The 72,089-nt window shown below is 44.3% G+C and overlaps 1 protein-coding gene across 1 annotated transcript; it reads left to right on the top strand.

Moving 5' to 3' along the window:
- Positions 1-46,580: 46,580 nt before the first annotated feature.
- LOC132506948 (small ribosomal subunit protein eS21-like) lies at positions 46,581-57,051 on the top strand. Its single transcript, XM_060125772.1, is given in 3 exon segments — positions 46,581-46,693; positions 55,653-55,942; positions 57,014-57,051. Coding segments are annotated over 3 exon segments (441 nt in total).
- The last annotated feature ends 15,038 nt before the right edge of the window (positions 57,052-72,089 follow it).

The raw sequence follows: 72,089 nt of genomic DNA, 5'->3' as shown, positions 1-72,089 counted from the left end.
TAAATGAAGCAAATAAACAACTATCACCAAATTATATTTCCCTCCCAGGGAATTTTTCCCTTATGTCTCTATTTCCTGGGAAGTGAAACAAGAAATAAGAATCTGAAATGCCCTCTAGGGGACATCTCTGTTTCATTTTTTTTAAAAACCCACAGAAGGCATCTGCTTAAAATTGCTCTAACACAATACTTCTGGACTAAAATCTGGGTTGCAGGGTTCTATGGCTTCAGCTCACCTTCCAAAGCTGTCTGCATCTATGTGACTAACTGGTCATTGATCTCTCCATTGCATCACACTTGTCTCATGTCTCATTAAGCAGCTCCTGCCACCGCTGACTCAGAGTGCAAATCAGCACAGCAGGGCAGGGCTCCATGATAAATGCCACCTGGGTCTAGATTACACTTATTCTGAACTTAGTGGGCCTTAAATCAGAATTCAGGGCTCACCTTTCCCCCAAAGCATTGCCTTATTAACCTCATCTCATCCCCAATCCATATCGTACATTAAGATCTGTACTTTCTTCCTCATCCTTCCATCCCATACACATCGAGGATGACAGTAAAAGTGAGGTGAACAGTTCCACAAGCGGGCAGATATGGTCACGTGTCTTCTTTTTACAATTAATAATTTAATCCTCCACCTGTATTATTAGTAGGAAATGTGGTGTGTGCGTCTTCCTCCTTTAAGATGTTTCCCCTTGGAATTTGCGTAGTCCAAAAGTGATCTTTCCAGTCTGTATCTAAAGTTGGACCTGAGTCACCACTGGTATAGCTTCTTCTTGCCATGGGTTGTTACTGTTGGAAACCAGACCCATGCAGTGCAGTGCTTGCCCATTGGTGCTAAGATTCCTTGCTGTGGTAGACGTTCCCACACAGGCTGCTATGGTTCTTTGAGGGAAGAGAAATCCCTCCTTCGCTGCTAAACCTGCTCAAGGTTCCCATGCTTCGACTCCAAGGTTGCAGCTCTTACTGTTCAGTTCTGTCAATACCCACACAGAGAATCAACCAGTCCAAAGTGAGGTCAGGACTAAGCCAAGATTATTGTCCCACACCCACTGCAGTTCCCTGGGGAAAATCATGAATACAGGAAGGGATAAAGCATTAGGGCCAAATGATACAGTCTACCACAGCATGAGAAAAAACTATCACACATCGTCACGTGTGACCATGTAGAAAAGGGAACTCTAGATATCCACATGGGAATCCTTGTGTTTAATCAATCCAGCCCTGTGTATTAATATGAATTTGCATGAGACTTTAAATATTACAAATAAGACATTCATAACATTTTCTGTTTTTCAATTTTTATATTCTACTTATTTCTAAAAATGATTTGAAACCATCCACAGGGGGTGGGGGGAATCCCAAACACAATAAAAATTAAAACAAGAACCAAGTAACAGTGCCAAGGAAGGGAATAATTGCTTGAAAAATCCTAGGCTAAGGAAGGTCCTACAACTGAGCTCCCAATTAGCTTCAAGCTGCCTGGCAGCCAAGGCAAAGAGAGAAATCCAATGGCTTATGTATTTACCATTGTCTCATAAAAGGACAAATGCCATTTCATCATGACAGACAAATATCTTCCTACCTCTAAGAATTGAGAATATGAATGTGGTAATGATAATTTGGTCCATAAAAATAAAAAGCTGAAACATTTTAAAGGTAGATAGACCATGAGGATTTAGACAGTGTGACCATATAATTTGTTACCTAAATCAGCCCACTTTTAAAAATGAAATGAGTGCTATTAATAATGTTGTTGGGGCAATTATGTTCATTAGGTCTGTTCTATGCAAACTGGGATATATGTTTGTCTTAGCTCTAGGACTTGTGATAGTACATTAATTTGGAGTTAATGCAGTTGGGTTCAGCACAATATGCTATGTCTTTAAAGAGACATTCTCAAAAATTAGGCCTAAACCCCAAAGCAAATTCTATACTCCCCATAAAAATCTGCTAGGCACTTAACTCAGAAGATAGGGAAGTTTCATTTGCTCTTAAATAGTCATCTTAAGAATATGGATAACACAACATTGTAAATCAACTATACTCTAATGAAAATTAATTTTAAAAAAAGAATATGGACATTTATCCAACATCATGACTAATTCAGATGACTTTGATAATTATCCAAAATCCTATAAATATCCCTCTCTATTTTGATTTAAAGTAGAAAATGACCAGGGCTTCCCTATGACCATTTCTTCTTAACAAAATGTGGACGAACTTTTCTCCGTGTTCAAAGTCCAACATTAGGACAACTGTCTTCAGTTTCTCAGTATAAATGACCTGCTAATACAAACATTTCTGAAAGTTACATTACTGCTCACTCTGGAAAAGTAGAGGTTGCCTTAAGATTTAAGAATTACATTAAAAATCCAGGCTGATTCTTCTGCCCCATGACAGCATACAAACCTCCCTAGATAAATTAAATTGTATCTAATTAAATTATATACATTAAATACTGCAATAATAATGGATAACATTTATTGGACACTTAGTATGTTCCAGGCACAGTGCCAAATACTTTACTTACATTTTCTCATTTAATTTCACTACAATCCTAGGAGGTATTATTATCTCCATTTTACAAATGAGGACACTGGGGATCAAGGAAGTTAAGTGAGTTGCCTATTGTTATGTGGATGATAAATGGCAAGGTTAGTAGTCAAACTCAAGTCTGTCTAAATCCAGAGCTTAAACCCTGTAACACAACATTAGTTCCCAATCATCTTTCATCCCTTCTAATCCAGTGGGAAATGGCTTAGGAAACGTGTTTAATGACAAAGGCTCATAAAGGGAAAAATAAAACATCCCACTAGACCATTTTCCTCTGTCTTCTAGAGAAAAAGGCTTCCAAAGGCCAACCCAAGAGGAGATCCCAGTATCACCTCCCCTACATGGGAGCTCTTGGTGACCCTGTTCCAAGAAACAGGGACACTTTCCAAGGTCAAGCCGAACACCTTGTGCTTAGAAATAGTTACTGTTTATGAGTTGGACCAAGACACGCTTTGACAAGGTAATATGGTTAGAGAATTAAATCATAGAATACTGAAAAGGTCAAATTCTTGGGGAGAGGTTTGCTAAGATAATTGGATAATGACATTTTACCTAAAACAAAAGAAGTCTGAAGATGAAAAGGTATATGTGGTAAGTTAACTGCAGAAAATGATCATCCTCTCCTCTGTTGGTTATTAAAGACTGCAGTTTGCTTTTCATTTCTGGAGCACAGGATTACAAGGTCTTAAAATCTACAGTCTCAAAAGACCACCAACCCATTTATCCTGAAAAGATGACCCCAGAGGAGGGAGGGGCTGGAATTGATTTGCTGAGAGCTCTTTGAGATCAAGTCTGGCTTGTTCATTGCTATAAGTAGTTAATCCAAACTGGCAACAAGGTTATAGATTCTGTCGTACTGTTGACACAGATGCTACCAGAGCTTCTCCAGGTCCAAACTTTAAGATCGTTGTTGAGGAGAGATGAAGGAACCTGCGTGTGTACGCTCGCTTGTTCTTCGGATGGTGCCATTCTAAAGTTTATCTCTCGCCAGAATGCTGCTTGCTGGGAGCTCACGGTCACTTTAATCCTCAGAATAAGAGTGAATATTACTCTTATCCAATTTAAAGGGTTCATAATATATAGGTAGGAGGAAAATGGAATCCCCAAGATGCTATGACACGCGATGTTATTTTCCCACTTGAAAAAAAAATGTTGATTCATTGTTGATTGTTGTTCCATAATAAGCAGACCAGTTATGTGCTTAAAAAAAAAAAAAGAGTGAATAATGGTGGCAAGGAAGTTGCCAGCCAATTCAGTTTTGAGCTGGTGGAGGATGGAGTGTGGAAAGGGAGGGCTGCTGTGCCCATGTACATAATTAATTTAAAACTCATAGATCTCTACTCTCCATCGTTTCATCCTTTTTCCAGGGGAAGCAAGTGAAGGGAAAGGAATAAGTATTATTCAGCTGGTCTTCCGGAGAACGCATGACAAAAACCCAACTTAAACTAGATTAGGAGAGAGAGGAAGAGGATTAATTTGCTCATGTGATCCAAACGGCAAGAACGGGCATAAAGCAGTCTTAAAGGCTCTGATCTTTTCAGAGCCCTCCAGCTCTTGTTTCTGCTTCTCTCCAGAAGTCAGTTTCATTCTCAACTACTTCACGCTAATTCCTTCCCAAGGCTGGAACAAAGGCTGCCAGTGAGTCTTGGCCCCAAGTTTTTCCAGCTTTAATAATGTGGTAGATGATTTGCAAATATTATTGCAGTGATTCCTTCCATCCCTATACACAAAAACCCCTGCAATAGGATTTTGTCGTTCCCTCCATTAAGAGGTGAAGTATATTTCCTTTTGTCTTAAATCTAAGCTAGCCCTGTGATTTACTCTGTCCAACATACAGTAGAAGTAATGTTGTTTGGTGTCCAACTTTTGGCATCAAGCGGCCATGAGCTTCCATTTTTGTCCTCATAGAGTGCTCCCACTGCCATGAAAGGAAACCCAGGATGGAGAGATTGGCCCAGAAACTGGCCAACACCAAGCCCTTAAATATATGGTGAATCCGTCATGGAGCCTTTATCCCCAGTCAAGCCATCAGCTGACTTTAGCAACATGAGAGAATGTATTTGAGACCAGCACAAGACCCACCCGGGTAACCCACTGCATCGTGAAAATAATGTCACTGTTATATCAAATCACTAAGTTTGGGGGTGGTTTGCTATGCAGCCATAGGTAATTGATAGAGGAGAAATGCCTATCTTTAGACCAATCCCTGTGCCCAGAGAAAAGGATTTATCTTCCAAGATGTCAGGTCCTTTTGGACCACATGTCAGAGTGAAAGATAAGGAAAAGCAATTCCCCCAAGAGAAGGATGATGCTTTTCCCAAGGCAGAGAGGTTGGTCTGGGAAGACAGATAAATGCCTACTACCGCACTATAGCACTTTACAGTTAGTAAATATCTTGGTTGAATTTCACAATTATCCAATGATGTGACAAGATCAAGTATTCAACTATTACTAATGAGGAAACGAAGGCTCAGAGAGGTTCCAAGTCTTTCTCAAGGTCAGAGAGCTGTTATATAGCAAAGCCAGAACTCAAATCTAACACTTCTGATCTATGTCTAGTACTCTTTCCTTAAAAGCAGTCCTGGGATAAGGAGGCAGTTATACAGTCCAATAACAGCTATTCTATCCAAAGTGGAAGACGGGTGGCCAGTCGAGCCTCTTAGCCAATGTCCAAGGCACACGACCAGCATCACACTCTCCTCCATTCCAGGGCCTCCATGTGAATGCATGGAATCCATCGGCCCAATGAATTAATAGATCCATCCCCAGTGACCAACCTGGGGAATAAGCGAACAGGAGGAAGGAAGAATAATAAATCACAGAAATAGGGAGCCCCATTAGATTAAGGTACAAGACTGCTGCTGCATTTCCAAGGAAAATTATTTCAATTCAGAATGAAAACAGAAGCCCCTTCAGTGGGAGCCACAGAGGAAGAATCCTTTCCATGGTATCACCTAGTGCTGGGCCCGCCCTCCAAGATGACCAGAAGCAGAGTGAACGTCCACATGCCCAACATGTGGATGCAACAAGCCCCTTCTATTTTTTTTCTCCATGAACACTAGGCTTTGAGAGTTTAGACTTCCAAATATACTGTGATTATTAATTAACAATTTATTTCCTGGGTTTTTCTATATCAAAGACATGTCTGACTGCAAATTAAACAACCTAATCAGCATGAGCTGTTACCACACTGAGCTGCTGTAATTTCAGCCAAAAGCAAAGAAAAATTTTAGTTTGCATACTTATCCACAGTTAGATTTCATGGGTTATTTCGGTTAAACTTCTTTTAAATATTGAGGAGAGTTGAAGAACTCTCATTAATACCTTCTGTGATTTATGAGGGTCCATGCTACTAAAAAGAAATAAGAAAAAGAAAAGCATAGTAAAAAGAAAAATAGTCAACACTGTTTGATTGTCAATGAGTCGTAAGTATTCAAAGAATTATATACATACATATATATATGTCTATGTGTCGAGAGATTGAAAGTTTTACTTAACATTTCCCTCACTGCTTCAAAACTGTGGAAGAGAAGATTGACTTATTCTTTATTGAAATGGCCACTCTGGCCACTTCTCAAGAGAATTTGAGATAGTTTTAAATAAAATAGTTCTATATAAGAAATGGAAAAATAAAATTAAGATCATAAAATGTACATTTTAAAACTGGAAGACAGGAGGGGAGCAAAAAATTAATCAAAAACCATGGCTAATTTAATTACATCGATCAAACAATAAATTAACCTCTGAGCTTCCTTGCAGCCAAGGCAAAAGTTAAGAATAGGAAGTATATTTCTAGGGTACAGAGCATATCACCATATTAGGGAAAAAAAACTATCAAAAAGAGAGCCTTTTGAGGAATCCTTCTGCACTCTTGGTGGGAATGTAAATTGGTGTAGCCACTATGGAAACAATACGGAGGTTCCTTAAAAAACTAAAAATAGGGTTACCATATGATCCAGCAATTCCCACTCCTGGGCATATATCTGCAGAAAACTCTAATTCAAAAAGATACATGCACCCCAGTATTCATAGCTGCACTATTTAAAGTAGCCAAGACGTGGAAGCAATCTAAATGTCCATTGACAGATGACATGGATAAAGTTGTGGTACATATATACAGTGGAATATCGCTCAGTCATAAAAAAAGAATGAAATCACGCCATTTGCAGCAACATGGATGGACCTAGAGATTATCCTACTAAGTGAAGTAAATCACATAGAGAAAGACAAATATCATATGATATCACTTATATGTGGCATCTGAAAAAAAATACAATACAAACGAACCCATCTACAAAACAGAAACAGACTCACAGACAGAAAACAAACCTATGGTTACCAAACGGGAAAAGTGTTGGGGGAGAGGGATAAATTAGAAGCTTGAGATTAACAGATACATACCACTTTATATAAAATAGATAAACAACCAGGTCCTACTGCATAGCACAGGGAACTAACCACAGTCATTTTCCACAGACCCAGAGGTCAACACAGAGACCTTTGCTCTACACACCTGCAAGGGAGGAACAGAGACTGGAGAGCTGAGGGCTGCTCTCACATTTCTCTCAGATCACCCAGAACATTACAAACGAAGTGAAAATAACTGAACAATATGGAGACCATTTTTCTTAGCATCTCTATGCGAAACTGAATTTCGACAAACTACCCAAATTTGAAATCTAGTTTCTCAGTGCACCATTGGATATGGAAGCTTCAAAACATCAAAAACATGCCACATGATATCAAAGAATTGAGGAAAGATAGCATTAATTTTTTAGAAGAAAACAAAACTTATTTTACTTCAATGTTTCCAAAATCAGATGCACCCTTTTACTTGCATTTAACTTGATGGTATGCTTTGTAACTGAGAGCACCTTGGAAGTGAAAAAAGACTGGATATCATTTCTCTTTAAATGCCAACATAAAGTCACCACGTCTCTTTTCTGAAGAGAAAATATCCTTTGTTCTGAATCTTTCATCTTTCTAAACTTTTTGAAGCTAAAGTGCCCTTCCTTTTAAGAAATGTTGGTGATGGTACACAGTTGCTTTGTAGAAATATGTATATGTGTATATATTCTTTCTAACAAAATTTAAACTTGTCAACTCAATCAGCCCCAAACATTCTTTTGACTGGCCTGTGAAATCAAAACATCTGGGAACCACTGAAGTAGATGATCTCCCCTATCTATTCCAGACCTACTGGTATATTACGTTCTTTCTGCAATCAGATGATTTATTTGATGACCCCTCTCAAATTTTCAATTCATCTGCTTCACTAAAGCATTTCCCTTTTTTAACCAAAGTGGTTAATCTCAGAGGGTTCACCGTGATTTATAGTTTACTTACTAAATACAGTGACTCAATAAAGTTTCTCCAGAACCTCAGCACTCCCAGGACCACAGACGGTGTGACACGCCTCTTTCTGTTCCACTCACTCCCCATCTTGGCTACGTGGGAACATCCTAAGAGTCTTCACAACTTAATACCTCTTTCAAGCTCAGCCTGAGGCTTTGAGATGCCATAAATATATTGGTTCCAGTCTCAGTGAAGCTATTTACAAAACCTGTCATCTAAGACAAAGCGCTCAGCCTTTGTCTCTCTGTAGAACTGAGAGTAACATTAGACTCTACCTCATAAGAAAAGAAGGATTAACTAAGCAATTGTGGCCGAAATGCTTAGAAGAGTGCTTGGCACATAGTAAATTCTCAAACGTTCTACAGAAACTTCTGAGACTATTCCTGGTAAACTTCAAATACTCATGACTAATGAAGCCATTGACTATGTACTTCAAAGGAACCATAAATGCTTATCGTTTGCCATTATCTCCTAGGAAGGCTGACTGACACCACTGGTCACAGCTCTGCATCTGCTCAACAAGCACAAAAACTTGATCAGGTGGCATCTGGTGAAAGTTCAACTTAAATGACCCCTTTGGAGGAAGGAGGAGAGAGATGATAGTTCTTTGCAGCCCATTCTTTCTTCAGCCCTAAATGGCATGCATTCATTTCTCCTTCCCATTCAATCACTCAGTCAATCCACAAATAGGGAGTGAGTGCTTACCAAGCTCCAGGCACTGTGCTGGATCCCGAGGACATAAAGAATTAGACACAGCCACTTTTCTAAAGAAAGAAGCATCGTCAAAGCCAACTCCTGTGGGAGGGCTTGGATGCCATAGGTTCGTTCAGGTCCTGGTGGCCAGACACCCAGAAGGAAAGGACAATTTCAGTAGAAACTTTCACAGTCTCTCCTTTAAGGAAACATGGACATGGTGTCCTTTGCCAATTTTCCCTCCCTGCAACTCAGAAAGTGATACACTGTTGGAAGGAAGCCCTTCTCTCCTGGGGGAGCATTAATAACAGGGTAGCACAGGGCTGCCTCTTCTTGACAGTATCCATTACAGCTACGACTCTGTCAGTGTGCAAACTTTTAAGGTTTTATTTATTCTTCTTCCAGTCACATTGAGAGGACCAGATCACTTGCTATCCTGCTTCTTCCATAGGCTCTTTTTTTTTTGCAGATACAAGGCAAAGTGTATAAATCATTATGTAATGGCAGGTTCATGCAGCTTGCAAAACTTGAAGAGGGAACAAAGGAACAAGGCTGCAGAGTGGCCGTTTAAAGCAGAAATTACGGCAACAAGGGAACCATTGACTAAGACAGCAAGAACACAGCAGCCTGGTGGAATGGCCATGAAAAGGTCATCGTTTCTCAAGCCAGATCTGGGCAACAGGAGCTGATCCCTTCTCTGCTGACTCTCGCAGCTCAGCATGTATTTCCAGCAGCCTCTAACGGACCTGCCATGGTTGATAGCCAAAAAAAATATGGGAGCACCCACTTGTCTGCCATTTCAGCTTTGTGACAGCTCCGTGATCCTTAAAAACCTCATTTTGGAGATACGAGGTTTGCCTTTGCTGTTTCTTCTGCTATATACACGACCAGTGAGCAGAACATAATGCAGACACCAGCCCCACGGACTTCTCAGCCTCCTTCTAAGTTTCTGAACACATAGAAATTGCCACTTGTCATGGTCTTGAAGAGGAAAGAGAAGCCTAAGCCATATGTATTTGTTTTTTGGTTTGCAGCTCTCAGAGTGTTGAAAATGAAGAAATATTGTACCATAGTTACAAAATTATAACATATTTTAAATGCTTATGTTTCACAAGTTGTCAACAGATCAAGGGGTATAATTTTAATATTATATGATGAATGTCTTCTTATAGTCTTACCAGAGTAGCTCAAGGATTATGTGTGGAAACATGTAGCAATGACATCAGAGTCTAACCCTGATGCCCTGGATGAATGTAAGACCCTCCTGGCTTCCTCTGCAGAGTTGTTAGCCATGACTGCAAGGCGCCCTCCAGAGTCTGCACTATTAACTCACTTGAGACGTGTGTCTACCTCCTCACTCAGATGTCTTCACTTCTTTTTGTGCCTGGAGCTGAGCCCAGAGGAGGTACTCAACGAGACCATGGGGTGGGTGTCTCCGTGTCTTTGGGGAAAGACAGGAGTGGCTGTTACAGCTGCACTTAAATGACACCAAATCTCTCTTGATTGGACTCATTGTTCCTCACAGTTTTATTTCTCAGATTTCCAAGAGGAGCCAGAGGAAGGCAGACTGGAGAGCTGTTTCCTACAAGAAATGCATTTACATTGGGGCCTGACTCCCCCATGCAGAAGGTGGTGGGCAGAGAGAGGTTATGGGGCCAGAGTGAGAAGGAAGGAGCTGTAGCCAAGTACCCAGCACCGTGTGCTGCCCCTCAGAGCATCCGAGCCTGTGAAGCCGACACCTTCACTGGAGAGGTGCGATCTGTCTGTGGCTGAATTTTTTATTGGAAACAGTGCACCAGGTGGAGTCTGCGTCCTGGGGCATAGACACTCCACAGCAGAGAGAAGCCTGCACAAGCAGGGTGTGGGGCTCTCCGATACCCAGGGGAAAGTTTTCAGACATCTCGGGATTCAAAGCACGTTTATCCAGATCTCTGAGAGGCAGAAGGCAGTAGCCAACATCTAGATTACCTGAATCGCACATTTCCTGGAGAAAACCTTCCTCTTTCCCTTTTCTTTTTCCAACATTTGTTCCCTTTCTTTTCATCTCCTCCACTTTCTCTCCTTGGCTCCCTCCCCCTACCAACTACCCTCCAATCCAGTGAATCTGGGACTGGCAAGGAGTGAATGGGTTGGTCATCTCAGTAAGGGAAACCTGACAATCTCCATTTTCCTGGAGGTTGGCACAAGCCTGACCCAGCGGTGTGACAACCAAAGAACCAGCAAGGCCAGCATAGCAGGGAGGGAAGGTGGAAGAACCATGGGCTATCATCACCCCTAGGGGTCCTTTCCTATGTCCACTCACTGGCTTAAGGAAGCAGAACCTCCCAAAATGAATATCCCAACCCCACACCTCTACTCACCCTGCCTTGCTATGGGGGTCATCTCATCCCACAGAGAGAGCCATGGTCCCCAGGCATCCCACTTGCCTCAGCTCTGCAACAGCAGCAAGGGAATCTCACACCAGCCTCTGCTCCAGCTGGACTGAAGGCTATGCAGCCAAATCTTACAGGTAAATACTAACAGCTATCACTCTTGCATATATTCATCCATTTAGCAAAAGTAGATTGAGCTTCTGCTCTGTGCTAAGTACTAGGAGGGCATGCAGTAAAAGTTTGTTGAATTAATAAACTTGTTGATTAACAAACATTAACAAACAAAAAAAAGTTTGTTGATTGAATAAGATACCATCTTCTCCTGATGAGTTAAGGAATGTACAAGTATTTTATAAATCTTATTCCATTTATTCTTCTTTGATTTCAATTGATCTTTACAAGAAACTTGTAAAAGGGGTATTATTATAAGCAAGAGAGCAAACCAAGCTTAGAGGACTTAAATTTTTTCATCATGCAACTAATGGTTTAACCAGGGTTCAGACCACTTCTTTTTTTGTTAAGGCAGAGCCTGGAGCAATGCTTGGCACAGAATAAAATCTTCTCAGTTAATATCGACCAAGTCATTTAAGTAGAGCCAACGTCACCACGTGCCTTTGTCAAATCAAGTGTCTGCTCAAAGACAAACTATCTCATCAGATAAGTCAAGGACCAACCCCTGCTCTGAAAACCAGAAAGAGTGTATTTTTTTCCACAGGATTTCTAGACCCTACAGCAATAGGAACAAGCCCAGCCTACCCAGATCTCCTGCAGGGATGACTGCTTGTTATCAAGCCTAATATGCTGAGATGCTCCCATTTCATGTACCAAAGAATTCAAAAGAGGACAGTTTTATATCTGAGAACTTTAGACTTTCAATGGTGGTACTAAAAGTCATTACTCTTAAGAAAGATATTGAAGCCAAAGTAAAAAATAAAATAAAATAAAAATTAAAGATATACAACATGAAGGGTCATAAAAGCAAATGTCCCAGATTCCTGATAAGGAAGGTCTTGGGTTATTGTCCCCATGAACTTCCTTTCTGTTATGGATCAAAGCTTTTTTCTGCACCGCTTAACGCCCCAGCAAAATCTTCAGGCCATGCTTCCTACCGTAAACTAGCTTTCTCACCCTTACAGCGAAGGATTTTCTTCTAAGGCCACCATTCACCCAAAGACACATACTCCTCCCCAGCACCTCACTAAATCTGGAGTAGAAGGCAGCCTTGGGCATTTCCTTGTCTTTGTCCATAATTGGGAGACTCTATTCTCCTTTGATACTTGGCAAGTCCCTCTAGATGCCCAAGTCTCTTCATCCATCCATGAGCCAAGCAAAAGGCTCGCCCTAGTTTCCTCCAAGGAATCCCTTTGGTCCAGACCTCTTCTCTCCAAGTACAACCCTTAGGCTCTTATACCACCTGACATGTTTGGAAATTAAGAGCAAGAAATTAAATGATACAGCCTTGTGCCAGTTATCTGTTGCTGCATAGTAAACGGCATCAAGGTTTAATGACATACAATAATAATCATGAGTCAGGAATTTGAAAAGAGCACAGAAGGAAAAGTTATTTTCGCTCCACGGTGTTTGAGCCTTCAGCTTTGCTGGCTCCAATGGCCAGAGGAGTCTAGAACAGCTGGGGCTAGAACAGTTGAAACAGAAATCCTCCTCTATGATTGCTTCTTCATTCACATGTCTGTAACCTGAGTGGAGATGGTGAAAGGACCAGATAAGCTGGAACTCTTGACCAGAGTACCTACATGTGGCCTTGCCAGATATCTCAGGGTAGCTGGACGTTTTACATGGAAGCTGAGGGTTCCAAGAGCAAATGTTCCCAGCAGTGCAAGGAGGAAACTGCATGGATATTATGACGTGGACTCAGAAGCTATCTCTTCTGCTGTATTCTATTTGTCAAAGCTGTCATAAGCCTACTCAGATTCAGAGACATAGACATAGACACTACCTCTCAATGAAAGGAGTGAGAAAATTTTCAGCCGTGTTTTAAAATCACTGCAGTTCTAGCTCTAACCACAAATTATTTACATTCTTCCCGCGTGCAAAATACACTCAGCCCCCTCGTAAGACCTCCTCAGAGTTTCATCCCATTACTGCATCATCCTCAAGCTCAAGGTACTGAATGTTATGTTCTAAATCAGGGGCACGTGCAAATGCGGCTCTTCAAGTTCAGTGCCTTGGCTATAGCTTCTCTTGACCTGAAAACCTGTTAACAAAAGAGCCTCGTTATATGCTCCATGCTCCCCTACCAACACACACATAATGGTGAAACAGGCATGAGGTCATGAATATAGACACTCTTGTTCAAAAAGGGGGAAAACTAGAGACACACAGCCATCACTGATCAGTCCATGGCAATTCTGCAACCCAGCCAGGCACATGTCACCAGTTCCTTTTCCAGGGCTTAGTCCTGCTCTTTGGGAGTGATTTCCCCGAGCTTTTGACTCTGCCCTCTGAGTCATCCTTCTTGTCCATCAAAGCTGCCATTGACTATAGCTGAGTAGTTTCTCCATCTGCCTCCTGCTTATAGAGTTGGGGAGGGAAGGGGCAAAGGTCTCTTTTCATTTTGTACTTTTTCATTCCCTTTCAATCCAATCTGGTATGATTCCGTTAAAAACTTTATGGGTCTCCTATGATCAATTTAAAATCTACTCCATTAGACAGAAGCTACATTCACACATATCTTCAAGATAAACATTTCTCTTTCCTGGGCTCCCTATAAGGTCGCTGTGGGATGAAGCCATTAATATTCTTAGGGTCTGTAAGACACATCCTTAAAGTCCTTAGCAGATTTTTGTCTATTTGAAAGTGTCTACGAGGCATCATGTTAAACCATTCTGAAGTCTTACCCAAAAAGGGAGGGTTTTACAGTAACATTCTTGACCTGAGACCACATTTTCCTGAGAGTGGCCGGGATTTAAATTTTCCCCTGGGGTTCTTTGTTTGAGAACATTTCTCTGGGTGGAAAAACTGTCCAGAGTCTTTTATGTTTGCTACAAATTCCATTCAAAAACTAAACAGTTTATTCTTTAAGTCATCTTTCTCCACCCGCATTTGATCTGATCAAAAGCATAACAAAGAAGCCAAGTGGCCCTTCCAACATTCTGCCTAGAATTCTCCTTAGTCATATCGAGTCCATTAAGTACGTTATCGATTCCCGCATTATCACAGGTCACAGTGTTGACTAACTTTCTGCCATTACAAAACAAGGTCCCTTTGTGCTTCAGATTTCAGTCACATTGTGCATATTTTCCTTCCAGCCCTCATATCAGCCTCCACAAGTCTGTCAGGCTTCTGCTAACGAGTTCCTCAAGGCCCTTCCAGAGTCCACCCACCATCTAGTCCCAATGCTTCTCTTTTAGGTTTTGTTTTAGGTTTTGGTTACAGTGGCACCCCACTTCTAGGTACCACAGTATGTTCTAACTATCTATTGTCATATAACAAACTACCGAAAACTTAGTGCTATAAAACAACACTGATCTTTTATGTTCAAGGATGCTCTGGGTCAGGAATTAGGAAATGGCACAGCAGTGTTTGTCCTTCTCTGGTCCACAGTGTCTGACCCCTTAGCTGAGATGATTCATAGGACGATGGAGGCCTCAACAGCTGGACGTTAGGAGGATTCAATTCCAAGAGAGCTTCTTCACTCTGATGACTGGAGCTTGGGCTCTAATGGTAGAAGGCAGGTTTGGCTGAGACTGACTATGAGAAAAGCTATTTCTAGCCTCTCTAGCATGACAGTCTCAGGGTTGGATTTTTTTCCTGGGGGCAGCCCAGGACTCCAGGAACAAGTGTTCCCAGAAGCCTAAAGCCTTTCATGACCTAGACTGGGAAGTCACATAGCTGTACTTACAGTGGACTGTATTGTCAAAGCAGGTGCAGGAGTGCCCAGATTTAAGAATAAGGGACACAGATCCCATCTCTCAATGAGAGAAGTTCTAAGAATTTGAGACCATGTTTTGAAAATTCCAACAGCATTTATTGCCAAATATGTAGTCAGCAATAAAAATGAAGAAGTTGGAATGAAGAGGTTACTTGACTAGTGTATGATAATTGAAAGGTCCATCGTCATCCATCTGAAGAGATATGGGACCAAATCCAAGGAATCTGAAGGGCTGAAATAAATCTTCATCCCACAGAGGCAGAAATCAAACAGAAACCTTAAGAGGAAAAAAATCATAAAGGGAAGATGGATTTTCAAAAAAAAAATCAAGACTACCTCTTGCCAAAAGATGTGTAAAAGAGAGAGGGCAGGGAGGGTTATGGAGAAACGTAGGGCAGTAGGGAGGAAAGTCATGCGAGTATTCATATGCCATGAGTCTTCATTTTTAAAGAGAAAAAAATCACACAAAAATCGGTTTGGTTCTTTTTGTTTTGTTTTGTTTCTGTATGTTTTTTGTTTTGTTTTGTGATTCTGTGTAAGGAAGATGTCCTCCTATAATACCAGAAGAACAAGTAAAAAAATATTTGCTAAGACTTAAGTGATTAATTGAGACCTTGGAAGAACCTTCTTATCAGGAAGGGTGATGGAGAGCAGTTGGGTCAGGCAGTGTGGTGCTGTACTAAAGGTAGTGCGCTGGGAGTTGGGGAACTTGGGTCCTAATAGGGGCTGCATCCTGATATAGATGAAAACAACAGATGTGGTTAGACTAAGGTGATCCCAGGAATCAGAGTTTCTCAATCTAAGGGCCCATGTAACACCAATATTCCATGAGTATATAGAGATAGTCCACTACTAAAATCAGGCAATCTTCCAGGTCACATATGATTAAGTTAAAGTATGATATTTTCTCAATTTAAAAGCTTTATCCCATAATTTTTTTAAGCTATAGGTATATTTTTTACTACTTTTCTCTACTCATAGATATCTGATTTATTAAACTCAATATATCACAAAGTAGTATATTTCATTATGTTCCAAAATGTACCATGAATTTCAGATACTTCACTGCTGGATCAAGCTTAAGAATGATCTTAGCTCTGATATGGTATATTTGAGAGTAAGATGTATTCTCATTCTTTTATTATTCCAGAACTGTGACCTGGCACAAACTGGTACTAGCAAGAGAATAGATGGAAATAATAGATGGAAAAGATATTCTTGGTGAAGGCAGGAGACTGGCTTGACCTCTCAGGGAGAATTTTAGATATCTGTTTTGGATAAAGTTATCTTTTTAGTACTTCTGTCAGCATCCATCATCCCATATCTCATAATGAAGATAGATAGATAGATAGATAGATAGATAGATAGATAGATAGATAGATAGATGATAGATAGATATAAATATCTCCATTTGGACGACTGTAATAAAACTACCATAGACAACATTTGCAAACATTTGTCTCTCACAGTTCTGGAGACTGAGAAGTCTAAAACAGCAGTCCCCAACCTTTTTGGCACCAGGGACCAGTTTCCTGGAAGACAATTTTTCCATGGATGGGGGTTGGCGGGGGATGGTTCAGGCAGTAACGCAAGTGACGGGGAGCGATGGGGAGTGGCAGGTGAAGTCTAGCTCGCTCATCCGCCACTCACCTCCTGCTGTGCAGCCCAGTTCCTAACAGGCCACAGACTGGTACCAGTCCACGGCCCGGGGGTTGGGGACCCCTGGTCTAAAATCAAAGCTCTGGCAGATTAGATCTGATGAGGGCCCTCTTCCTGGTTCATAAATGGCTGTGTTCTTGGTATGTCCTTCTATGGCAGAAGGGGGCAAGAAAGCTTTCTGGAGTCTCTATCATAAGGACACTAATCCCATTCAAGAGGGCTTAACTCTCATGACCTAATCACCTCCTAAAGACCCCCATCTCCTAATACCCTCTCCTAATATCATCGCATTAGAAGTCAGGATTTCAACATATGAATTTTGGGGGGACACAAACTTTCAGTCCAAAACATATATGTAATTGCTAATATTACACTTTATGCCAAAAATCCTTGTAAGTTTCATACCTGCAGATAGACAGAATATTGGGAAACAATTCTCCATGAGTCTGTGGGTTTATCACACTTCTGAACATCTTGGGAAGACAGACATTGACTACCCTTGTCCTAGACTATCTTTTCAAGAATATTTGTATAGCGAACAGCCTTGGAAAATAGAGGTAGTTTCTGTCCCTCCATAGCAGAGGGTAGGTTTGCTTATTGTCCAGAATAATAAACATTTGGGTTGCCTAACTTTGGGATTCTGTTGCTATAACACACTCCACTGTGTGTGCAACTGTCATCAGGCTCCCTTCATGTGACACTGTGGGAATTGGGGCTCAGGAAACTGGTGAAAATGCTGATATTTGGGTTACTGTTATTACTATGAGTAATAAACCATCCTTTGTTTCTGACCCAGGAGTCTCATCTCTTCACTCAGCCTCCATGAATCTATGGCAGGCTAACCTCTTATCTTGCAAATAGAGTGAAATTTCAGACATTTCACATTTCTTGACACAGACTGCCAACCTATCAGAGTTTTCTGCCAAGGAAAAGTGCTTTGCTGAACATTCAGAGCTAAAATGCCCACTTTCTTTCAGTTCTCTATGTTTCTCTATAGGGCCTTAACTATGCAAACATACTGAGCAATTCTTCCTCCTTAAGAACAATAAGAGGTGTATGCAAAATGATGTTCACTGCAGCATTGTTTATCACTGTAAAAATTTAGAAACTGCTGAACTCCCTAATAATAAGATATTGATAAATTTGTGGTACAGCCCTATAATAAAGGTTGTGAATCAAACAAGAACTGTATCCACAGATGTGTGCCTGTTTATATGGTACAACATTCACAACGTGTCATGTGGAGGAAAAGCATTATGAAACAGAAGTGCTCCCATCGTAGTATCAAGAGACATGTCTTTTTTTTTTTTTTTTTTGCTGTACGCGGGCCTCTCACTGTTGTGGCCTCTCCCGTTGCGGAGCACACGGTCCGGACGCGCAGGCTCAGCGGCCATGGCTCACGGGCCCAGCCGCTCCGCGGCATGTGGGATCTTCCCGGACTGGGGCACGAACCCGTGTCCCCTGCATCGGCAGGCGGACTCTCAACCACTGCGCCACCAGGGAAGCCCAAGAGACGTGTCTTTACACAGAAAAAAACTCCAGAATGATATATACTAAGATATGAATGGCGGATATGCTAGATGGGGAAATTTCGGAGCTTTTATCCTCCCTTTGGCTTACCCATGCTTTGTCATTTTTCTGCAATGAACATGTATTTCTCATTGTTCACAGATGGAGAAAAATAACATGATCAACACCTCTCTTCCTTCAAGCCCTTTTTAAAAAGGTTTTCAAGCTCCAGAGGAAATGGTAGTGTGACAAACGTGAGCAGTGGTAGTAGGGAGGCCGCTGTGGGTGACTGTTAAGAGCCCAGACTCTGCTGAAGTTGTGGGGGAGAGTGGTATCTGCAGTCTGGTCAGAAGCACAGACTCCACAGTCAGCTGGTTCTTTTCTATATTGACTGCTTATCCTCTAAGCAACCCTGCTGCTTTTGTGATAAGACCCATGTTCTATCTTGCCCTGGCTTTATTGGAATAACCCTTCAAGATTGCCAGGATTTTAATGTGCTCGAAAAGCAGATCCAGATATATACCAAGTAACAGCCCCGCTCTCCACCTTCCTTATCTTCAGCAGAAATAGCTGTACTATCATGACTCCAAAGCCAGCTCTCTGCCAGCTGGCTTCATTTACACATAAAGATTATTGTCAATATGTTTCTTTCTGACCCAAAATCTGAAATTCATTTCTACTCCGGTCAAGAGTCTCCAAATTGCCTTGTACAGTTATGATTAGTTCCCCATGGATGCAAAGATTTAGCTCTCCCAGGATAGCAGTATGTAGGGTGTTTGGAGGTATGGTTCCTGACACTGAAGTATAAGATACACTAAATTTTTAGTACTAATACTTAGGTTTGAATTCTGTTATTTACTGCCTCTTTGTCCTTGGGTAAATCAGTAAACCACTTGACTTCCTCCTCTGTAAAATGGGCATTACGGCTCTGTCTACTTCATAAGTAAATGGGTTACTATAAACTCAGTGACCCAAAGACGAGAAAAATCCTGAAGGTATCCTTAAGGACATTGCAGACCTTTTATTATAAGAACTAAGTATCTTCACTTCTGAAGGACCCATCCCGGCTTCACATCAAACCTATTAATTAAATCATAAAAACTTCCTGTAATAAACATAAGTATACACGTGACTATAAATAAGTACGTGCCACAAAAATATCTTGAAGGTGATTTTTACAATTTTGCCTTTGACATTTGGTTACAAGTCATTTACCATTGACTAAGGTGGCTTAATGATTACCATGCCTATTCAGGAATTCTTGTGAAGTGAAAAAAAAATCTAGCCTACAAATTGTTCTCAAATGTCATGAAATTTTTATGAATACTAAATTTAATAATGAATAGAGTTGGCATGTTATATTTGGTAAACAATTTTGATTTTGTAGTCGTCTCTTCCCATTTTGCAGTCAACACAGTTTGGGCTCCAAACTATGGTTTCAAACATTTCTTTCTGTCAGGCCCAGAAAAGCTTTTAGGCCCCAGACAGTCTGCCTAGAATGCCCAATAGCTAAACAACTAGGTGCCCCAAGGATGCCCCCTTCCCAGAGTTATGGTAGAGTAGTGTTCCATCAGGGATGCTGGTTAAAATTCTTTGGATGGACCTAGAGATTATCATACTAAGTGAAGTAAGTCAGAGAGAGAAAGAAAAATACCATAAGATATCACTTATATGTGGAATCTAAAATATGACACAAATGAACATATCTACAAAACAGAAATAGGCTCACAGACATAGAGAATAGACTTGTGGTTGCCAAGGGGAGGAGGGGGTGGGGAAGGGAAGGATTGGGAGGTTGGGATCAGCAGATGCAAACTATTATATACAGGATGGTTAAACAACAAGATCCTACTGTAGAGCACAGGGAACTATATTCAATATCCTATGATAAACCATAATGGAAAAAATATAAAAAAGAATATATATATGTAAAACCGAGTCGCTTTGCTGTACAGCAGAAATTGACACAACATTGTGAATCAACAATTCTTCAATAAATTTTCTTTTTTAAATGTGGATTCTTGGGCCTCACTTGACTCTAGTGAACTAGAACTTTTGGAACATACATTTTTAATAATCTCTTCAGGGGATCATTTGCATACCAGCATTTGGGAACCAATGACCTGGGCCCAGGTACGGGGAAGGTAAGAATGGCCAACTTTGCCCCACAGCGACCTCTCTGCAGGCACTCAGCCAGCAGGGCAGAGCGACCTGCAAGTTAAGGAAAAACAGGCAGCAGCGTACGTGCCTCGATGGAAACTGAATTCCATTTTTATAGAACTAGCATAAGCGCTCTGTATGCGGCATTCAGCCCCCAAATGTTGAGTCAAGTTCCTTTTTTCAAATGGGAATGAATAATTTATAATCCCATTGTGTTAAATCCAAAATAATAAGCCTGTTTCTTGAAGCAGTGCCGAAGTCCACACTTTGAGGACATACTCATAAATCCTTAAGCACTTTCCTAACTACGAGTTGAAAAAAAATGTATGAAATGGCTTTTGAGAAACACTGAGCTGGGGTTCTGCAAAAGTGTGATCTGGCATGCGCCTGCAACAGAATTGCCCAGTACTTGTTAAAATACAGATTCCAGGGTCCCACTTAGGACTTTGCACATCAAAATGTTAGCAACTGGGGCCCCAAAACCTGCATGTTTAAGAAGGGCCGCGGGTGACTCTTCTGTTTCCAGATTGATTGACAGCTTTGCCTATGGGGCCCAGCTTTGTGCAGAACCCTGGGGACTGATTTCTACCCTGAGTTAGCTCTGTCCTTTGGGTGGAGCTGTGGCCTCCACCAAGAGGTCAAGCCTATTCCCGGGGTCACAGGCGTAACCCCTTCCTTCCCAGAAAATTCTAAAGGTGTAAAAACTGTCAACTGATCTCCCAGACACCAGAAAAATGCCCAAGTACCCTCTAGAGAATCTCTCCCTGATCCCAGGAGCCATTTCCCAGGTGTTTCCAAAGACAGAGGCCACCTCATGGACTGCCTGCTGCCTGGAAGAGGGGAGGCCCAGAACGGGGGAGGGGAAGCAATGCGTCTCAGCTCTCTCACTTCTGACCCATTCGCTTCAATTGGACAGCCTAGATTTTGGTCCCCAGTTGAGTCAACTTCACCTCATTTGTCTGGATGACCTTACAACAAGTGAAGCAATTTTCACCTCCATCAGTCAAGACAGTGACTCCTGAGGTGTGACTGGCCACAAAACCACCACGAGGACTTACGCCCTCTCAGGAGGGAGCTTAATGGACCCAGAGAAGTGATGTAGTTTTAAAGGGTAGTTGCCCCACTTACAGGTCTGGTACCACGGGAGCAAAAAGCAATGGGTTCTTGCAGGAAGAGTGTTTTCACCACGCGTTCTAGGAGACACTCCTTGGACCGCTTAGAATTATCTTCACTCTTAAGGGAAACACCATTTGGCACAGAGTTGTTGGTGGGGATAGACAAGGTCTAGAGGGAGGAGATAGAAAAGCCAGCCTGACACACTGTGTTATCAGCAACGAGAATGAAGTCTCTTCTGTGAGTCATTTGTTGGGGCTGAGTCCTGATTAAAAGAGAGAGAAGGCAATTCTTTTAAAAAGTTCCTCCTAAAGAGGAAAGAAATCAAAGGGCTCTTTAAAATGGAGCTGCTTCTCCACAGCCCATTTGCAAATACAGAAAACTGACCACTCCACCCCGAGGCCAGGAAAGCAACCAGTGGGACTGGGCCAAGCAGCTTTCTGATAGAGACATGGATGCAGAGGACTGTTCCTCTATTATCAAGAAAAAGTGCCAGTACAGTGGTACAGAGCAAGGAGCCCCTGGCTCAGCGGTGAGGAGGGATGGGGGCCTGGCGCAAGCAGGAGGGCTCAGGTCCTGCCTGGCAAGGGGGACGGCTCCTCCAGGGTGCTGGTGGCCCACTGGCATATGGGAACATGGACCGGGCTTTGCCAGATCTTCCCTTCTCAGATGATGCTGTAAATAAAATATTGGGTTGGCCGATACGTTCATTTGGGTTTTTCTGCAACATCTTAGGAAAAATTCCGAACGAACTTATTGGCCAACCCTCTAAACGTAGAGGCTGCAACTTCTGCCCTAAAGACTAGGGTGACATAGGAGACTCCAAGTTCTCTGCAGACCTCAGGGACTGAAGGAACAAAAGAGCTGTCACCACTGGACTGACCCGTCTGAGGTACCAAGGCCAGTGTTGTATTTGAACCACCTGATGACATGGAGGATTAGTGCTCAAGCAATTAATATAAGCAAAGTGCCCAGCCTCCTGCAGTGAATGCCCTAAGTGGGACTTCCTGAGTCCTTTCACCTCCATCCAGGTGAGCTGGAATTGCCCAGAAAAACGCCCGAAGTGTCTGTCTTCCCTTTTCCTTGTCTTAGTGAAATCTTAATCACCCAAAGACCCAGCTCAAATGTCACCTCCCCTGGGACGCCCTACCTGATGCTTTCAGTGGAATCTAATCCCTCCTGCCCTCCCTCCTCTGTGTCCCACAACAGTCCAGATAGATTCACCAGCTAGAGAGCAAGGCGACACATGCTACTACATATTCGGAACCCCACGAGGGCTGGGGTCAGAGGTCTGATGGAGATCGCCATCATGCAGCAGTTATCATGTGCTTGGTACTTCACAGCCATCGCCTTATTTTTTTTTTTAATTAATTTATTTTATTTTTGGCTGCATTGGGTCTTCATTGCTGCGTGTGGACTTTCCCTAGTTGCGGTGCGTGGGCCTCTCACTGCTGTGGCTTCTCTTGCTGTGGATCATGGGCTCTAGGTACGCGGGCCTCAGTAGCTGCGGCACACGGGCCCAGCTGCTCTGCGGCACGTGGGATCCTCCCGGACCAGGGCTTGAACCCGTGTCTCCTGCATTAGCAGGCGGATTCTCAACCACTGCGCCACCAGGGAAGCCCCCCATCGCCTTATTTTTTATCTCATGTGCTCTGAGGTAGGTAGGCATTACTCTCTACATTTTACAGAGAAGAAAGTGAGGCTCAGGGAGCTTAGGTAACCTGTCCAAGGTCATGTAGCTGGAATGGGAGAGCTGAACTTGACTCCAGTCCTGGATCACCCAGAGCCTGTGTTTTTCACACCCCAGGGCCCAACCTAGCACATAAGCCTTTGTAATTCCAGAAACAACAAAAAGAGTCTGTAAGATCCTTTAAGAGTCTAAACAAGTAGAATTGTCTAGAAAATGAAATGTGAAGTTCTGTAGAGGTTGGAGTATGTATGTGTGCCCTATGATGGAACCCTAAATAAACAAACATACTGGCATGATACAAGTACCATGATATTTTGTTAATGAGCAAAAGGAAAGTACAGAGCAGCAGGTACAGAGTACTACCTTTTGTGTGAGAATCTGTAGGTTTAAGCTCAGGTTCCCCCAAAAGGGGACCCCAACAAGAATTTGGAAGCCAGTAGTTTATTGGAAGGAAATTCCAGGAAGCCCCATACAAGGAGTGGGGAAGTGAGTCAGGGAAGGGAATAAAACTAATAAAGGGTATTATTCACGAACAGGTTTCCACTGGGCAACTGAGGCAGGATCCCTCTAGGGACCTCTGGGAGGCTGTGTGAACATGGGCAGAGCCCAGGAGAAAGCTTTGAGCTTCTTTTCAAAGAGTGGGGGGGGGGGGGGAAGGAAGAGAAGGGGAAAGGAGAAGGCAAGAAGCAAAAGGAGGCAAAACAGGAAAAGGGAGGCGATGGCCAGAGGAAGAGGAGGAAGTAGGGACCATCCTGGCTACCTAGCCACACAGAGCCTAGCAACCATCCCAAATCAAACGCTAATTTTAGAAAATCCATGACTTGGACTGGCTGAGGCTGTACTTACTTCTGAAGGAAAAGCTCCCTGCAGCTGACACAAATGCTTGTCTATCTCGTGTCTGTTTTTAATGCATGGTAGCTGCTCAGTCTTTCTTGCCATTGTCAGCTCTGAAATTTCTGAGCCCGAGACTCCAGTGGCCATCATGGAGGAAGGTTCAAGTTCCCACAGCCAGTTGGTGCCAAAATCAAGGTCAAAAGGCACAAGACACCACTGACAGCAGCCAAGCTTCATCCTAGCGGCTTACATACTAATATCCTTCCCGGCCTCTTTTCTTAGCTACTCAGAAGAGCCCGCTTAAAAGGCAACACCACCAAGTCAGGATAATGCCAAAGATAACTTTGCCTAAGTGGTGCTTGTGCTTGTTTATTTCAGGGTCTGTACCAATGCAGTATCATAAGCCATTGCTCACCTTTTCCTCCACTTGGGCTTATCCTTTCTCTCTTATGCGGCCAGATAGTCAAACAAACTGGTTATTTCCTTCCTTATTTTACAACCTCTCAGTTCATGAAAATGTGAACTCCCCATGTCTGCTTGCTCTATTACTTTGCTCTATCCTCTGGGGGATCCCAGGCAATACGGTTATGATGTCACGAGCAAGAACAATACTAGGGAGTAAAAACTAGAGGCTACAGGGATGGTGGGGGGGGCTTTAGCACCCCCATAGGTTGTCTCCATGAGGATGCACTCAGCATCCTGCCTGCTTTCAACCAGCCTGCTCCCTCTTCTACTGAATCACACACACCTACTCCCGGCACCATCCCGTCTCCATTCACATACTGAGCAAATGAAGATTTTTGAAATGTGTGGACTGCTGGATTCCTAGAGCTAGAAGTTCCCTCCGGGGCCTGTCCATCACCTCTTCCATCTTACAGATCAAAAGATGCACACTCAGGAACTACCCAACCTGGCATGGATATAACCCAGAGCCTGATACACAGCATTAGGCGAGATAAGGTATGATGCCAAGAGAGTGTGCCACCTCTGGAAATTCACAGAATTCCCAAACCTCAACCTTTAGGAAAAATTCTAGACCTAAAACTCTTTTCCAAAAAAATCCATTTAGATTAAAAATTAACTATTTTGGACAACTGTAGTTGTAATCGTTTGTCTTTCATGCCTTGCAAAGCTCTGAGACTTCTACCTGCCAAGACTCTAGAGGCTAGATACGAGGAAGGGATTATTCTAGCTCCCACAGCAAGACGGGAACAGAATCAAGACCAAAAGGCGCCTGGGTAAAGAGGACGCTAAATTGGCTTTTAAGCTTTACCTTGCTTCCCCAGCAATCTGGCTCCCTACAGCGCCAGCCTGGTCAGGAGAGGGAGAAGTTTCATGACACTTTTACTATTTTATTTTATTTTATTTTAGGCCGTACCATGCGGTTTTCGGGATCTTAGTTCCCTGACCAGGGACTGAACCCGTGCCCCCTGCAGTGGAAGCGCTGAGTCCTCATCACTGGACCACCAGGGAATTCCCATGACAGTTTTACTTTAAACAGTTAACTGCATACACTACTGTGCTTAATCAGTGATGCAAGACTCCAGAGAGTGCAGCTACATCTTATTCGTTGCTGTATCCCCAGGGCCCCACTCCGTGTCTGGCGTACAGTAGACGCTCAGTAAGTAGGATGGATTGAGTGGAATCCAGCTGAATCAAGGAGGGAAACTAGTTGAGGTCCTGCTGGGTACCAGATACCAAGCAATGTGATTTATGAGTTATTTCATCCAGCCCTTGTATCACCTCTAAGATAAGCCTCCTTCCCCTTTTGCAGATGAGAAAACAGAGATTCAATAGAATTGATAAGTGGCAGAGGCAAGACTCAAACCCAGATCTGAGTGACAGCAAAGAGAATTCTTCTTCCAAATATTCACTGCCATTTTAAAACGTTCTGATAATTTGGAGCGTTACATCCTACAAGGTGCTCCGAGTTGCAAATGTATTTGGGGCACTATGTAATTTGGAATATTAAATAATTAGAAGTTGTGGTGGTTCATCAAAATGTGAGGGTATGTGGACCACAGAAATGATGGTGAGAGCGTTTTGCTGGCTCTCATTTAGGTGATGGATAGGCAGTTCATGCAGGACCCAGAATGGGAGACAGCCTTCATGTACACTTACACTTTGAATAAGGGTCCAAGCACTATGCCCCTCCACATGAACGATGGCTCAGGAGAGAAACACAACAACGCAATTTGCCTCTGTAACTAATTCCTCTTGTCTGTAGCACTGAAAGAGCAATACTTTAGCAGCCAGTGAGTTGGATAATTGGAAATAAGGGCAACTCTGAATAGGCTGAGGAAAGCTGGTTTTTAACAACCTTAGTGCTATTTTTTATAATCAGCGTCTATGTGCAAAGAATAAAATAAATAAATGCAGAAAGGGAAATAAGCAAGCCTTCTTCAGCCACCAACACAGGCAAATCTTTCTTTTTAATGCTGTCTTGAAACTCTATTAAATAATAGTGAAACTCAAATTCTTGGCTTTGGCTAGAATCTTAGAAGTAGGTTATTGAACTAACACTTCTGCAGATCGAGCAAAATTTTTCCAGAATCAATATTCTTCCCAATATAGACAGAGAGGCGAGCAGGCCAGGACTTTTCTGTAAGGATTTTTGTCTTCTGCTAAGCAACATCCAAGCTCCTCTTTGTTTTTGTAGTCACTTGCTGACGGAAAATGCTGGCAGACCTGTGAGCCCAGAGACCCAAAAGACTATGTATCCCGCCCCCCCAACACCTGCCAGACTCCGCCCCCTCTCCACGTTACCCTCATATTTTTGCAATATCAACCATCTCACACCCCAAATCAAGCCAACATCCAACCCACAGTTTAGAAAGCATATCCCCAAGCCCCACAATAAGAACCTGCATTTATACCCAAGGCAATCTCTCATTCTTTGTCTCATCAACTCATTTCTGATTTCTATGGCCACAGATTTTAAGTGAAAGAGCTACGGGACAAATTACAGACTGGAGTCCTTGACGAAGGAAAACCAGTCCCGGGGCAGGGGTCTTTCACCCATCAGAGATTTTACCAATAATACAACAATTCAGGCATAAAATTTGGTACTGCATATAATATAGAGAGACATATGGAGAATATTCTATTCACTGAAATCTTTCAGGGGCAAACACTGCATTTCTGCTGAAGAAACACCCTGTGAACCGGCTTGATGGTCAAGGGTAAGGCTCCCAGAGCAAGTTCAAGACACAAAGGTGACGAAGGAATTACTCTGCATAAAAAAAGCAAGAAACCTGGGCTTCCCTGGTAGCGCAGTGGTTGAGAGTCCGCCTGCCGATGCAGGGGACACGGGTTCGAGCCCCGGTCCGGGAGGATCCCGCATGCCGCGGAGCAGCTAGGCCTGTGAGCCGTGGCCGCTGAGCCTGCGTGTCCGGAGCCTGTGCTCCGCAACGGGAGAGGCCACAACAGTGAGAGGCCCGCGTACCACAAAAAAAAAAAAAAAGCAAGAAACCTGAACTTCCTGAGGAGGAAATCCTGAAGAGGGAGAGAGGAGAGAAGTTGATGTGCCTTGACACAAAAGAAGGAGGGAAAAAAGGAAAACCCCCAGGTGACAGGGCGACCATAGAGTGGCTTTGAGGCAGGAAGTGTCTAATGGGGAATTTTCAACACTGACTTGCCAATTATTCTTAATGAAACATCAGTATTATAACATAGCTTCCGGCTCAGAGACCTTCAGTGGCTTCCTATTGCATCCAGGATACAAGTCAAAGCCTCATCCTGCTATCCAAGGCCCTCCCCCTCCAGGCTGGCTCCAACTGTACCCCAGCTCCTGAGCCAGTACCCATCCATGAGGACGCTATGGGCTGATGGATCAAGACACAGTGATGCGGACCTGGTCCAGATGCCCCTACCTTGAGCAACCACTGGGTATCTTACTCTGCTCCAGGGTCAAGTGCAAGGGTCATGGCAACTGACCTTGGAAGGCCCTTTCTTCTCCACACTCCAGGAGGGTACCCAACTCTCCCAGGCCCTCCACTCCCACCAGCCTCTACTCTTCTCTCTCTCCTTCCTTATCACTAAATCACACTATTGCTCACTCAAATGACCTTTTCCTGCTTGCCCTGCCCCTCTTTGAGAGCTACCCATCCTTCGGACCCCACCAGGAGTCGCACCAACTCAAAAACCCCCAAATGCCACAGCACACAGGCATCACGCCTTTCTGAGAGCTGCTGTGGCCGCCACCACCTGGAATGTTGTTTTTTGTTCTGCCACTGCTTTGCATCATCACTCAACCCTTCCCCGTGGCAATGTCCTGCTCATCTGGATCCTAAACTCTCTGGAGGCAAAAACAATTTAATTTTATTGTTACCAACAAAAGTCAGTATCACCAACAAACTTTTGTACAGTTCTAAGTGCCAAATAAATAGTACGTAACCAATGAACATTTGTTCATTGAATGATGTCAGTTAACTGGCCTCTCTCTGCCAGGCTCAGCGTTTTTGGCTGAGATCCAAAGGCTCCCTTTAACTTAGAACTTTCCCTTTAACCTTCACCAGCTGGAGAAAAACTTTGTTGCTTTTTCACAGAGCCTGTTGATCCCAGATCTGGGACAGTGAGGGAATCTGTATCAGCCCCAGGCAGGTATTTATATGTGTGCAAGCAAAGCAAAGGAGTGGATGTTCATTGGCAAACTACTTAATAAGGGTAGTAGTTAAGGGTAGTTAAGGGTAAATGCTCATTAAGGGTAAATGGATTCCTACAATAGCTAGCATCTGATGCCTCACCTACATTGAGGGTCACAAGAAACAGTGACGGGGTGCCTTCCTCCCCCCTCTTCATTTGGGGAAGCCATGTTCTGCCCCTAGAATGTGAGCTCTTTGGGAACAGAACCCCAGTCGGTCTGCCTCATTCACCACCGTGTCCCCCCAGCACAGATTAGCCCTTGATGTGTGGGGGGAAGGCCTGAAATAGTGAACAAATACGAGCACACTGAGAACCCTGGAGGATGTCCACAGCCTTCTTGCTGACAGCCACAGCCGCATGGTGGCTCTCTCGGGGCTTCTCCTGATAGTAGTGGGGGGACGGGAGACGGGATGCTCTTAGGCAGAGCCCCACCACACTGTTCTTATCCCTTTAGATCAGGAGCTCCTTGAGGTCTGGGACTGCTTCTTCCTCATCGTTGAGGCCTCAGTGTCAGCACTGGCCCAGAGAAGGTGTCCAGTGGAAGATGTTAATTGGATGAATGAGGGCTCTAGGACCTGATACAAGGGGCCATTCTTTCAATGGCGTTAAACCATGTGGGAAAACATTCCATCCATCTGTCAGGCCTCACTGCTCTGGTAGAGGAGGCGTTCTATAACCAGGCCCAGGGACATAATTATCTTTGGCTCTAGAAGATATTCAGTTCATCACTCTTGGTCATCACGAGAACTGGACTGAGTTGGGCTGAGATGCAACAAGACAGATTAAATTCCACAAAGCTGCCTTATTTTTTTAAGGTTCTCCCTTCCTCTTTCTTTCTCTCTCCACTCTGTGTCATAGTACTGTAATACTTAAGCTCGCCACATTGGGGTAAACAGGGACTGCTTTCACGTATACCTCTTTAGCATTTCTGCTGGGAAGCACTCTCAAAAGAGATGTCTCGGGCTTCCCTGGTGGCGCAGTGGTTGAGAGTCCGCCTGCTGATGCAGGGGACACGGGTTCGTGCCCCGGTCCGGGAAGATTCCACATGCCGCGGAGCAGCTGGGCCCGTGAGCCATGGCCGCTGAGCCTGCGTGTCCGGAGCCTGTGCTCCGCAACGGGAGAGGCCACAGCAGTGAGAGGCCCGCGTACCACAAAAAAAAAAAAGAGATGTCTCTCCAGCTCACCTCCTCTCTCCCCTTCTTCCTTAATTCGCTACCTGTTCGCATGCAAAACCTAAACAAGGCTGACTTATTTATTCATTTACTTATCCACTTATTATTTAGGATTGGAGGCTCAGATATCATTAATAAACAGAAACGGCAAGTTTGATTTGTACGCCTGTCTGTCCTAAACGTAGCAACAAGTGTTTGCAAAAAGACCAATGCTTTGCTCAGTACAGATGTGGATTTGTCCCTATTGTATGCTTTTACAAAATAAGTGGATAGTTTTAAAGTCAAAAGAAAAAGTGGGGGAGGTGAGTGAAGGCTGGCTGTCAGGAAGCCCTGCCCAGACGGGAAGGAGGCAGTGTGGAGGTGGCCCAGGCCCCATTTAACAAGCTCTACCTGGGGCCCTGGGCTGTGGAGGAGGGCAGAGAGGAGCGCATGGGGCCAGGGAGGGGCTGCAGGCAGGGAGGAGGGGTCAGGAAATGCGAGGGGCGGGAGGTGGAGGGAAGGAGGGAGGGAGCCGATGGGGCCTGAGTTCGGATGGAGGGAGGGAAAGAGGAGCCAGCTGGATGCTGCTGGGAGGCTGAGTGGACGTCCCCATAACGGAAGGGCTGGCCCCAAGTCCACCTGCAGCCATAGGCCCCGTGGTCACACTTAGGATGTCCTTATGTCCCCGTCCCCGAGTTCCCCAACCCCCAGGGACGAGGGTTCCGAACGCAGGGGGAGAGAGGCCACCTGGAGAATTCACCCCAATCAGCCCTCTGAACCACTCTACTCTGCCTTGTTGACCTCCAGCCGGTATGGGGGGATGCGGGTGGACAAGGCACTTCACTGAGTGGACCTCTGACCAAGAGAAGCAGATAGGGATGGGGGAGGGGGAGGGACTGACCCTCCTGGGCTGTAGTCACCTCAGGGCCAGCACCGGGGTAGGTGGGTCTGCAGGTGTGGACGTACCTTGGGGATCCACTTCCACCCAGGGTGGGCGGGCCGGACACTTCAGTGGGGGACTTGATCGTCTGCTGACCAACATGCCCAGAGATCACAGGCGTGGGTGCTGCGGGCACGATGCAGTGGAGCCCTGGGGTGAGAGTCTCGTCTGCTCCAGCCCTGCGGTCCAGTGACTCCAATGATGGACAGCGGCCAGAGCTCAGCCAGGCAGGCAGGTCATCCTCACATCCAGTCCTCTGACCACTGGGCTCCACGGTCACATTCAGGATGTCCTCATGTCTCCGTCCCCTGACCACTGGACCCTGGGGCCACACCCAGGATGTCCTCACATCCCCATCCTCTGACCTCTGGCCCCCGAAGTCACACTCAGGACATCCTCACATCCAGTCCACTGACTACTGGACCCCAGGGTCACACTCAGAATGTCTTCATATCCCATCATCTGACCACTGGATGCCATGGTCACAGTCAAGATGACCTCACATCCCCTGTAAGGGTCTGGTCCCCGCAGGCTATGGACCCCAAGTCCGGCAGTGCCGTCCCCACAGACGGGCTCCCTCTGGAGCTCGAGGCTTGCTGCCCTGCTGGGGTTTGGGCCCCGCAGCTCCGGGAGGTGGCTCCTCCCACACCCTCACAGGAGTGGGTGTTTAACGTCCAATCAGGGCTCAGAGTATTTGAGTGCGAGCCCGAGGCTCCCGCGGGAAGAGACGCGAGAGGAGGTCGGAGGAGCCGCCGGAAACTCTGCTGGATTCCGAGGTCGCGGTGAGCACCCCCTGCCTGAGTTCAGAGTCTCCGGGTGGGGTGGGGGTCGAGGGTGGTCCACACTCCCCCAGGCCTCAGCTCCTCCTTCCTTGCCAGGCCTCAGCGGCTGGAGGGGCCGCAGGAGGGGCTGGAGGGCCGGGGCCGCGGGGGAAGCGTCCACTCGCAGACTCTCGTGTCCGCCACACAGAGGGTGGGAGCCCCGCTGGGTCAGAGCCCTGAGCCCGCAGGAGCCCCTGGACTGCAGCTCCCGGAGCTGTAACAAGCCCACCGTCTCCCGTGCCGCTGGCCGAGTAGGCAGGTCAGGTTGGGGCTGGGGAAGAACTTGTTGACTGAGGTCTCCTGTCCTTACGCTGTGGCGACAGGGCCATCAGGGCGAGTCGGTATACGTGAGCGTTTGGGGGACCCAGTGAGCATTTGGGGGGGCCGGTGAGAATTAAGGAGACCCAGTGAGCATTTGGGGAGCCCAGCTAGCATTTGGGGGGCCTGGAGAGTGTTTGGGGAGCCCAGTGAGCCCTCGGGGGGGCCTAGTGAGTGTTCAGGGGCCTGGTGAGCATTTAGAGAGCCCAGCAAGCATTTGAGGAGCCCTCTGAGCGTTCAGGGCCGGGGGAGAAGGAGAACAGGAATGTCAGGTGGGTTTGCCGGCTGTGTGCACATCCATCCGTTCATTCACCTGAGAACTATGTCCTGAGTGTCTACTGTGTGTGTCGCCACCTGCAGATGTGCATGGGGACAGAAGAAGCCTGCCTGCGTAGTCACAGGTTGGTGGCTCAGGTGTCTCACCTGGCCAAGGTAGGTCAGTGGGACTGGAGCCTTAACTTATCCTAAACCTGTGTGTTTTGTGAAGCCCTCTCCTGGTGCTCACCTGAGCCCCATGTTGACTGAGAAGGCAAAGGATGGAGTGGATCCCGCTGAGGAAGTGCTCAGTGAGGAAGGCTTCAGGGTGCACAGGTGCACGCGGCTTACTCCCAAGGGTGCTGTCCCAGGGCTCGAGGTTGGAGCTGCACCTGGGGAGTGGGGCTTGCCTGGGCGGTTCTGGGTTTGCCCTAGTGCTGAGCACACCTGAATCTGTACTTGGAAACCAGAAAGTGGGGTCTGCTGTCAAGGGCGAGGACGAGTGACCCACACCTGTGCACCTGGGAGGAGGCGAGTGCGTGGCAAGTACAGGATTGGTGTCCACGGTGGTGGGACGATTTTCCCCTCACCATGGATGAACCCACCACCATCTCAGATGAGGGCAAATGGGAGGATGAGGGACTTGTTACAAAGTGATCCAGATTCTGATGAAACAGAGGTATGGGGACATGGGGACAGGAGTGGACAGGACACTCTTAGTGTCATGTGACTTGTGTTTGGGGCACAGGTCTCCTCTGTGATGGGGATGCAGATGCACACCCACAGGTGTCCCCACAATGGTAACACAGACACACCAACAGGTGCCCTACATGATGGGGAGACACGTCCACAGGGGCCTCTATACCACTCACACCTGGGCCCTGCAATAAGTGTTTTGCTCTATGTCACCTTTGCAATGACTTTTATTTCAAAGAATTATTGCAAGGAGGAAGGGGAACTATTACAAGGGGATGAGAGTATACTACTAGGGGGAGGGACTACTACGATAGAGGGGGGACCATGACAGTAGAGGGGGACTATTACAGGAGAGGAAGACTTACTCTAGAGGGTGGACTGTTGCTATAGAGGGGGGACTATGACAACAGAGGAGTATTATTACTCAATGGGGGAACTGTTACTGTAGTGATGAGATATAACAGTTGGGGAGGACTGTTACTATAAAGGGGTACTGTTACTTTGGAGAGAGGATATAAAAACAGAGGAGGACTGTTGCTCTAGAGGGGCGACTATGACAATAGGAATAACTCCCGACAAAGTCTGCAAGCATCTGGAGAGTTGGAGCAAAGGAGGTTTCTCCATGGAGACAAGTAAACACAAGTATAAAGAGGCCCAGGCATGGGGTTGGCGAGAGAGGTGGCCTGACGGCACATGGATCAGAAGCCCCAACTCAGGAGGTGCCCTGAGCGGGGCTTCCACCCAGGGGACGGGCAGTGGCCACAGTTCGGGCTGGGGAGGAGGGGAACGCGTGGGTAACCAGCCCTTCTTCTGACTGATCCCGGGAAGGAGCGGGTCAGCTCCTGGCTGATGAGCCTGGGGAGGGACTGGGTCCGTGTGGCCTGGTCAGGAAACAGGGGCTCCTGAGTCTCAGCTGAGTCTTTGTGCGGAAGGGTCTTCACAGGAAGTCGTTGCCCAGACACAGAGGGTGAGGGGGTTTGGACCCTCGGTCACCTTTAACATTGTCGAGAGGGCCTTTGTCCCTCTCACAGGTGGGCAAGCCAAGGCACAGAGGCTCAAGAGCAATTTCAAGGTCCAGGCAGGGCGACAGGTAAAGACCCAGGGTCTGCAGTGGAGGGAGGCTTCTGAACCACCAAGTCCTCAGCATGTTTGGGAGACACAGCTCCGCCCGCCAATCACAGTTTCTGTCTCCTTGGAAATGGGTGATTGCGGTTAAAGCAGGACTCCCTTCAGTGTTGGGGTTAGGGATGCTCAGTACCCAGTAAGCAAGGTTCCAGTGTCTTCACCTCACCCCCAAGGACCCTCGGCCTGTGAGGAGAAGGAGGGAACACCCAGACCCTGGGCTGTGACAGGAGGGAGGGGACATTCCACAAACACAGGTGAGAAAACACCATTTACTCTGGAACCAGCGTGAAAGCACAGTGGGGCGCGCATCACAGGGCATCATGGGTGGCCCACTGAGAGGCTACGGAGACGGAAGAGTCTCACCCTTCTCCACCCATGGTCCTGGATAAAAAGTCACTGAGTTTTTTCATGAAGGCGATGGTTCTGTGTTTGGAGCCAGGCCTGTACTCCCAGGAGCCAGGCGATAGGCATGTCCTTCTCCATCACATTTCAGAGATATGCCCAGACCTGCAGGAAGCATTCTGAGCTGTGATAGTGTCAGAGGCGTGTTCAGCCTTTAAAAGATGTTCATACACTTCAAAGAGACAGAGAAGGAATCCCCACATTTTCTAAAGCAAATGTCTTAAGAAAGGGGAAGGAGAGGAGTCTTCCCTTATTCTCAAGGGAGAATTAAGACACGAGATTTGAATTTAGATTTGCCCTTACACTGCCCAGTGTTGAGTCCCAGGTGGGCTGTGTGGGAACTGAGTTCCCCAGCCTGCTTTGTGAATTCGTCTGCACTGTGGATGGGTGTTTTCTGTTCTGTCTCAATGTAGATGAGGCCCCAGGAATTATTTTACTTTGACGAGGATTAAAATTGCAAAGCAACATGCTAGTAATGGAGCAATGACCACCACCACTCCCACTTCTGGAACAGCTACGGCAGATTGACTAGGTGTGTGCCCCTGAGGACGCTGAACAGATCGGGGGGCCTAGGGGAGGTACGAGGTAGGTACAGGGAGGGGGATCTCTCCATTTTCAGGTTCATGTTTTAGCTGGATTTTCTTGGAGGAACACTGAATCTTGTAGGTAGAAGTGTCTGTGTGCCTATAAGGTACGGGGGTGACCTTAAATGTAGGGGCTCCTGTGACTGTATCTGGGGGTGACGTTTGTTCATTCACTCTGAACAGACTCATGGTTGAGGTCGAGTATGTGTCAAGGGCCTGCAATGCAAGTGTCAGGTGAGCTCCCTATTGGGAGTGACTCTGGACTTTCTCTGTCAAAGGGGCTGGGGTCCCTGTGGACCCCTTGCTGGGTCACTGCCCTTTCCTTCCTTCATTTGTTCATTCCTTCATTCACTCAGGCCTGAGTGAGGCTGAGGTCTCTTAAGGTGATCCTCCCTCCCGCAGTGATGGTGCCCAGATGCGGACGTGCTCGAGCACAGCATCCTTGTCTGGTTCTCTTGTGAGAACCGCGCCTGGCTTCACCACAGCCGTAACTGTGGACCTGCTAGTTGGACACGCTGTGTTCCTCCTCCTCCGTCTCGTAGGAGCTCTGCCCGCTGCCCTCACTGACATCCGAGTGTGCAAAATGGCTGTGTTTATCCAATTCGGCAAGTCGTGGAATTGAGGTGAAAGTCTAGAAAATCCATACCCCTGGACACTTATGTCTTGGGTGCAAGTCGAGCTGATGTTTCAGGGTCCAAGTTCCATCAGAGGTGGTGACAGGGTCAAGGGCAGGGGCATGCTGGCCAATGGGCAGGACCTGGCTCCCCAGGGAAAAGAACCAGCATGTGTGCACAGTTGAAAAGCTGATGTGAAGGACAGTGGTACACAGATAACAAAGGTGATAATATGCTGATATCATGTAATAACATAACACACAATCCTCTGTTGTCAACGGGCTCCCCCAAAAGGTGCGTATATGGGCATATATGTTTATTAGCTAAACTGATACACAGGCTGTATAGTACACAATTCACCAAATATACTAGTAGCTAGGACCCTGGTGTAGATTCCAGAGAACCTGGGGCCTCACGGATGCTTCTGTGGATGTTTGCTCAGCTCCCATTTCCCAGCCACACGTGGTCCCCCAGTTGACGGGTGAGAGTGGTCCTGACGTCACAAACATTCCTTGGTATTTTCTTGTAATTAAGGAATAACACTACGAACCCCATTGAGCTGAACCTCATTTTTTCCTCCGTGATGTCAACAGCCTCTACTGAATCGCATCCTGGGTTTCGGATGTGGAAGAATATTCTCTCAGTCATTACAATGCAGCACCGCAGACACACACCTGTGCATCTGGTCTGCACGTGTCACACTTTCCCCATCACTTTCTAAGTCTAGACCATCAACAAAACAATCAACCAAGACTGGCATTTGCCATTTCTGTGGTGTAGATATTCCCATGGTGGCCAGTTTCAAGTTTCCAATGTGATGTTCCTGAAAGCGGAGTTGGGAAGAACCCCAGCGAACGTTTCCACCACACACACTATGGGTGGGAGGGAGTAAGAGCCCGAGCAGAGACAGTAGTAGATGCATTACGTAGCCAGCGAAGTCTACAGTGATAGTGGTGAGTTTTTAGAATTTGCTGCCTTTATTCTTCATATAGTGTATTCAATTGTAGGGTAAGTTAATTTCTAACACTAGCTGTGTTTAACAACCCGCTCACGCCATTCTTGAAGATTCCAATATGGCTTTCACGATGGGTGGCAGCCACTTCCAGTGCCCTCTCCCCTTCTGGGTTCAGTGCCTGGAACCCAGAAGTTAAACTAAGAAAAAAAAAAACTGAGAAAAGACAGACTAACAAGAGAATGAAAGATCACATGACATATGTCCATGTGGACTTTTATGAAGAAATATTACTCAAGGGGGCAGTGAGAATTGAGGACTTAAATACCATCTTGGACTGGACAAAGGGAAGGGGTTGGGAGAGAGTAAGTTATGGAAAGGCAGCCAGGAAAGCACGGTGAACAAGGGGGTTTAGTGGCGTTGGTGATGCAGATTCAAGTCGGTGCTGTGTCCATTGATGAGAATTAAGATGCCTCCTCTTCCAGCTATGGGAGAAGGAGAGGTCGCTACAAGTGGGCATTTCCTTTATAAGGTGAATTTCCTCTACGGAGAAAAGCTTGTGCGCCCTGTTCTTTTTCTTTTCTTTTTTTTTTTTAACATCTTTATTGGATGTGCCCTGTTCTTAAAGCTTTTCCTGCATCTGCTGGTTTTCAGTGGGCTTCCGCTCAGAATAATCCTTATGCCAGATGGGCACATTTTGGGTTGATGAGTTCTGGTTTCCTTCATTTGAAACTCAGTGGTTTTCCCTTAGAAAGCAAGATGGGGAATCCCTGTGAGATCCCAGGAGTCACCTGAGCCCCTTGGTTTGGAATCATTGAGACCTGGCCCAACTGGAATAGGATCTAGGAGGGTCAGTACTCCATTTGGCTGCGAAGGGGGTGTGACAGGGTGGGTGGGTGGGAGGGGTGCAGACCCACCCCTGTTCTCCTAATAAGGACAGCAGAGGTGTGTGTCCCTATGTCACAGCTGAGCACACTCCCACATGGGGGCCCTGTGGTGCAGTCATCCCACATTGCAGAGTCCTGAGGGTGGGGTTTGGGGGTCTGAGCCCTGGCCTGAGACCTGTGTGGGGGAATGTGTGGGGCCATCGTGGCTGGATGGCACGAGGATGCAGTCACTCCCATGTGTGCTGCGTAGCAGAGTCTAGCTCCAGCCACCTGGACACCTGCTGTCTGAGTGTCACATGCCCCCAGTGGTCTGTGATTCCATGCTCACTCCCAGGGGGTGGGCATTTATGAGACAGGGCGTGAGCTGAGAGAGCCACAGGACAGGCTGCGAGGGAAGACGGAGGCGGGGTGCTAGTTGCGTATCTTTCATAGATGGGGAGAGGTATGGGGTCTCTGCTGCTGCTGAGGCAGAGCAAGACCAATGGGGGGTTGGCTGTTGGTGTGCTCAGTGCCGTGTAGGGGTGGAAAAACTTTTCCTCTACCTGCTTATGTTCTGGACCAGAGATCAGCAAATTAAACTGACAAACGACAGATTAACAGGAGCAAAAGGTTTATTATGTCTGTGTAAAGAGCCATTCACAAAAAAGAAGTGGAGACCCAAAGAGACAGACTTAAAGACTTATGCGCCATTTTAACCAAGTGTGATAAGTTAGTAGAGAAGTGACAAGACAAAGGAAAACAGGTTTCAGCTTCTAATGGCAGTAAGTTGTGGGACGGTAAATAAATGGGAAATAATGGAAGACAAAGATGATTTAGTGAGGTTTGTTCCGCAGACTGAAGTCAGAACCTTCTCAGATGATAAGATTTCTTCTCCCCTTCCTGGTACAGGTGAGGGAGGGGCACATCCTCACAAAGGGATAAGGCAGATGGGGAAGGGCAGAGTTTTTCTTTTCACTGCTTCTCAATTGCCTTTGGCTCAAAATGACCCTTATGCCAAATTCTGATCCTGTTCAGCTATACAGAGAATTTCTAACAGCTGGAGATGGTCCTGGTGCATGGGCCTCCCCCAGACTAAAGGGAGCTCTTCCCCCTCAGAGGAGAGGGTCCAAAATGTCGGGGTGATGACCAACACACTGCATGGTTATCGTGAACCTCAGTTCTGAGCTCCTCACACGCTTTAGCTCACGGAATGCACCCTCCAACCCTGTGAGATGGGCACTATTACCAATCCCATTTTACAGGTGAGAAATCGAGGCATGGATGCTGGGGTGACTGGTGGAGCTCAGATGCAAACCCAGCTCTTCACCACTTCTCCATAGAGAACGGTGTCTGAGTTTCCTGGGGCTGCCATAACAGACACCACAGACCGGGTGGTTAAACAACAGACATTTATTGTCTCATGGGTTTTGGAGGCTAGAGCTCTGAGTTCTAGGTGTGGGCAGAGTTGTTTCTCCTGAGGTCTCCCTCCTTGGTGTGTAGACAGACATCTTCTCTTCCTCCTGTGTCCTCTTTCAATTAGAACCTGAGCCAGACGGTGATCAAAGCAGCAAAAACAGATTTTATTCAGGAACTATTGCAATGGGGGAAAAGAAGCCCCTGTATAGAATCAGACTCCATCCTGAATTCCCCAAGGGCAGGGGGTTTACAATTGATGAGCAGAATGAAGGGGTCACGACGGACACTTGCTAAGAGTAGACATCAGGGGTCAGCGGGGATTCTGACTAAACTGACCTACCAGAATCCTTGCGATCAGGCATTACCTAGGGGAGGTGGGGGATGAGGAACCAATCAGATATCTGGGGTGACCAGATATCGAGGGAGGGTCCTTTGCACAGGAGGAAAGAGCATCTTTTCCTCTGCCCCTTCTCCGGCTGGGGCACCATGCACAAGACTGGCCAAGGATAGATCAACAAGAGAAAGACACATACAAGTTCATTAGGATGATATTGGTTCACAGAAGCGTTCGTGGTGTCACACATACACATGGGGGCAACCGGTGATGATCACCCCAAGGGTGAATAGAACTTGGGCTGGTCACGCATCTTGGACTGTTCAAAGAAAGAGGTTTGGGCTTCTTTTCAGGGGAGTAAGTTACAGAAAGGCAGCCAGGAAATCATGGTGAACAAGGGTGTTTAGTGAGGTTTGTTCAGTGGGCGTCTCCTCCGTAAATGAATTTCCTTTGCAGGAGGAAAGCTTGTGCCCTGATCTAGAGCTTTTCTTACATCTGCTGCTTCTCAGTAGCCTTTAGATCAAAGTTACCCACACGCCAAAGGAGCACATTCTGGGGTGGTGTGTTCTGGTGCCGTCATTTCTCCACGGACTCAGCAGGATTCTTGCTGAGACTCAGCTGTGCAGGCCCAGCAAGGATGGGACCAAGGTTGAAGCCAGGGATGGGACCTGGGTGAGATACGCTTGAGAGTGGTCCTGGGTGTGCACCTTGTGTCTGTGTCCTGTTTATCCTCTTCTGATAAGGACACCAGTCCTATGGGATCTGTTATTTCAGAGTGAAGGGGGACTGTGTACCCCCCATTGAAAGAGTCATCCACATCTTGATCCCAGGGCCTCAGGACGTGACCTCATTTGGAAGTAGGACCTGGTTTTGTAAGTAGGTAATACAAGGGCATTATGGTGGCCCTAATCCTTTGTGACTGTGTCCTTATAACATGAGAGGAGACACACAGAGGAGAAGCCACATGAAGACGGAGACAGAGGTGGGAGGGATGCAACCACAAGTCCAGGGACTCTTGGAGCCCCCAGAAGCTGGAAGAGGCAGGAAGGACCCTCCCCTGGAGCCTCAGTCCTTTCCAAGTAGACAGTCGCCATGAGTGGGCCTGAAATAAAGGTGGTGCTGTGACCCCTGACTCTTCTGTGTCCCCCGCACGGTGCCCTGGCGACAGCTCTCACAGGACGCTGACCAGCGAGGTGTTTGCACATGAGACCATAGGGCGCTGGCCCCCTAAACATGCAGGACCATCTTGCCCTTCCTCCTGGGATCTGGTCACATGGAGTGTCCGTGCACCAGGTAGGGCTGGGCTTTTGGCCTCTGCACAGGACCTCTGGGTGTTGGTTAAAAGTGCAGGTTATGCCCCAAGAATAATGGAAGGTAAACTTCTCATCAGCCCTATGCAGTGTGGGCAGGGAGTTGTAATTAATTATAGAGGTAAAAGCAGAGGGAGTGAATATGACTCAGCCATGAGAAGGAGTGCAGCACTGACACAGGCTATAACACGGATGAGCCTCAAAAACATGATGCGCAGCGAGAGAAGCCGGACACAAACGGACAATTAGTGTGTTGCTCCACGTACACGAAACACACAGAACAGCCAAATCCATAGAGGCAGAAAGTGGATTAGTTATGCCGGGGCTGTGGGGAATGCGGGGTGACCTCTGAGGGGTGGGCGTTTGGAGGAGACAGTGGAAATGTTCTATAATGGATTGTTGTGTCAATGGTTGCACAACCCTGTGAGTATATACAACACTGCTGAGCTTTATACTTAAAATGGATGAATTGCGTGGTGTGGGAATTAAATCTCAACGCAGTTATCAAAGGTGACAACCTGGGGGCCTCCAGTTTTGTGGGGTCGGACAGAACCCGCGTGTCTGAAAGCCCCGTTACGTCCAACCAGGCAGGCTGGGGGCACCTCATGGAATTCTCCCCGTGGCGTCAGACACGCGGGCCCTGGCATGGGTAGACCTCAGCCGGTGAGGCTGCATTCTGTGGCCCCGCCGTCCTCTCTTAGAAACGGTGGCGTCAGCTCCGTAGCAGGAGGTGGGTCAGCTTGAAGCCCGCTTCTTGCATCTGCACGTTTCTTCTTTCTCTCCCAGCAACGGTCACAGCCGAACGGTGCCAGAGCAGCGAAAGCAAGGGCGTCGTGCCCAGAAGACCGAGAGGTCTGCCCGGGAGGGGTGGGCTCCTCGGAGGCCGTGACCCAGCACTGAGGCCCCAGCGCCTCCTTCTGAGCGTCGTGGCCCCAATGCCGCACTCACAGGAGTTGCCATCAGGCTTGATGGTTGAAGAAGCCACGGCATCGGGATTTCACTGGTAGAAACCACCCTCCTTTGCTTCCCTGGGAGAAGCAGGCCCCCGTTCTTTATAAACAAAAATGATAAACTTTAATATTAAGAATCATGTTATATACATGTAAGGAATTCCCTGGTGGTCCAGTGGTTAGGACTTGCGCTTTCACTGCTGAGGGCACAGGTTCAATCCCTGGTCGGGGAACTAAGATGCCATAAGCCATGCGGTGTAGCCAAAGGAAAAAAAAAAAGAATTTTGTTATATATACAAGTAAAGAATAATCAGAAAGATCAAGGGATAGAACATGACGAGTGGGCACCCAGGAGTACCCTCCCCTTGTCAAGCCTCCTCCCCACGCTGAGGCAGCTGTTCTCCCAATCCTGTCCTCAGAGTGTACCCCCAGGCACACGTCCATAAGTAAGGCAGCCCAGCTGTGCCTGGTTCCCAGCTCTGTACACAGGTTCACTGCGCGTGTTGCTTTGTGGCTCATGGTGGCTCAGCGTTGTATCCATGAGATTCTTTCATCTTGTGGATATAGTTTTTTTAAATAATTGTTATAGTTTTTAGTAACTTTAAAACATAATTGCTGTGGAATTCCTTCGTATGAGCGTGCATAGTTCATTTCTGTATCCAGCTGTGATGGCCTTCAGGTTGGTTTTGGCTCTAGCTCCTCTGGCTGTGTAGTCCATGTCTGTGTGTCCTGGTGCGGTGCTCGGGGGTGTGTATTTAACTGGGCGCAGCACTGTGGGTCCCTGTGTGCACGGATTTCACTATCTGAGGCCGGATTGTTTCAGAAGTGGGTGCATCCTCGCCGTGTATTAGGCTTTCCATTGCTCCACATCCTGCTGATAGTTGATACAGTGTCTTTCATGTTTGCCGGTCTGGTACGTGTAGGCATAGTTTTTTCTTATGGTTTTAATTCCCTGGGTTATTAGTAAAGTTGTGCATCTTGTTGCATTCATGGACTATTTCCTGTTGTTTTTTTAAAAAGTTTTAAAAATTGTGGTCAAATACACATAACGTAAAATTTACCATCTTAACCATTTAAGTGCACATTTTGAGGTCATGAAATAGTTCATACTGTTGTGTAACCATGACCACCAGCCATCTCCAAACTTTTTCATCTTGCAAAACTGAAACTGTTCCCATTAAACACTAACTCCCCATTCCCCTCCCTCGCCTCTGGAACCCACCATCCTACTTTCTGTCTCTATGGATCCGACGGCTCTAGGGGCCTGTATGAGTAGAATCAAACATCATTTGTTCTTTTGTGTCTGGCTTATGTCACTGAGCATAATGCCCTCAAGGTTCATCCCTACTGCAGCCTGTGTCAGAACTGCCTTCCTTTTTAGGCTGAAGAGCATTCCATTGTATGGATGGACCATGGTTTGCTTCTCCATTCATCCATCAGTGGACACAAGTAATATGTACATTAATTTCTCACATCATAAATATTTGTGGAATAACTTCAGAAAGTCCTATGAATCAAAAGTTATTTACCATTAACTTTTTCTTAAACTTTTTATTTTGAAAAACATCAAAGCTAAGAAAAAGGGAAAAATACATATGAGCTTCACTATTTTCGGGAATTAATACTTCATAGTATTTATTCCCTGTGTGTGTGCTATGCCTGTGCATGTGTGTATACATGTGCTGCGCATGTGCGTGTGTAGGGGCATCTGTGCATTTGCACACACTCGTTAGTGTGTGCATGGGCATATGTGTGCTGTGTATGCGTGTGCATGTGTGTTCATGTGCTAGTGTATGCATGTATTTGTGCTGTGCACGTGCATACGTTAGTGTGTGTGCCTGTGCACGCATGTGTGTACACCTGTGTGTGTTTGCCAGAACCACTTGCAAGTTGATTACAGGCTGAATTGGGCCCCAAATACGTCAGCACGCATCTGCTTAGATGACCCTGTGTAGCCATGTAAAGGTCATGGATCTCGGGCATTTAAACGAATGGAGCAGAATGTCCTAACACAGAGTCTGTCTTCTGCTTGCTGTAACTGTCTCAGTAAAGTCCTTCACACCTTCATTAAGTCCCATTCAGGGTCCACCTGAGGCCCCCATTACATTCAGTCATCTGCCCCAGGTCCCCTTTAAGCTACAAGTCACAGTTGGAGAACCCGGCCAGGGCCAGGGTGCACCCCTCCTGTTGCCCTGACCTCCAGGGCCTGAAGTTAGCTCCTGTGTTCCCCAATTTGGATGGGGCTAGCGCCTCTTTCCTCGGAGGGTCCCGACGCCCAGACAGGAGGGTTTATCCATTTGTTCTCCACTTGGATGGCCTCTGTGCCCCAACCTCTTCCCCCTGTTCTTCCTTCAGAGACAGCAAGGTACACACTGGGCATCATCCCTGGTGCACGAAGCCACCTGACTAGGAGCCATCAGCCCTCCCTGCTGCTGGGAAGCAGGACCAGAGTGTGGTGCTCTCGGCTGCCCTGAATGTGCTCCACCTGCAATCAGATGGCGGGATGGACTGTCCTGCCTGGGCTTCCAGTGCGGCCGCCTCCTGATAGGCGCCCAGGGCGCTGGAATCAGGCCGCTGCTGGTCTGTCCTTGCAGGATACTGGGCTGCACTACAAGAAGTTCCTGGCTTACTCCAGGATCCTGGCCATCATGTGGCCAGAGAAATTGGTATCGTTTTTGTTTCATACGTTGAAATGTTTGATGACAGAAAGATTTTGTTCAGCTTCCTGATGTGGGAGAAGTGTGGAGTCTGACGTTTTCCAAGATATTTACATCCTGGTTCCCACAAGAGGGTGAGCCCCTGTCCAGAGATGAGAGACCCCACCTGTGTGACCTGCCTCCTGGGAAAGCAGCCCTAAGCTAGTTTAAAGCTGGCCAAGTTCTGTCTACACAGTAGATTTAGACCTTCCCGTGTTCTGTCTATACTGAATATGCTTAGATCTGACCATATGCTGTCTGCAATGAGAACATTTAGACCTGACTGTGTTCTGTGTGCACTGGGACATGGAGACCTGGCTAGAGACCAGGCCTGGCCTCAGTGCTGGGAGATTCAGGGCGGACGTGGAGACCTGGGTAGAGACCAGACCTGGCCTCAGTCCTGGGAGCTTCAGGGCGGACGTGGAGACCTGGGTAGACACCAGGCCTGGCCTCAGTCCTGGGAGCTTCAGGGCGGACGTGGAGACCTGGGTAGACACCAGGCCTGGCCTCAGTCCTGGGAGCTTCAGGGCGGACGTGGAGACCTGGGTAGACACCAGGCCTGGCCTCAGTCCTGGGAGCTTCAGGGCGGACGTGGAGACCTGGGTAGAGACAAGGCCTGGCCTCAGTCCTGGGAGCTTCAGGGCGGACGTGGAGACCTGGGTAGACACCAGGCCTGGCCTCAGTCCTGGGAGCTTCAGGGCGGACGTGGAGACCTGGGTAGACACCAGGCCTGGCCTCAGTCCTGGGAGCTTCAGGGCGGACGTGGAGACCTGGGTAGACACCAGGCCTGGCCTCAGTCCTGGGAGCTTCAGGGCGGACGTGGAGACCTGGGTAGACACCAGGCCTGGCCTCAGTCCTGGGAGCTTCAGGGCGGACGTGGAGACCTGGGTAGAGACAAGGCCTGGCCTCAGTCCTGGGAGCTTCAGGGCGGACGTGGAGACCTGGGTAGAGACAAGGCCTGGCCTCAGTCCTGGGAGCCTCAGGGGGGATGTGGAGATCTAGGTAGACACCAGGCCTGGCCTTAGTTCTGGGAAGCTCTGTGCCTGTGTCTGAATGTCAGTGCTCAAATGTCTGGGGTCTGGAGCTGAGGCGGGCTTGTCTCAGTAACAGCCTCTGCTCTGAGTGTGGTTCATGGCCCTCCCCGGGGTCAGTGCTGTGGTAGGGACCTTGGTCCTTACCCCTGTGAGGTTCACTTTACCTGGGGCTCATGGAGACTCCTCAGGTGTGCTCTGTGGTAATTATTCCAGTTCACCAGCACACACAGAGTGAGGAGAGAGGCAGGATTACCTGGTGAGTTGACTGCTGGGCACGTGGATCGTGGCTTAAGGCCGATGGGCAGCAGATGAGATGTGCCCCTGTGATCGCCTTCCAGCCGACCATCTCTGCTCAGCAGAGTCTAGACCTGCCCCTCCTCTTTCAGTGCTGCTGTCTCATGAGTTTTCTCAACACCTGAGAGAGAGCCAAGGGCCGAGCCTGTCTGAACCAAGGTAGTGTGTTCAACTTTAGCATGAAAGTTTTAAAAACAATGAAAATCACATGGAACACAAATGAAAAGAGGAGGGGACTGACTTCTCTGGGACTGGCGTGGGGGGAGGAGATGGACCCTACACTTCTTTCTACAGTCCCAGGAGGGCCCGGGGACCCAGCTCCTTCCCACGTTGGGGGCTCAGCCAGCACAGCCATGGTGTCCTGACCAAGGGGACGTGTGACCCCAAGGTGTGGGGTCCGAGGAGGTGGGGTCACCCTGGTGAGTGTGGACGTGTGACCCCAGGTGCAGGGTCTGGGGAGGTGAGGTCACCCTGGAGACTGTGATTGTGTGTCCCCAGGTGCAGGGTCGGGATTGTGTGGGTCTCACCCCATCTGTATGGGTCAGTCTCGTGTGCAGGGGGAGACCCCATATCTGCTCTTTGCCCGCAGTGTGTCTCGTCCCTTCTGAGATTTCTAACAGCTTAATTGAGGGTGTTGCCCTGATTAACCTATGGACCCTTTTCTTCTCTTAATCTTGTCACGTTCATATGGAGACGGGTACCTTTGAGCGGGTTGCTGCTCCGTGTTCTGCTGAGTGGCAACCCTCAGTGGTATCATATTATCACAGCATATCATATATCATATCCAAACCATGGGGATCACCGCTGTCTGGGTTCCCCTGGACACAGCTCAGCACAGACTAGGCGCCTAAGAATGGTCCCCCACGTGCCATGTGAGGGTACAACGATGGCCCCAGAGGTGGAGGACGGTGCTTGGGCCTCACCCATTTGTGTAAAGGGGAGTCGAATTGGAATCTCAATTAACAAGACATCACTTAAAAATTTTATTTTAAGTGAAATAAAACACACATCACACACCCTTTACCATCGTCACCATTTTCAGTGCACATTTCCAAGGCATCAGGTACGTTCACCTTGTGGAGCCGTCACCACCATCCCTAGAACTTTTCATCTTGTAAAACCAAAGTTCCACAACCATGAAGGTCTCACTGCCCACCCGCTCCTGCAGCCCCAGCACCGCCGTCCACTTCGGTCCATGAGTTGTCGACTCTAGGGCCCCCATTTGAGTGGAATCCTGCAGTGTTTGCTGAGGGGTCATTTTGGAAGAGCTGACTTTCAGTCTGAAGGTCTGCCTGTTTGCATCTGAAGAATCTGCATTTAGGGGCAGGGTGTCCGGGGCACAGATGAGCCGGGACCTGACCAGTCGCCTGTGGGGCCCTCTGGCCCCGTCCCCTGAGCTGTGCCTCATCTGTGTCACGGCTGTCCCTGCTGGCACCCCTGGGATGCTGGTGTCTGAGTGAGATTCCTCTGGTGCCCTGCTCCCCTGCCCTCTTCCTGCCTGTTGGGGGCGGGGCTGCTTGCTGGGGGGTCTCTGCTTCTGCGGCAGGAAGGACCCTACAGCGCAGACCCACAGTGTGGGGCATGATCCCAAGAGCATGGGGCCCTCATAGGACACAGCGTCAGGGCCATGACTAGTGTTCGGACCACCTCATCACCGACACAGAATGTTCCCAAGATCCCGCTCAGGAGGGTGTGGTGGGTGGCCTGGGACCCCAGAGGCCCCATTCCTATCCTGGAGCTTGGAGAGGGCATCCACCATGGGCTCTGAATTCACCCCACATCTCAGCCGTCTCCCTCTGTCCTGTCTTTGAACACAGGAAAACAACTTCTACTGATTATTGTCCACAGCATAGGCCTGGTCCTGTCGAGATTAGAGTTCTTTAGTTTAGGCACCCTGGGATAGCAGCTGTTTTTAGGCCTAAAGAAGGTATAGCTCATGAGTGTAAAACATTTTCAGTTGAAACTAATATTCGATGACTAGCTCTATACTACTCGGTTGTTGACTTCTATTAGTCATAATTCTCCTGGTTTTAGATCTGATGTGGGAATCGTAGAGGAATCAAAATTAAAATCTTCATAATCTGTGTATTCATAGCTGCAGAATCATTAATGGCCTATAGTTTTTTTTTTTAACATCTTTATTGGGGTATAATTGCTTTACAATGGTGTGTTAGTTTCTGCTTTATAACAAAGTGAATCAGTCATACATAAACATATGTTCCCATATGTCTTCCCTATTGCATCTCCCTCCCTATCCCACCCCTCCAGGCTGTCACAAAGCACCGAGCCAATATCCCTGTGCCATGCGGCTGCTTCCCACTAGCTATCTACCTTACTACGTTTGTTAGTGTGTATATGTCCATAACTCTCTCTCGCCCTGTCACAGCTCACCCTTCCCCCTCCCCATAACCTCAAGTCCGTTCTCTAGGAGGTCTGCGTCTTTATTCCTGCCTTACCCCTAGGTTCTTCATGACACTTTTTTTTCTTAAATTCCATATGTATGTGTTAGCATACGGTATCTGTCTTTTTCTTTCTGACTTACTTCACTCTGTATGACAGACTCTAGGTCTATCCACCTCATTACAAATAGCTCAATTTCGTTTCTTTTTATGGCTGAGTAATATTCCATTGCATATATGTGCCACATCTTCTTTATCCATTCATCCGATGATGGGCACTTAGGTTGTTTCCATCTCCAGGCTATTGTAAATAGAGCTGCAATGAACATTTTGGTACATGACTCTTTTGAATTTTGGTTTTCTCAGGGTATATGCCCATTAGTGGGATTGCTGGGTCATATGGTAGTTCTATTTGTAGTTTTTTAAGGAACCTCCATACTGTTCTCCATAGTGGCTGAACCAATTCACATTCCCACCAGCAGTGCAAGAGTGTTCCCTTTTCTCCACACCCTCTCCAGCATTTATTGTTTCTAGATATTTTGATGATGGCCATTCTGACTGGTGTGAGATGATATCTCATTGTAGTTTTGATTTGCATTTCTCTAATGATTAATGATGTTGAGCATTCTTTCATGTGTTTGTTGGCAGTCTGTATATCTTCTTTGGAGAAATGTCTATTTAGGTCTTCTGCCCATTTTTGGATTGGGTTGTTTGTTTTTTGTTATTGAGCTGCATGAGCTGCTTGTAAATTTTGGAGATTAATCCTTTGTCGGTTGCTTCATTTGCAAATATTTTCTCCCATTCTGAGGGTTGTCTTTTGGTCTTGTTTATGGTTTCCTTTGCTGTGCAAAAGCTTTGAAGTTTCATTAGGTCCCATTTGTTTATTTTTGTTTTTATTTCCATTACTCTAGGAGGTGGGTCAGAAAGGATCTTGCTGTGATTTATGTCATAGAGTGTTCTGCCTATGTTTTCCTCTAAGAGTTTGATAGTGTCTGGCCTTACATTTAGGTCTTTAATCCATTTTGAGCTTATTTTTGTGTATGGTGTTAGGGAGTGATCTAATCTCATACTTTTACATGTACATGTCCAGTTTTCCCAGCACCACTTATTGAAGAGGCTGTCCTTTCTCCACTGTACATTCCTGCCACCTTTATCAAAGATAAGGTGTCCATATGTGCGTGGGTTTATCTCTGGGCTTTCTGTCCTGTTCCATTGATCTATCTTTCTGTTTTTGTGCCAGTACCATACCGTCTTGATAACTGTAGCTTTGTAGTATAGTCTGAAGTCAGGGAGCCTGATTCCTCCAGCTCCGTTTTTCGTTCTCAAGATTGCTTTGGCTATTCGGGGTCTTTTGTGTTTCCATACAAATTGCAAAATTTTTTGTTCTAGTTCTGTGAAAAATGCCAGTGGTAGTTTGATAGGGATTGCATTGAATCTATAGATTGCTTTGGGTAGTAGAGTCATTTTCACAATGTTGATTCTTCCAATCCAAGAACATGGTATATCGCTCCATCTATTTGTATCATCTTTAATTTCTTTCATCAGTGTCTTATAATTTTCTGCATACAGGTCTTTTGTCTCCTTAAGTAGGTTTATTCCTAGATATTTTATTCTTTTTGTTGCAATGGTAAATGGGAGTGTTTTCTTGATTTCACTTTCAGATTTTTCATCATTAGTATATAGGAATGCCAGAGATTTCTGTGCATTAATTTTGTATCCTGCCACTTTACCAAATTCATTGATTAGCTCTAGTAGTTTTCTGGTAGCATCTTTAGGATTCTCTATGTATAGGATCATGTCATCTGCAAACAGTGACAGCTTTACTTCCTCTTTTCCGATTTGGATTCCTTTTATTTCCTTTTGTTCTCTGATTGCTGTGGCTAAAACTTCCAAAACTATGTTGAATAAGAGTGGTGAGAGTGGGCAACCTTGTCTTGTTCGTGATCTTAGTGGAAATGCTTTCAGTTTTTCACCATTGAGGATGATGTTTGCTGTGGGCTTGTCATATATGGCCTTTATTATGTTGAGGAAAGTTCCCTCTATGCCTACTTTCTGCAGGGTTTTTATCATAAATGGGTGTTGAATTTGGTCAAAAGCTTTCTCTGCATCTATTGAGATGATCATATGGTTTTTCTCCTTCAATTTGTTAATATGGTTTATCACATTGATAGATTTGCGTATATTGAAGAATCCTTGCATTCCTGGAATAAACCCCACTTGATCATGGTGTATGATCCTTTTAATGTGCTGTTGGATTCTGTTTGCTAGTATTTTGTTGAGGATTTTTGCATCTATGTTCATCATTGATATTGGCCTGTAGTCTTCTTTCTTTGTGACATCCTTGTCTGGTTTTGGTATCAAGGTGATGGTGGCCTCGTGTAATGAGTTTGGGAGTGTTCCTCCCTCTGCTATATTTTGGAAGAGTTTGAGAAGGATAGGTGTTAGCTCTTCTCTAAATGTTTGATTGAATTCGCCTGTGAAGCCATCTGGTCCTGGGCTTTTGTTTGTTGGAAGATTTTTAATCACAGTTTCAATTTCAGTGCTTGTGATTGGTCTGTTCATATTTTCTATTTCTTCCTGATTCAGTCTTTGCAGGTTGTGCATTTCTAAGAATTTGTCCATTTCTTCCAGGTTGTCCATTTTATTGGCATAGAGTTGCTTGTAGTAATCTCTCATGATCTCTTTTATTTCTGCAGTGTCAGTTATTACCTCTCCTTTTTCATTTCTAATTCTATTGATTTGAGTCTTCTCCCTTTTTTTCTTGATGAGTCTGGCTAGTGGTTTATCTATTTTGTTTATCTTCTCAAAGAACCAGCTTTTAGTTTTATTGATCTTTGCTATTGTTTCCTTCATTTCTTTTTCATTTATTTCTGATCTGATTTTTATGATTTCTTTCCTTCTGCTAGCTTTGGGGTTTTTTTGTTCTTTCTCTAATTGCTTGAGGTGCAAGTTTAGGTTGTTTATTCGAGATGTTTCCTGCTTCTTAAGGTGGGCTTGTATTGCTATAAACTTCCCCCTTAGAACGCTTTTGCTGCATCCCATAGGTTTTGGGTCGTTGTGTCTCCATTGTCATTTGTTTCTAGGTATTTTTTGATTTCCTCTTTGATTTCTTCAGTGATCACTTCATTATTAAGTAGTGTATTGTTTAGCCTCCATGTGTTTGTATTTTTTATAGATCTTTTCCTGTAATTGATATCTAGTCTCATGGCGTTGTGGTCAAAAAAGATACTTGATACAATTTCAATTTTCTTAAATTTACCAAGGCTTGATTTGTGACCCAGGATATGATCTATCCTGGAGAATGTTCCATGAGCACTTGAGAAAAATGTGTATTCTGTTGTTTTTGGATGGAATGTCCTATAAATATCAATTAAGTCCATCTTGTTTAATGTATCATTTAAAGCTTGTGTTTCCTTATTTATTTTCATTTTGGATGATCTGTCCATGGGTGAAAGTGGGGTGTTAAAGTCCCCTACTATGAATGTGTTACTGTCGATTTCCCCTTTTATGGCTGTTAGTATTTGCCTTATGTATTGAGGTGCTCCTATGTTGGGTGCATAAATATTTACAATTGTTACATCTTCTTCTTGGATCGATCCCTTGATCATTATGTAGTGTCCTTCTTTGTCTCTTTTAATAGTCCTTATTTTAAAGTCTATTTTGTCTGATATGAGAATTGCTACTCCAGCTTTCTTTTGGTTTCCATTTGCATGGAATATCTTTTTCCATCACCTTACTTTCAGTCTGTATGTGTCTCTAGTTCTGAAGTGGGTCTCTTGTAGACAGCATATATAAGGGTCTTGTTTTTGTAGCCATTCAGCTAATCTGTGTCTTTTGGTGGGAGCATTTAGTCCATTTACCTTTAAGGTAATTATCGATATGTATGTTCCTATTCCCATTTTCTAAATTGTTTTGGGTTCGTTATTATAGGTCTTTTCCTTCTCTTGTGTTTCTTGCCTAGAGAAGTTCCTTTAGCATTTGTTATAAAGCTGGTTTGGTGGTGCTGAACTCTCTCAGCTTTTGCTTGTCTGTAAAGGTTTTAATTTCTCCATCAAATCTGAATGAGATCCTTGCTGGGTAGAGTAGTCTTGGCTGCAGGTTTTTCTCCTTCATCACTTTCAGTATGTCCTGCCACTCCCTTCTGGCTTGTAGGGTTTCTGCTGAGAGATCAGCTGTTAACCTTATGGGGATTCCCTTATGTGTTATTTGTTGTTTTTCCCTTGCTGCTTTTAATATGCTTTCTTTGTATTGAATTTTTGACAGTTTGATTAATATGTGTCTTGGTGTATTTCTCCTTGGATTTATCCTGTATGGGACTCTCTCTGCTTCCTGGACTTGATTAACTATTTCCTTTCCCATATTAGGGAAGTTTTCAACTATAATCTCTTCAAATATTTTCTCAGTCCCTTTCTTTTTCTCTTCTTCTTCTGGGACCCCTATAATTCGAATGTTGGTGCGTTTAATGTTGTCCCAGAGGTCTCTGAGACTGTCCTCAGTTCTTTTCATTCTTTTTTCTTTATTCTGCTCTGCAGTAGTTATTTCCACTATTTTATCTTCCAGGTCTCTTATCCGTTCTTCTGCCTCAGTTACTCTGCTATTGATCCTATCTAGAGTACTTTTAATTTCATTTATTGTGTTGTTCATCGTTGCTTGTTTCATCTTTATTTCTTCTAGGTCCTTGTTAACTGTTTCTTGCATTTTGTCCATTCTATTTCCAAGATTTCGGATCATCCTTACCATCATTATTCTGAATTCTTTTTCAAGTAGACTGGCTATTTCCTCTTCATTTGTTAGGTCTGGTGCATTTTTATCTTGCTCCTTTATCTGCTGTGTGTTTTTCTGTCTTCTCATTTTGCTTAACTTACTGTGTTTGGGGTCTCCTTTTTGCAGACTGTAGGTTCGTAGTTCCCGCTGTTTTTGATGTCTGTCTCCAGTGGCTAAGGTTGGTTCAGTGGGTTGTGTAGGCTTCTTGGTGGAGGGGACTAGTGCCTGTGTTGTGGTGGATGAGGCTGGATCTTGTCTCTCTAGTGGGCAGGTTCACGTCTGGTGGTGTGTTTGGGGGTGTCTGTGGCCTTATTATGATTTTAGGCAGCCTCTCTGCTAATGGGTGGGGTTGTGTTTCTGTTTTGCTAGTTGTTTGGCATAGGTTGTCCAGCACTGTGGCTTGCTGGTCGTTGAGTGAAGCTGGGTGCTGGTGTTAAGATGGAGGTCTCTGGGAGATTTTTGCCGTTTGATATTATATGGAGCTGGGAGGTCTCTTGTTGACCAGTGTCCTGAAGTTGGCTCTCCTACCTCAGAGGCAGAGCCCTGACTCCTGGCTGGAGCACCAAGAGCCTTTCATCCACACGGCTCAGAATAAAAGGGAGAAAAAGTAGAGGGAATTAGTAGAAGTATGAGGAAAGAAAGAAGGAAAGGAGGGAAGGAAGGAAGAAAGAAAGAAAGAAGCAAAGAAGGAAAGAAGGCAAGAAGGAAAGGAGGGAGGGAGGAAGGAAGGAAGGAGGGAAAGAAGGAAAAAAGACAGAAAGAAAGAAGATACAGTAAAAATAAAATAAAGTATAATAAAGTTATTGAATTAAAAATTCTTATTTAGGAAAAAAAAAGGGACGGATAGAACCTTAGGACAGATGTTGGAAGCAAAGCTATACAGACAAAATCTTACACAGAAGCATACACATACACCCTCACTGAAAGAGGTAAAGGGGGAAAAATCATAAATCTTGCTGTCAGAGACCACCTCCTCAATTTCGGATGATTCGTTGTCTAAAGGAGGGAAGGAAGGAAGGAAAGAAAGAAAGAACGAAGGTAAAGTATAATAACGTTATTAAAATTAAAATTGATTATTAAGAAAAAAATTTTTTAAAAAAACCATGGACGGATAGAACCCTAGGACAAATGGTGGAAGCAAGACTATACAGACAAGATCTCACACAGAAGCATACACATACACCTTCACAAAAAGAGGAATAGGGAAAAAAATCATAGATCTTGCTCCTAAAGTCCACTTCCTTAATTTGGGATGATTGGTTGTCTATTCAGGTGTTCCACAGATGCAGAGTATATCAAGTTGATTGTGGAGCTTTAATCCGCTGCTTCTGAGGCTGCTGGGAGAGATTTCCCTTTCTCTTCTTTGTTCTCACAGCTCACAGGGGCTCAGCTTTGGATTTGGCCCTGCCTCTGCGTGTAGGTCGCTGGAGGGCGTCTGTTTTTTGCTCAGACAGGACGGGGTTAAAGGAGCCGCTGATTCGGGGGCTCTGGCGCAGTCAGGCCGGCGGGGAGGGAGGGGCACAGAGTGCGGGGCGGGCCTGCGGCGGCAGAGGCCGGCGTGACTTTTGCACCAGCCTGAGGCGCGCTGTGCGTTCTCCCGGGGAAGTTGTCCCTGGATCCCGGGAACCTGGCAGTGGCGGGCTGCACAGGCTCCGCGGAAGAGGGGTGTGGAGAGTGACCTGTGCTAGCCACAGGCCCCTTGGTGGCGGCAGCAGCAGCCTTAGCGTCTCATGCCCGTCTCTGGGGTCCGCGCTTTTAGCCGCGGCTCGCGCCCGTCTCTGGAGTTCCTTTAAGCAGCGCTCTTAATCCCCTCTCCTCACGCACCAGGAAACAAAGAGGGAAGAAAAAGTCTCTTGACTCTTCGGCAGGTGCAGACTTTTCCCCGGACTCCCTCCCGGCTAGCCGTGGTGCACTAACCCCTTCAGGCTATGTTCAAGCCGCCAACCCCAGTCCTCTCCCTTCGCTCCGACCGAAACCCGAGCCTCAGCCCCCAGCCCGCCCGCCCTGGCGGGTGAGCAGACAAGCCTCTCGGGCTGGTGAGTGCCGATTGGTACCGACCCTCTGTGCGGGAATCTCCCCGCTTTGCCCTCCCCACCCGTTGCTGTGCACTCCTCCGCGGCTTCGAAGCTCCCCCCTCCGCCTCCCGCAGTCTCCCTAGTGTGTTGAAACTGTTCCTCCTTCACAGCTCCCTCGCACTGGTGCAGGTGCTGTCCCTATTCTTTTGTCTCTGTTTTTTCTTTTTTTTTTCTTTTTCCCTACCCAGGTACATGGGGAGTTTCTTGCTTTTTGGGAGGTCTGAGGTCTTCTGCCAGCGTTCAGTAGGTGTTCTGTAGGAGTTGTTCCACGTGTAGATGTATTTCTGGTGTATCTGTGGGGAGGAAGGTGATCTCCGCGTCTTACTCTTCCAACATCTTCAAGGTCCCCCCTGGCCTATAGTTTTTACGGTTAGGGAAGGGTTACTGATTTCATGTATCATGGAAAGGATTCGTAGTGATGATAGGGCAATTATATGATGGCTGATAAATGGTTCAAATGGTCTTGTGCATCTAGTGTATGTGTATGGGTCTGTTTAGTTGTCAATATTAGTTAAGTTCTATTTTAAAAGTGGATATTAATGTGTGATCATGAAAATGTAAAAGTTCTTCCATGACAGGTAACGTTGCATCTTGAGAGCCTAGTTGAAATGGATGTGCCGTAGTGATAAGATTTTTGCCTATGATTTAACTTTGATGAACTTACATAACTTTATCTCATTTACTGAGAAAGACATAATTGTCATGGTGTGGGCTTGAAACTGGTTGAAAAGAATTCGATTCCTTCCTTGCTTATTTTAAACTTACGTAAGTGGGATCTTCAAACATAGGATATGGTGGGCAGCATCCATGTAACCATTCTAGGTTAGTAGTTGTTACTCTACTGAGACTTCTCATTTGAATGCAAGAGCTTCTCAGATTATAAAAATTATTAGCATTACTGCTGTTAATGAGCTGCTTGAGCCTATAGATGAAAGATTTCATGTTGTGTGTGCATCAGCGTAGTTGGAGTAATGTCGTGACATCCTGAAAGGCCAAGAAAGTGCTGCGGGAAGAAGATCATATTTACTACTACAAATATAACGATGAAGGGAATTTTTGCTCCTGTTGAGTTAAGTGTATAACCTGAGAATAGTGGAAATCAGTGCATGAAGCCTCCTATAATAGTGAACACTGCTGCTTTTTTATTCTGCGCTCACGCTCACTGTGGTACCACCAGACGCTCCCTCAGCACGCGGAACGATGCCAGCGAGTCCGTGGACCTGTACATGCTGCGAAAATGCTCCACCGGCAACCGCGTCATCGGCGCCAAGGACCATGCGTCCATCCAGATGAACGTGGCCAAGGTTGACAAGGTGACAGGCAGGTTCAATGGCCAGTTTAAAACCTACGCTATCTGCAGGGCCATTTGCAGGATGGGTGAGTGAGATGACTCCATTCTCTGACTGGCCAAGGCAGACGGCATCGTCTCAAAGAACTTCTGCCTACAGAGGAACCTGGATGTGGAATGTTTGTCATAAATAAATAGTGAACCCCCCCCCAAAAAAATAGTGAGCACTGCTCCCATTGACATTACATAATGGAAGTGTGCTACTTCGTAGTATATACCATGGAGGACAATGTCCAGGGATGAATTAGCTAAGACCATTCCTGTTACACAACCTACTGTAAAAAGAAAAAGCCTAAAGCTCATAATAGAGTGGGAGATCATGTAATATTACCTCCGTGAAGAGTTGCTAATCAGCTAAATACTTTTACTCCTGTCGGGATAGAAATAATTACTTTAGCTGATGTAAAGTATGTTCATTTATCCCTACTGTAAACATATGATGGGTCCACAAGATAAGTCCTAAAAAGCCAGTGGACATGACTCACACTATTCCCATATAGGCGAAAGGGTCTTTTTGTCCTAAATAGTATGTAATATGTGAGATTATTCCAAACCCTGGTAGGCTACAAATAACAGACTTCAGGGTGACCAAAGAATCAAAATAGGTGTTGGTATAGGATTGGGTCTCCTCCTGCAGGGCCAAAGAAAGTAGTGTTTATATTTCTTTCTGTTAACAATATGGTAATTTCGGCTGCTAGAACTGAGAGTGATAATGATAGTAATATGGCTAGAATTAGGGCAGCTCAAACAAATAATGGTGTTTGGTATTGAGATATGTCTGCTGGTTTTATAGTAAAGATTATAGTTGTTGACTGAAAAAAACGCACAACATGAGAGTTTTGTGTTAAGTTTTATTTTGGGGCAAAATGAGGACTATAGCCGGGGAGACAGCATTTCAGACAGCTCTGAGAAACTGCTCCAGAGAGGTAGGGGGAAGGTCAGTATATATGTGATTTTGGTGCAGGGGGAATACATGCAATCAAGCACATATTTTTTGCAGAAGGATTCTGCTAGTCACAAGGAGCAAAGTCACCCATGAAGGATTTTAGTGCTTTTCTAAATACGAGGAGATGCAAGAATTGGGCTCATAAAATCTTCTCCTGAAAATATCTGTCTGAAGACCTGTTCTGCCAGTTGTTCCCAGGGCATAGAGTGCCTCATTCCTGATCTTCACCCTGAAATCCTTTCAGGTATTAAAGGTCAGCAGCTGCTGCGGCTCATAATTTAATCCTTGTAGAGGTGGATGGCAAGTGCCAATCTTTAGTTGTCATAGTGATAAAATTAATAGCACCAAAAATTGAAGAGACATCTGCTAAATGTAAGGAGAAAATGCTTAGGCCAACAGAGGCTCCTGTGTGGGCCAGATTGCTGGCTAGAAGTGGATATACACTTCAACCAGTACCAGAACCAGCTTCTGTTGATGACAGGAGTAGGAGTAAGAATGATGGGGGAAGTAGTCAAAAGCTTATATGACTTTTCAGGGAAATGTTATATCAGGTGCCCCAGTTATTAGTGGGACAAGTCAATTTCTGAACCCTCCAATCATAATGGGTACAACTCTACAGAAAATTATTACAAATGCAGGGGCTACATTACAGATTTGGTCATCTCCAAGTAGCGCTCCAGGTTAGCATAGCTCAACATGGATTAATAGATTTAAGGTGTTGCCTGCTATTCCAGCTCAAGCACCAAATAGTAGATATAAAGTGCCGATATCCTTGTGCTTTGTTGAAAATGATCAGCAGTTTATGAACATAAGTAAAATGACTGAGTTAGCATTAGGCTGTAAAGCTAAAGAAAGAGATTGAGACCCCTTTTTGCCAAGCCCTGTGTTCAATCAGCAAATTGAATTGCAGATTCAGAGAAGCAGCTTCAATTCTGCCTGTGCTTCTCCTATCTTTTTTTTGGGGGGGGGGGAAGGTGGGAGAAGTATTCAATAGATTGAAGCCAGTTGACTACAGTATTTCCTGTTAACTAAGATTTCGTGGGGTGGAAGCCCATCAATCTAGTGAGGATTTAGCTTAATTAAAATGTTTTATTTGCATTCAACTGATGCAGGATAGAGTCTTGCAATACTTATTTTCAGGAATTAAGTAATATTATTAAGTATAAGTAAATTATACGGTTTTGAAAGCTCTTGGTCTAAACTTACCTAAATTCCTAGCCCAGCACTGATAGAAATGTGTGTTACGGGTAGTAATAGTGTAGCTATTACAATTAGTAATGATAGGAAGGTTATCTGTTTTGTATGTTGGAATTGTCATTTTACTTTTAGGTTTATTGAAGGGAATATAGTTGGTGCTGTGGAGTATATTAGCTGCATCTAGAAATATATGTTAAGTAGTGCTCTGATGGCTGTTAGTGTTGGTAGAATGTTATTGTTTTTTATCTCCTAGTAATTATTCGTTTGGGTAAAAATCTTGATAGTGGTGGGAGACCTAATGATCCTTTAATAGTGAGGATAAGGATTGTGATGGAAACTGTTTTCTTTCATGTGTGTGATAATGATAGTTTCTGGTACATGAGCTGGCCATAAATGGTAAGAAGATAATGTTCTTATGATATAAATTAGTATGTTTAGAATTTCTGTGGTTGAATTCTACATTATAATAGCAGTTACTCATCCTATATGGGCCATTGATGAATGAACAGGCTATAATTTTTGTAGTTGAGTTTGGTTGAGTCCCCCTCAGCCTCCAATTACGATTCATAATATAGCTATGATTAATAGTATGTTTAGGGTTATGGATGGTGAGACTTGGTATAAAACTGATAGGGGTGCAAGTTGGTCATGTTACTAGCATCAGGCCTGCTGTTCATGGAATGCCCTGTGTTACTTCAGGCACTCAGAAGTGAAATGGGGAAAGCCCTAATTTTGTGACAAGGGCTATTATTATGATGGTGGATGCTTTGGATTAAAGATTTTTGTAATGTCCATTGACCATAATATATTGGTTTAATAATTTAGCCATTTTAGTAGTATTGGTGCAGTGGGTTGTTTTAGAATATATTTGTTGGATGTTTCTATAGCTTATGGGTTAATTTTTTATTAGAATGGGGATAACTAACCAGTGTGAGCTTGTTACTACAACTATGGTTCCTGAGATGACGGTCAGTAGAATGAAAGTAAAAACAATAGGGCTTATTAGTACTGGAAGGATATAAACCAACATTCTTGGGGTCTGGGCCTGATAGCTTATTTAGCAGACCTTACTATAAAATGTACTATAAGGTGCTAGTATGAAAAAAGTAAAATTCTTTTTTTTTTTAACATCTTTATTGGAGTATAATTGCTTTACAATGGTGTGTTAGTTTCTGCTTTATAACAAAGTGAATCAGTTATACATATGTTCCCATATCTCTTCACTCTTGCGTCTCCCTCACTCCCACCCTCCCTATCCCACCCCGCTAGGTGGTCACAAAGCACCAAGCTGATCTCCTGGTGCTATGCGGCTGCTTCCCACTAGCTATCTATTTTACGTTTGGTAGTGTATATATGTCCCTGCCACTCTCTCATTTTGTCACAGCTTACCCTTCACCCTCCCCGTATCCTCAAGTCCATTCTCTAGTAGGTCTGTGTCTTTATTCCTGTCTTGCCCCTAAGTTCTTCATGACCTTTTTTTTTTTTTAGATTCAATATATATGTGTTAGCATACAGTATTTGTTTTTCTCTTTCTGACTTACTTCACTCTGTATGACAGACTCTAGGTCCATCCACCTCACTACAGATAACTCAATTTCGTTTCTTTTTATGGCTGAGTAATATTCCATTGTATATATGTGCCACATCTTCTTTATCCATTCATCTGTTGATGGACACTTAGGTTGCTTCCATGTCCTGGCTATTGTAAATAGAGCTGCAATGAACATTGTGGTACATGACTCTTTTTGAATTATGGTTTTCTCAGGGTATATGCCCAGTAGTGGGATTGCTGGGTCATATGCTAGTTCTATTTTTAGTTTTTTAAGGAACGTCCATACTGTTCTCCATAGTGGCTGTACCAATTCACATTCCCACCAACAGTGCAAGAGGGTTCCCTTTTCTCCACACCCTCTCCAGCATTTATTGTTTCTAGATTTTTTGATGATGGCCATTCTGACAAGTGTGAGATGATATCTCATTGTAGTTTTGATTTGCATTTCTCTAATGTATAATGATGTTAAGCATTCTTTCATGTGTTTGTTGGCAATCTGCATATCTTCTTTGGAGAAATGTCTATTTAGGTCTTCTGCCCATTTTTGGATTGGGTTGTTTGTTTTTTTGTTATTTGGCTGCATGAGCTGCTTGTAAATTTTGGAGATTAATCCTTTGTCGGTTGCTTCATTTGCAAATATTTTCTCCCATTCTGAGGGTTGTCTTTTGGTCTTGTTTATGATTTCCTTTGCTGTGCAAAAGCTTTTAAGTTTCATTAGGTCCCATTTATTTTTGTTTTTATTTCCATTTCTGTAGGAGGTGGGTCAAAAAGGATCTTGCTGTGATTTATGTCATCGAGTGTTCTGCCTATGTTTTCCTCTAAGAGTTTGATAGTGTCTGGCCTTACATTTAGGTCTTTAATCCATTTTGAGTTTATTTCTGTGTATGGTGTTAAGGAGTGTTCTAATTTCATACTTTTACATGTACCTGTCTAGTTTTCCCAGCACCACTTATTGAAGAGGCTGTCTTTTCTCCACTGTATATTCTTGCCTCCTTTATCAAAGATAAGGTGACCATATGTGCGTGGGTTTATCTCTGGGCTTTCTGTCCTGTTCCATTGATCTATCTTTCTGTTTTTGTGCCAGTACCATACTGTCTTCATTACTGTAGCTTTGTAGTATAGTCTGAAGTCGGGAGCCTGATTCCTCCAGCTCCGTTTTTTGTTCTCAAGATTGCTTTGGCTATTCGGGGTCTTTTGTGTTTCCATACAAATTGTGAAATTTTTTGTTCTACTTCTGTGAAAAATGCCAGTGGTAGTTTGATAGGGATTGCATTGAATCTGTAGATTGATTTGGGTAGTAGAGTCATTTTCACAATGTTGATTCTTCCAATCCAAGAACATGGTGTATCTCTCCATCTATTTGTCTCATCTTTAATTTCTTTCATCAGTGTTTTATAATTTTCTGCATACAGGTCTTTTGTCTCCTTAGGTAGGTTTATTTCTAGATATTTTATTCTTTTGTTGCAATGGTAAATGGGAGTGTTTTCTTAATTTCACTTTCAGATTTTTCATCATTAGTGTACAGGAATGCCAGAGAATTATGTGCATTAATTTTGTATCCTGCTACTTTACCAAATTCATTGATTAGCTCTAGTAGTTTTCTGGTTGCATCTTTAGGATTCTCTATGTATAGTATCATGTTTTCTGCAAACAGTGACAGCTTTACTTCTTCTTTTCTGATTTGGATTCCTTTTATTTCTTTTTCTTCTCTGATTGCTGTGGCTAAAACTTCCAAAACTATGTTGAATAAGAGTGGTGATAGTGGGCAACCTTGTCTTGATCCTGATCTTAGTGGCAATGGTGTCAGCTTTTCACAATTGAGGATGATGTTGGCTGTGGGTTTGTCATATTGTTTATTATATTGAGGAAAGTTCCTTCTGTGCCTACTTTCTGCAGTGTTTTTATCATAAATGGGTGTTGAATTCTGTCGAAAGCTTTCTCTGCATCTATTGAGATGATCATATGGTTTTTATCCTTCAGTTTGTTAATATGGTGTATCACATTGATTGATTTGCATATATTGAAGAATCCTTGCATTCCCAGGATAAACCCCACTTGATCATGGTGTATGGTCCTTTTAATGTGCTGTTGGATTCTGTTTGCTAGTATTTTGTTGAGGATTTTTGTATCTATGTTCATCAGTGATATTGGCCTGTAGTTTTCTTTCTTTGTGACATCCTTGTCTGGTTTTGGTATCAGGGTGATGGTGGCCTTGTAGAATGAGTTTGGGAGTGTTCCTCTCTCTGCTATATTTTGGAGAAGTTTGAGAAGGATAGGTGTTAGCTCTTTTCTAAATGTTTGATAGAATTTGCCTGTGAAGCCATCCGGTCCTGGGCTTTAGTTTGTTGGAAGATTTTTAACCACAGTTTCAATTTCAGTGCTTGTGATTGGTCTGTTCATATTTTCTATTTCTGTTTCAGTCTCAGAACGTTGTTCATTTCTAAGAATTTGTCCATTTCTTCCAGTTTGTCCATTTTATTGGCATATAGTTGCTTATAGTAATCTCTCATGATCCTTTGTATTTCTGCCGTATCAGTTGTTACTTCCCCTTTTTCATTTCTAATTCTGTTGATTTGAGTCTTCTCTCTTTTTTTCTTGTGTTTCTGGCTAATGGTTTATCAATTTTATCTTCTCAAAGAACCAGCTTTTAGTTTTATTGATCTTTGCTATTGTTTCCTTCATTTCTTTTTCATTTATTTCTGATCTGATCTTTATGATTTCTTTCCTTCTAACTTTGGGCATTTTTTGTTCTTCTTTCTCTAATTGCTTTAGGTGTAAGGTTAGGTTGTTTGAGATGTTTCTTGTTTCTTAAGGTAGGATTGTATTGCTATAAACTTCCCTCTTAGAACTGCTTTTGCTGCATCCCATAGGTTTTGGTCATTGTATTTTCATTGTCATTTGTTTCTAGGTAATTTTTTTTTTTTTTTGCGGTACACGGGCCTCTCACGGTTGTGGCCTCTGCCGTTGTGGAGCACTGGCTCCAGACACACAGGCTCAGCAGCCATGGCTCACGGCCCAGCCACTCCGTGGCATGTGGGATCTTCCCATACAGGGGCACGAACCCGTGTCCCCTGCATCGGCAGGCAGACTCAACCACTGCGCTACCAGGGAAGCCCATGTTTCTAGGTAATTTTTGATTTCCTCTTTGATTTTTTTCAGTGATCTCTTGGTTATTAAGTAGTGTATTGTTTAGCCTCTTGTTGGTATTTTTTACAGATTTTTTCCTGTAATTGCTATCTAGTCTCATAACGTTGTGGGTGGAAAAGATACTTGATATGATTTCAATTTTCTTAAATTTACCAAGGCTTGTTTGTGACCCAAGATATGATCTATCCTGGAGAATGTTCCATGAGCACTTGAGAAGAATGTGTACTGTTGTTTTGATTGAATGTCCTATAAATATCAATTAAGTCCATCTTGTTTAATGTATCATTTAAAGCTTGTGTTCCTTTATTTTCATTTTGGATGATCTCTTCATTGGTGAAAGTGGGGTGTTAAAGTCCCCTACTATGATTGTGTTACTGTCGATTTCCCCTTTTATGGCTGTTAGTATTTGCCTTATGTATTGAGGTGCTCCTTTGTTGGCTGCATATTTACAATTGTTATATCTTCTTTCTGGATCGATCCCTTGATCATTATGTAGTGTCCTTCTTTTTCTCTTGTAATAGTCTTTATTTTAAAGTCTATTTTGTCTGATGTGAGAATTGCTACTCCAGCTTTCTCTTGATTTCCATTTGCATGGAATATGTCTTTCCATCCCCTCACTTTCAGTCTGTATGTGTCCCTAGGTCTGAAGTGGGTCTCTTGTAGACAGCATATATATGGGTCTTGTTTTTCTATCCATTCAGCCAGTCTATGTCTTTTGGTTGGAGCATTTAATCCATTTACATTTAAGGTAATTATTTATATGTATGTTCCTATTACCATTTTCTTAATTGTTTTGGGCTTGTTGTTATAGGTCTTTCCCTTCTCTTGTGTTTCCTGCCTAGAGAAGTTCCTTTAGCATTTGTTGTAAAGCTGGTTTGGTGGTGCTGAATTCTCTTACCTTTTGCTTGTCTGTAAAGGTTCTAATTTCTGCATCAAATCTGAAGGAGATCCTTGCTGGGTAGAGTAATCTTGGTTGTAGATTTTTCTCCTTCATCACTTTGAATATGTCCTGCCACTCCCTTCTGGCTTGCAGAGTTTCTGCTTAAAGATCAGCTGTTAACCTTATGGGGATTCCCTTGTGTGTTATTTGTTGTTTTTCCCTTGCTGCTTTTAATATGTATTCTTTGTTTTTAATTTTTGATAGTTTGATTAATATGTGTCTTGGCGTGTTTCTCCTTGGATTTATCCTGTGTGGGACTCTCTGTGCTTCCTGGACTTGATTAACTATTTCCTTTCCCGTATTAGGGAAGTTTTCAACTATATTCTCTTCAAATATTTTCTCAGTCCATTTCTTTTTCTCTTCTTCTTCTGGGACCCCTATAATTCGAATGTTGGTGCTTTTAATGTCCCAGAGGTCTCTGAGACTGTCCTCAGTTGTTTTCATTCTTTTTTCTTTATTGTGCTCTGCAGTATTTATTTCCATTTTATCTTCCAGGTCACTTATCCGTTCTTCTGCCTCAGTTATTCTGCTATTGATCATTTCTAATGAATTTTTAATTTCATTTATTGTGGTGTTCATCATTGTGCTCTTTAGTTCTTCTTGGTCCTTGTTAAACGTTTCTTGTATTTTCTCTATTTCCAAGATTTGGCATCATCTTTACTATCATTATTCTGAATTCTTTTTCAAGTAGACTGGCTATTTCCTCTTCATTTGTTAGGTCTGGTGGGTTTTTATCTTGCTCCTTCATCCGCTGTGTGTTTTTCTGTCTTCTCATTTTGCTTAACTTACTGTGTTTGGGGTCTCCTTTTCGCAGGCTGCAGGTTCGTAGTTCCCGTTGTTTTTGGTGTCTGCCCCCAGTGGCTAAGGTTGGTTCAGTGGGTTGTGTAGGCTTCCTGGTGGAGGGGACTAGTGCCTGTGTTCTGGTGGATGAGGCTGGATCTTGTCTTTCTGGTGGGCAGGTCCACATCTGGTGGTGTGTTTTGGGGTGTCTGTGGCCTTATGATTTTAGGCAGCCTCTCTGCTAAGGTGGGGTTGTGTTCCTGCCTTGCTAGTTGTTCGGCATAGGGTGTCCAGTACTGTAGCTTGCTGGTTGTTGAGTGGAGCTGGGTCTTGGCTTTGAGATGCAGATATCTGGGAGATTTTCACCATTTGATATTACATGGAGCTGGGAGGTCTCTTGTGGACCAGTGTCCTGAAGTTGGCTCTCCCACCTCAGAGGCACAGCACTGACTCCTGGCTGCAGCACCAAGAGCCTTTCATCCATGCGGCTTAGAGTAAAAGGGACAAAAAATAAAAAGAAAGAGGATAAAATGAAATAAAATAAAGTAAAATAAAATATAGTTATTAAAATAAAAAATAATTATTATGAAAAAAATTTTTTAAAGTAAAACAAAACAAAAAACGGACGGACAGATCCCTAGGATAAATGGTAAAAGCAAAGGTATACAGACACACAGAAGCATACACATACACACTAACAAAAAGAGAAAAAGGGGAAAAAAATATATATCTTTGCTCCCAATGTCCATCTCCTCAGTGTGGGATGATTCATTGTCTATTCAGGTATTCCACAGATGCAGGTACATCAAGTTGATTGTGGAGATGAAATCTCCTGCTCCTGAGTCTACTGGGAGATATTTCCCTTTCTCTTCTTTATTCGCACAGCTCCGGGTTCAGCTTTGGATTTGGACCCGACTCTGCGTGTAGGTCACCAGAGGGCGTCTGTTTTTTTGCTCAGACAGGATGGGGTTAAAGGAGCAGCTGATTCGGCAGCTCTGGCTCATTCAGGCCTGGGGAAGGGAGGGGTACGGAGTGCGAGTGCGGGGCGAGCCTGCGGAGGCAGAGGCCAGAGTGATGTTGCACCAGCCTGAGGCACGCCGTGCGTTCTCCCGGGGAAGTTGTCCCTGGATCCCGGGACCCTGGCAGTGGCGGGCTGCACAGGTTTCCGGGAGGGGAGGTGTGGATAGTGACCTGTGCTTGCAGACAGGCTTCTTGGTGGCGGCAGCAGCAGCCTTAGCGTCGTCTCTGGAGCTCCTTTAAGCGGCACTCTTAATCCCCTCTCCTCGTGCACCAGGAAACAAAGAGGCAAGAAAAAGTCTCTTGCCTCTTCAGCAGCTCCAAGACTTTTTTCCGGACTCCCTCCCGGCTAGCCGAGGCGCACTAACCCCCTTCAGGCTGTGTTCAGGCTGCCAACCCCAGTCCTCTCAGTGTTATCCCAACTCCGAAGCCCGAGCCTCAGCTCCCAGCCCCGCCCACCCCGGTTGGTAAGCAGACAAGCCTCTTGGGCTGGTGAGTGCTGGTCGGCACCGATCCTCCGTGCGGGAATCTCTCCGCTTTGCCCTCTGCACCCCTCTTGCTGTGCTCCCCTCCGTGGCTCCGAAGCTTCCCCCACTGCCACCCGCCGTCTCCGCCCCCGAAGGGGCTTCCTAGTGTGTGGAAGCCTTTCCTCCTTCACCGCTCCCTCCCACTGGTGCAGGTCCCGTCCCTATTCTTTGTCTCTGTTTTTTCTTTTTTCTTTTGCCCTAGCCAGGTACATGGGGAGTTTCTTGCCTTTTGGGAGGTCTGAGGTCGTCTGCCCGCGTTCAGTGGGTATTCTATAGGAGCAGTTCCACCTGTAGATGTATTTCTGATGTATCTGTGGGGAGGAAGGTGATTTCCGTGTCTTACTCTTCTGCCATCTTGAAGGTCCCCCGAAAGTAAAATTCTTTTTTTTTTAACATCTTTATTGGGGTATAATTGCTTTACAATGTTGTGTTAGTTTCTGCTTTATAACAAAGTGAATCAGTTATACATATGTTCCCATATCTCTTCACTCTTGCGTCTCCCTCACTCCCACCCTCCCTATTCCACCCCTCCAGGCGGTCACAAAGCACCGAGCTGATCTCCCTGTGCTATTCGGCTGCTTCCCACTAGCTATCTACCTTATGTTTGGTAGTGTATATATGTCCATGCCTCTCTCTCGCTTTGTCACAGCTTACCCTTCACCCTCCCCGTATCCTCAAGTCCGTTCTCTAGTAGGTCTGTGTCTTTATTCCTGTCTTACCCCTAGGTTCTTCATGACAGTTTTTTTCTTAGATTCCATATATATGTGTTAGCATACGGTATTTGTCTTTCTCTTTCTGACTTACTTCACTCTGTATGACAGACTCTAGGTCTATCCACCTCATTACAAATAGCTCAATTTCGTTTCTTTTTATGGCTGAGTAATATTCCATTGTATATATGTGCCACATCTTCTTTATCCATTCATCCGATGATGGGCACTTAGGTTGTTTCCATCTCCGGGCTATTGTAAATAGAGCTGCAATGAACATTTTGGTACATGACTCTTTTTGAATTATGGTTTTCTCAGGGTATATATATCCCAGTAGTGGGATTGCCGGGTCATATGGTAGTTCTATTTGTAGTTTTTTAACGAACCTCCATACTGTTCTCCATAGTGGCTGTACCAATTCACATTCCCACCAGCAGTGCAAGAGTGTTCCCTTTTCTCCACACCCTCTCCAGCATTTATTGTTTCTAGATTTTTTGATGATGGCCATTCTTACTGGTGTGAGATGATATCTCATTGTAGTTTTGCATTTCTCTAATGATTAATGATTTTGAGCATTCTTTCCTGTGTTTGTTGGCAGTCTGTATATCTTCTTTGGAGAAATGTCTTTTTAGGTCTTCTGCCCATTTTTGGACTGGATTGTTTGTTTTTTTGTTATTTAGCTGCATGAGCTGCTTGTAAATTTTGGAAATTAATCCTTTGTCAGTTGCTTCATTTGCAAATATTTTCTCCCATTCTGAGGGTTGTCTTTTGGTCTTGTTTATGGTTTCCTTTGCTGTGCAAAACAAACACTCCCAAATTCATTCTGTGAGGCCACCATCACCTTGATACCAAAACCAGACAAGGATGTCACAAAGAAAGAAAACTACAGGCCAATATCAATGATGAACATAGATGCAAAAATCCTCAACAAAATACTAGCAAACAGAATCCAACAGCACATTAAAAGGATCATACACCATGATCAAGTGGGGTTTATCCCAGGAAGCAAAGATTCTTCAGTATACGCAAATCAATCAATGTGATAAACCATATTAGCAAATTGAAGGAGAAAAACCATATGATCATCTCAATAGATGCAGAGAAAGCTTTCAACAGAATTCAACACCCATGTATGATAAAAACCCTGCAGAAAGTAGGCATAGAAGGAACTTTCCTCAACATAATAAAGGCCATATATGACAAACCCACAGCCAACATCATCCTCAGTGGTGAAAAACTGAAAGTAAAATTCTTAAGGGTAGGTTCAATTCCTATGATTCTAGGAATAAGAGGGTTCAAACCTCTATTATTTACTGTATCAAAGTAACTCTTTTGTAAGACATGTTTCTTATGTTTGTGGTGGAATGCCTCATGTGATGAAAGGTAGAGAAACCTCTCATATAGATAGGGCTAGATTAGTGGTAAAAAAAAAATTTTTAAGAGGTAAGTTGATCATATCAAAATTGTGGATAGGATATTTGAACTCATAGAAAGGAGATTGTTAGGAGTGTTTTGTTTGTTTGTTTTAATTACTTTTATTTAAAAAATTTTTATTTTGTATTGGAGTATAGTTGATTTACAGTGTTGTGTTTCAGGTGTACAGCAAAGGGATTCAGTTATACATATACCTATTCTTTTTCAGATTCTTTTCCCATATAGGTTATTACGGAGTATTGAGTAGAGTTCCCTGTGCTATACAGTAGGTCCTTGTTGGCTATCTATGTTATATAAAGTAATGGCTATATGTGAATCTCAAACTCCTAATTTATCCTCCCCCCCTTCCCCTTTGGTAAGTTTGTTTTCTATGTCTGTGAGTCTGTTTGTTTTGTAAATAAGTTCATTTGTATCATTTTTTAAGATTCCACATATATGTGATATCATATGATATTTATCTTTCTCTGACTTACTTCACTTTGTGTGATCATCTCTGGGTTCATCCATGTTGCTGCAAATGGCATTATTTCATTCTTTTTAATGGCTGAGTAATATTCCATTGTGTATATATACCACATCTTCTTTATCCATTCATCTGTCCATGGACATTTAGGTTGATTCCATATCTTGGCTATTGTAAATGGTGCTGCAGTGAAGGTTGGGGTGCATGTATCTTTTCGAATTATGGTTTTCTCCAGATATATGCCAAGGAATGGGATTGCAGGATCATATGGTAGCTCTATTTTTAGTTTTTTAAGGAACTTCCATACTGTTTTCCATAGTGGCTGTACCAATTTACATTCCCACCAACAGTGTAGGATGGTTCCCTTTTCTCCACACCTTCTCCTGCATTTACTGTTTGTAGACTTCTTGATGATGGCCATTCTGACTGGGTGTTAGGTGATACCTCATTGTAGTTTTGACTTGCATTTCTCTAATAATTAGCGATGTTAAGAATTTTTTCACATGCTCTTGGTCATCTGTATGTCTTCTTTGGAGAAATGTCTATTTAGGTCTTCTGCCCATTTTTTGATTTGGTTGTTTGTTTTTTTTATATTGAGCTGCATGAGCTGTTTGTATATTTTGGAGATTAACCCCTCGTTGGCAAATATTTTCTCCCATTATGTGGGTTGTCTTTTCATTTTGTTTATGGTTTCCTTTGCTGTGCAAAAGATTTTAAGTTTATTGTCAAAATGACTATACTACCCAAGGCTATCTACAGATTCAGTGCAATCTCTATCAAATTACCAATGGCATTTTTTGCAGAGCTAGAGCAAAAAATTCTTAAAATTTGTCTGGAAATACAAACAACCCCAAACAGCAAAACCGATCTGGAGAAAGAAAAACAAAACTGCAAGAATCAGGCTCCCTGACTTCAGACTGTACTATAAAGCTACAGTAATCAAAACAGGAGTGTTTTAATGATGACATTGGCTGTATATAATTCTGGCATGTAGGGATTGTGAAATGCTCCTAAAAATAGATGGTTGTGAAAATACTTACTATAATGATATTGACATATTCTGCTAGAAAGAATAGGGTGAATGGGCCCGTTACATTTTCTACACTGAAGCTGAATACAAGTTTTAATTCTCCTTCTGTTAAATCCAGTGGGGCTCCACTGGTTTCTGCTAGAGTAGAGATAAAACAATTTCTGGCTAGGGGTCAGGATGTGAAAAATAGTCATAGGTGTTCTTGTGTAATAATTACTGTTGAAAGTATGAATGATCCATTTATCTGTAGGAATAATAACAGAATAATTGCTAATGTTACTTCATATAAGATTGTCTGTACTACTGCCCATAGAGCTACGATTAATGCATATTTTGAATCTGAAGCTCATTCAGAGCAGAGAATGGAATAAACGGCTAGGCTTGATATAGCTAGTATAAATAGTACGCCTAGGTTCATATTAATTAGTGGATAAGGTGTGTTAAGAGGAATTCATAATGTGACAGCCAGGGTTAAGGCTAGCATTGGTGCAATAGTAAACGTATAAATTGATGAGATTGATGGTTGTAGTGGTTCTTTAATAAATAATTTGCATCAGCAATGGGTTGTAATAATCCATAGAGGCTGATGATGTTTGGCCCTTTCTGGATTTGCAGATAGCCTAGGATTTTCCATTCAGTTAAAGTGAGGAATGCTATGGTGAGTGAAACTGGGTAATTAGTGAAAGAACGTTGATTATAAACATATTCTTAGGAAGACGACTTGAACCACTGTGGATAAAGGTTTAAGTTTTATGCAGTTACCATGCTCTGTCACCCTAACAGACACTGTCCTACAGTAGGTTATGTATAATTTAATTGAATGTAGATTATATAATCAGTTTGAAGACATTTTGTAAAGTAGGCCTTATTTCTCTTGTCCTCTCATACTGGGAGAAATCTATAATACATAGAAATCAACTGGGATTACTCCAGTCTGAGCTCAGATCACGTAGGACTTTAATTGTTGAACAAACAAACCATTAATAGCAGTTATACCATTGGGATGTCCTGATCCAGCATCAAGTTTGTAAACCCTATTATCAGTATGAACTCTAGAATAGGAACTTGTTCTGTTGATCAGTGTTTTAGGTCAATAGGTGTAAAGCATTTTGACTAGTTGGTCTAAGTTTTAATCACTCAAAGGTTGTTCTACTCTCCAAGGTCACCCCCACCAAAATTGTTAATCCATTAAAAGTTACGTTATCCCTTAAAGTTCAGTTACTATTTTTTGAATTAATTAACTAAAGCTCCATAGGGTCTTCTCATCTTATGTTATTCCCACCTTTTCAGGGCAAGGTCAATTTCACTGATTAAAAGAGACAGGAAAACCCTCATGTGACCAATCACACAAGTCCTTATTTAGAGAAAAAATGATTATGCTACCTCTGCACACTCAGAATACCCTGACTATTAAACAGATGTCATTGGGCAGGCAGTGCCTCTAATACTAGAAGTGCTACAAGTAATGTTTTTAATAAACAGGCAGGGTTTGTGATTGCCTAGTTCCTTTTACTTTTGTTAATCTCTCCTTAAATGTGTGCCTGTGTTGGGTTAACAAACGTTTTAATAAATAATGAGGTATTTGTTTAGGTTTATTTATTATTTATTTAGCATGCAGGCTCAATAGCTGCGGCATGCAGGCTCTCTAGTTGTGGTACGCAGGCTCCGTAGTTGCCCCACGGCATGTGGGATCTTAGTTCCCCGACCAGGGATTGGACCTGCATCCCTTGCATTGGAAGGTAGATTCTTAACCACTGGACCACCAGGGAAGTCCCGTGTTTAGGTTCATCTTAATGTTAACTATCAGTAGGTTACCCGTCTGATGTAAGCTTATGCAAGGAGAACCATTTCTTGTTACTCATATAGACAGTATTATTGTACTTCTATTAATTAATAGATTAGTTCAGTATTAAATTAGGAGTTGGTTTGTTTACTGTTAGTATTAAGATGAATGTGCGGTTGACCTTGAATGCTTTCTTAATTGGTGGCTGCCTTTAAGCCAACTATGGTATTGTTAATGCTTACTCACTAGGGAAATAACTAAAAGCTGTACCTTTTTTGCATACCTTTTACAATTATGTTAAAAGTTATGTTTTTAAAGTAATATTTCAAGTTGAACTAAAATTCTTTTCTGGACAACCAGCTATCACCAGGCTTGTTAGGTTTGTCACCTCTACTCATACATCTTCCTACTCTTTTGCCATATAGATGAGTTTATTCCTGTAAACTGTCCATAAATAACTCATCTGATTTCAGAGTATTTAACTTAAGTTCTCTATGTTAAAGTTTTCTAGTTAAACCATTATGCAAAAGCTAAAAGAGGTAAACTTTGCTTTTTGGTACTTTCAATGATTTTTTCATCATTCCCTTATGGTACCTTATCTATAGCCTCTGATTTAAATTTCTATCTCCTATACTTTATTGTTTTTAATTTTGATTGAAAAATAGTTAATTTACAATGTTGTGATAGTTTCAGGTGTACAGGAAAGTGATTCAATTATACATATATGTAAATAAATATAT

The sequence above is a fragment of the Lagenorhynchus albirostris genome, chromosome 16 (genome assembly GCF_949774975.1).
Source record: "Lagenorhynchus albirostris chromosome 16, mLagAlb1.1, whole genome shotgun sequence".
NCBI classification, from domain to species: domain Eukaryota; kingdom Metazoa; phylum Chordata; class Mammalia; order Artiodactyla; family Delphinidae; genus Lagenorhynchus; species Lagenorhynchus albirostris.
The sequence above is the reverse complement of the archived record's forward strand: the minus strand, read 5'-3'. Positions and strand labels throughout refer to the sequence as shown.